The 60,948-nt window shown below is 45.0% G+C and overlaps 1 protein-coding gene across 1 annotated transcript; it reads left to right on the top strand.

Moving 5' to 3' along the window:
• Positions 1 to 15,190: 15,190 nt before the first annotated feature.
• ADRA1D (adrenoceptor alpha 1D) lies at positions 15,191 to 55,044 on the top strand (the record flags this gene model as incomplete). The annotated part of the gene is made up of 2 exons (XM_084285665.1): positions 15,191 to 16,157; positions 54,476 to 55,044. The coding sequence occupies 2 exons, from the start codon at positions 15,191 to 15,193 to the stop codon at positions 55,042 to 55,044; spliced, it is 1,536 nt and encodes a 511-aa protein (XP_084141791.1).
• Positions 55,045 to 60,948: the final 5,904 nt, after the last annotated feature.

Raw genomic sequence — 60,948 nt, forward strand, 5'->3', positions numbered from 1 at the left:
CTTGAGATGAGGAACTATATCATGGACGTTCATCTCACTCTTCTTATATTTTTCTGATGCATTTTGTTACTCTGACTGTCTATTTTTTGTCCCTATGTGTTTGTCTGTTAAAGCTGTCTCTAGTGTTTTGATGAAGCTTCCAGACTCTGTATGCTTTATTTTCTGACATCCCTAAAGGCCTGCTTGGCCAAGCAACTTTCCTACAACTTTCATATCATTCATGTTGGGATAATCTGTATGGTGTCCTTTATCAGAAATTTCTTAAGGCTTTGCCAGTTCTCCAGAACTGTTCTATCCTGGGTCTTATCTATTTCCATTTCATGTGAAGTATTTTCCTGAAGACTCTTATATTGCTACTTCTTTTCCTAAGACCTCTCCACAATATTTCAGTTTCATCCAAGCTGTCCTCTGTCTCTGTCTTCTCAGTTAGTTCCTACCTATTATGTTAAAAACTCATAACATCTCTTTTTATATTTGGTTATTTTGTGTAATTGTGTACTACGTTATTATGCTTATTAACATCTGGAACTTTCTAGGTGCTTTATATACCCTGCTGTACTATTTTGTCTCCAGAAACATCTGGGTCAAGGAATTCCTTACTCACATCCCTTAGTTGCCACTGATGTGTATCACTGTGACTAATTCTGTTAATTTTCCAGAAATGGATTCAGAAATGAAACGTGAATCTTTCACAGTGAGATCTGGAAGGCAGCTGTGGCACATGACCAAGATATAATCACTGTTTAGCAAAGGAGTGAATTGTTGCTACACAAGAGACATTTCTACAAGCATATCAGTTCTGGCATCTCTCATAAACACTAAAACCAAATCAAACATCAAATAAAGCCAACTGGTGCACACAGCAGGAAAGGCTGTTTTCCACAACTCTCTGCTGTCACTGGAGTGTTTGTTGGGGTGATTCTCATCCCAGCTTTATAGGAAACCCAAAGACTGTTCCAGCTCCCTGGGATACACATTTTTACAGAGACTGTAGCCAAGTTCCATGGGGAAGAGCTTTTCCTCAGTTTATTGGCTGGATTGTGGTTTATCTTTCTGCTTAATTGCTGCTTGAAGCTCTTTGTATTGTATTTCCTCTAGCAGCTGATTCTAGGGCATTTTAATATCCTCTAGAAAATTTCTTTTAATGCTTCAATTAGAAACTTTCTCACACTTAGCTTCTTTTAATTTAAGGCTCTGTGTTCAACTGACAGAGGAACAATAAAAGAAAAATTAGTTAGATCTGGCTGTTTTGATAGGTTTAAAAGGTGAACATTACTGATTGCATGGGTTATCTCGTCTGTTTCTTTTTATGTTCTGCATGCTCATCTATATCATGCTCACAGCCAGCGTGTCTGAGCCACTCTTGGTAATGCACTAAGCTGTGTGACTTGCACACATTATTTGCCTGATCAGTACTCTTCTTATCTTTACCACTCCACTGTGTGTATGGAGCCTTTTCCTGACCTTTGCTTTTTTACTACATACACAGTTTGTATTAGTCATATTACCATACACTTATGTTTAAAAATGTCAGGATCAAGGGAAAAAAAAGGTGGTGATCCTTAGCTCAACAGCCTCACCAGCAGCGTTTTGCCATGAATAAGATGAACTTTGTCCAGTTCAAGGGAAGTTCATTGCATCAGAAGAGTGAAAATGTTAGCCAGGATTTTCATTTCATGGATGTTGTTGACCTTTTGCATATCTTGGCCATAACTTATCTTCATCTGTATGCAATCACTAATTACTCTGTAATATGACGTAATTTACCTTAAATGTAAATCTCATTTTGAAACTTCCAATTTACTTTCTGTTAGGGAAAGTGTTGCTGCCTGGCATTTTGTCAAATCTTGCAACATTATGAATTTGCTAGGTGAGCAACACCTGGAACAACATGATACCTTCATCATGGCTCAACTCTTCTTCTTGATTTGAAGGCATCTGGCTAAAAAATGTAGTCTGAGTGGCGTATTTATTATGACTTGCAATCATGATTGTCAAGAATTAGAGGCAAGAATGCAGTACAAATATACAAAATAGATCAGCAAGTATTGAGCTGGTCAGCTTGTTCAACAAAATTTGGATGAATGTCCCAGAAACCTGAATATGCATCACGTTCTGCTCAGGCCTTGCCTGTCGTGCTCTGCTTTGTGATTTGCTGCTGTGGAGCTGACCTCCTTTCGGAAGAAAAGCTCCAATTAAGCAAATTTGTCAGCTTTGTATTTTTTTTAATAGGAACACATTGCTTTGAGTACATTGTTTTGAAGGATGTAGTATTGCTTTGGGACAGCCAGCACTAAAAAATCCACTCAAGCCATCCTGCAGATACTTAGGAATTAAGTGTATCATATGAGAAGGAAACAACACATTTACTAATCTTTGCCAACTGCGTGGAGATTCATCTCTCTTACATTTTATGTCCTGAGATGATGACCACAATAAGAATTGACTTAAATCCCACAGACCTTGTTTTTGCTTGCAAATTGGCTTAAGCTCATATACTAATCAGGTACTTGAACCATTTATGTTTCTTGGCTGAATTCCAGCTTGGGTTCATCTCTGATGAAACTGTTCCAGTTCATTAACCAATCTGGTGATTCTGAAACAGCCTTTCTGGGAAAATACAACACTTACAGCCAGAAAAGAGAAGGTGATCATGGCAGATTTCAGACAAAAGCTGTAGACCTTTTGTCTTAGTCTTGTGCCAGAACCTGAAGGCAGCTTCCTAGCAGAGTGTCCAAGATCCTCCCCACTTCCCACAGCTGAGCATGTAGAGCTGAGCACCTACTGAACCTGTAGTGGCACCAGTACAATGGTAGGTACAGCTCCCTTCTTACCTGTACTAACACACTCAGCCTTGGGACACAGAACCCAATACTCTTGCTTTGGGGTGGATCATGGGATGATCATGGCAGCACAGGTTAATGAGGCACATCAGTCCTAACAGGGCAAAGCTGAGGGTGACAACATTGGTCTCCAACAGGACAGAGAGGAATCAAAGGTGTTCTTTTGATTGGGAAGGACTCTAATGGAGATGATCCCTGATCTGGCTTTAAAATTGTCAAAGTAACACATATTTCTCTGTCAGACTTGTGCAGACATAGGGAGAGACAGAATATGACACAAAAACATGACACTTCCCTTGACCATACCTACTGCCTACTGTTACTTCCAGCTCAGAGGAGTTACTGAATCTGATGCAATTTGCTCATTTAGTAAGCCCCAATAGATCTTTCTTCACATATTTGTGCAGACTCCCCACTGGAACCACTTTCTGTGCCACAACATCCTCTGACAAGAAAGCCTGTTACATAAATGGACACCTCCTTGACTTCTTTTAAGCAGACATGCATTAGTCTCATTCAAGTTCTTAGTTTGGAAGAGACAAGGCACAGTTAGTTGGTCCTTCTTCACCTCCTCCATTCCAACAGATTTTTTATCCCCACCTTTAAACACTTCCTTCCCATACTGAGGACTCCTAACCTACTTGATCAGACTTCACGGAGAAAACATTCCTAACAGCTGCATGAATTTATTGCTCTGCTCTGCAGTTCTCCTATATCAACTTTGAAATAAGCATCCTAAACTTCTACACAGTGTTCAAGATGTGGGAAAATATGAATATTCAAAGATTTATGTCATAATGTTCTACATTTTCTTTTCCACTGCTAACTTCTGTGATACTTCTTGTTTCACCCTATTGAGCCTTGGGCTGATTTATAGCAATCACAGATAGGTATTTATGGAAGTATCTATCAGAACCCCAGGAGTTCATCGCTTTTTGGGTGCCTAGTGTGAACAGAGATAATTTCCTGCAGTCCCTGAAGCTGACACCTGAAGTATTGCTTCAGCTGAATGTATTGCATTATTCTCACCACATACAGCTTCAGCTCTTCCTACATGCTGTAAGACCAAAAAAAATTTAGTTTTACCTCCATGAAGTCAAGGAGACTTTTTTAAAATCTGAATTCAGCTTGTTATTTTTAAAGAGTTAGACAATACACAAGGAAATATTCAATATATATGTATGTATATTAGAGTGTGGAAACAAAGAATAATATTTCACTCTATATCATGTCATCAGCACCTTTATAGGTTTCATATATTTTAAGTTTCACTCTGTCATTTCTATGCAAATTTTGTTGGAAACTCAGGAGACCAGAGGTCTAATCTAAGTGTTACCAGTGTCCTGCTGCCTGGCCCACAACAAGCTGATGCATCTCTGGTTTCTCTTCAATTATTTCTCAGTTCTATTTTCATGTGAAATCCCTGAGGGAAGAGGTTAGTAGATCTCCCTATGCAGTTGCCTCATTTATTCCTCCTCTTTGTCCAGTGTAAACATGAAGAGTGGCCTTGTTGCGACAAGAAAAAGGTCTAAAGTCCTTGCCCTGAGAGCAGCCAGCTGCCTAGGAAAGAGTTTAAGAGCAGAGCAAGTAGAACTGCACTTATATGCTCTCCTAGCCTCTAGCAATCAGAGATGTGGTGACATCTCTATGTCTGATACCATTAACAGCTCTTTTTCTTTCATCTAGCTCATTTCTTGGCAACTTGTGCAGCGTTTTACCTTAACAGTTAATCTGCAGCCAAGAGAAGATCCATACTCTGTTCTTGTAATCTGGCAGTTGTGCCACAGCCATCATCATTAAGGGCAGGAAAATCCAGAATTTCTTACTAGCACAGGACTGCACCCAGCTGGATCATAAAACAGGAAGAGATGAGAGGTGGGCCACCATTACACAAAGACATCTTCTTACATTGTTGTTCTGAAAATACAGTTGTGGAAGTCATATTTAACTGTGATCGATTTTTTATTTATTTATTTTTTTAATCATACATGTTGCTTGGTTGCCTGACAAATCTTAGACTTCTTGTAATGGCTGCTATTTCAGACATACTCTGCTGAAATGGAGCCAGCAACAGTATGGTGGGTAGATCTGGCAGAGATTACAGCCATAGTTTCGTAACTTCCTGCTTGTCCTGTTGCACTTGCTGTTTCCCATCATCAAATTCTGCACCTAAAGTCTTTTAAACCAGCTGTGCATGGACACAGACCCAATCCTGTATCAAACCTGAAATGATATTCAGTAATGACTTCTTTCCTTCATTTGTCAGTGACTACCTTGATCTCTCTTTCAGCAGCAGACTCACTGTGTTGAAGGAAAGTCTGAAATCAACCAGAGTGGATGCTAATAGCACTCCTAGACAAATTATTTTCCTAGCATTCAGCAAAAAATCATGCTAATTTTGCTTAGATTCACCCCTTCTCCTGACCCTGCTGTGCTAAGGTGCTCCCATTACACGGAATTATTTGGATTTAGGAGGCACCCTGGATGGTGAGAACCTGATGTCTGGACTTTGTTGTCTCTAGCAATTGGTGGTTATATTTTGCATAAACAAATATAACCTAAGGCAAACATTTGCTTCTCTCACTTTCTCCAGCAAGCATGGTTTTAGACATGGGGGGAAAAACAAACTCTAAAACCGCCTCTCAGCTTTCGATAACTTTTGCACTCATTTTTCATTTTTATTTTCCTTCATCCTGGAAGGAAAGAGGAGCGGTAGAAAGCACTAATCTCTAACCACAGTCATTTCCTGAATACCAGAGAACTGCTGTCAAAACCAAGGATTCACTCACTGCTTAAACATCTGTATTACATTACTGCACTTTCCTTTTTGCTCCTGCATCATGGCATGCAATCAGCCACTGCTCCAAACCAGAAGCTGGAAGCAGCTGCAGACTTTAAAACTGTTCCAGGCTTCCCCCATCTAACAGTGTTGCAATATATTTTTTTACAGCAAGGACCTCTTTTTTTGGATTTTATGGACAAGTCTCTATCCAAACACTGCACGGCAAACAGTAAATCCTATTTCCTTCCTGGAACAGAGCTGAAAAATTCTTCTCTGAGTTCCTACCAGTTTTTAATGTGGCCTTACTAATTTCTCTCTGCCTCACTTTCCAGATTGCTGCCTCTAATCTGTACCATTTTCTCCCGCTGACTGTCAAGCTGCTTATAATACACACTTTTCTGGAAGTGTATTTTTCTTCTTTTTCTCTCTGTATATTTATATTCTAGTCCCTACTAAAAATAATGATGATGGTTTTAATAATGACTGATCTTCCTTGACCTGATTTAGCTCTTTAGCTAGCTGACGCAAGAAGATTATTCATTGTCTTCTCCACAGTAATTTCCATGAGTCTTTGGGAGTCATGTCTTCGGTCTGATTGACTCATTAGATTTCAAGATCCCTAACAGCCAAGATCAGAAAGATTGATTCTGATATTATCTTCTGGGAGACTGTCCTGACTAGCATGTCAGACCTGGAATTCTTATGAGAGGTAGTAACACATGCAGACCCCATGAAAAGACAGCACAACCCTACCAAGTGCCCTGAGAATTTTGTGTTGACACCTGGCATGGGAGATGCAAGGTCTGTCTGACTTCTAAGGAAATGCTCAGAATGAAAAAAGCGAGGAGGTACATGGGATAGCAACGAGCAAAATCAGGCCCTGTAAAATAGTGGCTGTTTGTACACTAAATGCTATCAAGACATCCTCAGACTGAAATTCAGCTCCCACAGCCTTAGCGCCCTGCAGCCTCGTGAGGGCAGGTGACTGAGTCTGGCTCGTGTGGGGCTGCAGTGATCCAGAAAATCTAACGGCGGAGACAGAAAATTTGGCTCCTTTCCCAGGAGGATCTTGATTAATACCCTTGTTTCTTTGTCTTTAATGGGGGGGATAATATGTTAAATGCTTTTGAATTTTCTCTTTAACCCCTTCCTCGCAACTAGGAGGCATGATATGAAGGAGATGCTCAGGAAATAGAGACAGTTCTTTGCAGTGGGAAAAAAGATTTGATCACACTTTTGGGGTTTGGATTTCCCACCCTTCACCCTGGGAAATCAGAAAATAGAGAATAGGCTACAGTTACCAAGTGGTTTCTTGAAAAGTTTCAGCATCAGAAATACCAAGGTAAAAGCACCTAGAAGCAATGTGGAAGAAGAGGAGACAACTATGTCCCCATCTCAAGAGCAGCCAGGCGTCACAGTTATGGGTAAAGTTGTACCATGTCCATGTGGTTTCAAAACCTGATGTAAATTCACTTGCAGAAATAAGAATCATAGCCATAGCAAAGCCACAAGTGAAGAAGTTTGGGGACTGCGACTCCATGCCATTTCCCATCTGAAGAGACACCCATACAGTGAACAACATGGAAACCTGATTAAAGGCATCTCTTAAGTTGTAACACACATGTTATAATCTTGGATGGGCATTCACCTGGTAATGGATATTGGTCACTATGTAATGGAAATGGTCACTGGCTCCTGAAGCAGTCGCTATTTCAAGCTTTGGAGTACCAGGCATATTTCTATCTAGCACTACCCATTCTTCTCCCCAGCTCTGCCTGGTAGCAGAAAGCCCTGTCCTGGGAAGCCAAGATCCCTGACTGCAGCAACAAAGACCACAGAAACACTTGGAAACAACTAATAAGAAACCGATGCTGCCATCCAAATAGCCCAGCTGGGTCACTAAGGTTATTCCTTTAGCAAAACCTCTCTTAATGGGGCTACTCTGACCTAGTTCACCTCCAGACGACAGAGCTATCAGCAGTGTTTTCTCACTTCTGCTAGCCAAGATAAAGGCGATGTTCCCTTCTGGCCTCTAAATCAGAATGCAGTCATGCAGTAGTTTTAGAGCCAGAGGGGAGAGACCAAGCCTATTGTACACGTGCCATGTGAAAAGCAAACATCTGAATAATGCTTTTGCATGCCCATTGCTATGCCTGTTGTGAAATTCATCACCACTTTTAACTCTGTAGGTTGCATCAAGTTGTAATATTTTGACCAGCAGCTAGGGATATTATGCTCTTCTTTTAATAACTTTCTGTGTTTGTACAGGTGTGATCTCCTTATTGAAGATGATATTCCCAGGTTTGGAAACTGTTGGGTTGGCATCACTCATGGGAACACTCTTCTTTGGTTTGACTGGGGGATTGGCAGGAACAAAGATGAGCCACGTAAGCAAAAAGCCCCAGAAATGTGTTTCTTACCTTTCATGTGGGGCCAGGGCAGGTTGAACTGATCAACGGGGTGTTGGCACAGGGATAAGGAGGCATCTTCCTCTTGCTGCCATAGGTTTCCACTTCATGATGGGTTACATTTTAACAAAAGGAAAAAAAGAAGCATACAGGAGAGATGTAACTCTCTCCGACTCCATTTACCCATGCTACAAACTCAATATTTTGAGATTTTGAAGCACAGACGTGGCCAGGCTCAGCCCAGCCTTTTCACCCCTCCAGGTAGCACCAGAGATCCCAAAATGGCCACAACAAGAGAAGAAGCAATCCATGAGCAAGCAGAGCCTGGGCTGGCTGGTGTTGCGTGTCACCAGAACTGGCAAGACAAACCTCTGCCGTGAGGGGTTTTGTTTGTGCTGGATGAAGGGGAAAGCCAGCTGGACAGCACATTGGCATGTTGGGCCAGATTTCTCCGAAGATGTAAAACAGGATGGTGCCTTTATTTTGGTGGGAGGAAAGATGTCAGAATTTGTTCCCTGATTGCTAGTGAATGCCCTTACTCATGCTGAGAGAGGCCATGGGAACAAGCCTCCATTAGACATTGCCACTTGTTTTGGTATTAAAAACTGGGAAAGGAATGATGCATTGCTTTCTTTTCCTCCACCCCCTTTGCTTTGCAATCATTTCATGGAGATGAGACTTCCATGTGTTTTTATCTAAGTACAAGCTCAACTTTCACTGTTTAAATATTGACTTCTGTCATAGGTATGGAGTTTAAATATAAAGAAAACCAAAGAAAAAACAGCCCATGAAATGGGACCTAAATGGCAAGAAACAAGCAAAGCTGGTGACTGAAGATATCAATGCAAGAGAACTTATTTTCCAGGAGCAGGCTGTGAACCTGATTAATACCACAGAAATAAATGAGCCCAATGTTTATTCCTCATTCTCTAATACTTTAGGTGACATTCAAAAATAATAATAAACACACGCGTATTGAACCCAGAGATTTTTATGTGTTTTTTTTTTTTTTTTTTTTTCTGTCACAAATTAGCTGCCAAAGCAATTCTGGTTATTCTTTCCTGAAGGCAAAGCTGAGGAGCAGAACCCAGTTTGTGGTGTTTAATTTTAGCCTGAGCCTCTGCCAGTCATTTTCATGCCATGTATTTGTATTTGTTTGTATTTACTTGTGCTAAATTAAAGGGTGGAAGCCTGAGAGGTCTTTGTGTTCACTTAATAAAGCAAAAAAGCTACTGGGAAAATGGCAATGTAACTTGAATTTATAGATAAAATATGTTTTTATTATTATTTTTATTTATATTAATATACATTCATCATGCAAACTTATTTGCCGAGAGGTTTGGGGCTTTAATAAAATCAAGATTACTATCTTCTTTCCAAAGCATAGCCCTGGCCTGGACTAGCACACAAAGGTCAGCTCAGCCATCTGCTGACAGAGCAACACTACAACCATCCCGTGCCACCCTCTGCCCCAGCTTCTTCTCTCTTTCACACTTTCTTCCCCCTTCCCCATCCCTGCTGTCCCCTTGGCCACATCCTTTCTGTGCCCTCGTGCCCAGGTGGATGCACGGACAGGTCTGTGGCAGGACGAGGCTCCGAGGCGCCTTCACATGTTAGACACCGTGTGCTCTTCATGCCCAGAAGGACCCACACACAAGTGTCCCCTGCTCGTGATTGCCACAGGGAAGTCCTCAAGCCAACACCTTGGATCCTCTTTGCTAACACTTCTCTCCTCCTAATCCTCCCCAAATCCCCATTCCTCCATACATCTTCTGTATTCCACATTTACTTTAAGAGCAGCTGCTGGGACAAGGACTTTCCTAATTCTTATGGTTATCTAGTGTTTGCTGGGATGGAATAACATCAAGAAAATTTCCACATGTGGGCCAAGTCCTATTTTGGCATCCTTTTTAAAAAGCTGCTTCTCAGGACTTTTATTTATAAGCAAAGGTCAGCCATGGGAGGCAGACTTCTGCAAACCAGGGGGGCTTAGGTTTGGGTTTTTTACCATACCTGCCATGTGAGGCAGCTGAAGGTCTGAAATTCTCACTGCTTGGAAAAAAAAACTAAAGCAATGGCAAACAAATGCCAACGTTTGGGGGAAGGGAAATATCTCAAAGAGAAACAAACTGCCAACAAAAATATTTTTCTGTCATAACAGAGAAACCTTACTTTGCAATTTTGACCTTTTGAAGCATTTTTATTTATATATTTAGTTCTTCTTTGATTTATCTTTATGTTATTATTTATTTTATTCCTATACATCAACAACTGTTCTTTTAAAACTGGTCATTAGCAATTGTTCTGTTAATTTTAACTTCTGTTGGCAATCTCTGAAGTAATTGGCCTTACATTTTGTTCATTTCTTCCCCCCCTTAAAAAATGTTTTGAAATGCAAATCTGAAATGTTCTTCTCGGTATTAAAGAGTTTTATTATATGTCTCTTAAAAGAGCAAAAGACAAAAGAGAACATCCCCGAGGAATGCTTCATTTTGAACACATCAACATTTCCACTGAAATAACAAACATTTCAGACCAACCTTTTAAACCACACTCATCTGCTTGTCCTATCTACCCATCCTACCTGCCTTAGCATGGCATTCAGAGCTTTTCTCCTGACACCGAACAGCCTGGCCTCTTCCCTTGGCTTCTGTCCACTGTATTAGGCTGTGTCTGAGATTTGGGGTGAAGGATTGCCTTTGCACCCCAAGAAGCCAAAGTCATTTTTGCCTCTGAGGGTCTTCACCATCCACTACAGCCAAGCTCAGTACAAGCATCCTCATTGCACTAAGTGGGTGACCAGAAAAAAAGGAGTTAATGTGCTTGGTTACCCTTTTCCTTTCCTTTTTTTTTTTTTTTTTTTTTTTCCTATTTTTCCCTTTATTTTACCTTTTTCTATTCAGTTGCCCAAAAGTTAAATTAGAACCCAGAAGAGGAAGATAATAAATCACTCTCCATGTCAGCTGGCAGCAAGACTCGAAATAGCAGCAAAGAAAGTTTAGGGAAGACTGGGGGAGGCTCTAATGAAGAGGATAGGGAGGCATTAAGGGGCACTGCAGTAGGAGAAAGCCACAGTGAGGGGTGGATTTGGAAGAAGGAGATCCATCTCCAGTATGGGGGCATGAGCCATTGTCCCTCCCACCTGTGGTCTGGGGACCACTGATGGCCACCAGAACTGCAGAAGAAAAGCAAAAGTGTAAAAATAAACCACACAAACACACACACACAAAGCAAACAAGCAACAGCAACAAAACAGAGGCATTCACAGAGACACAGAAGAACACCAGCAAATGCAGTAAATATGGGAATGGTGTTGATGTGACCCTGGTCAGGATGGTTCAGGGAACAGGGAAGGCAAGAGGAATGGGACAGCATGATACACGTCTGGGCAATTTCAGGTAGGTGTCACAAAGGGTTGTCTGATTTTCTCTTCTCTACCTTTATCAGACAGCTAATAAAAGCTATTTCCTCTCCTTATCCTCCTCGCCTCATTAATTAAGACATAAACATTCAAGGTGTAGCCTGATTTTTACCGTGCTTAAATAAAATTGCAGCAATGCCGCGAGAGACGAGCTGTGAATTTTAGGATTATTTTTTTTCCTTTTAAACAAGACAGCAGTACAAGTTTGAATCATTGCTCACAATCACTTCTAGCCCATTTTTTATTACGTTTGCAGAGCTGGGGTCAGATGGACAGAGAAGCCAGCAGAGCTAACCAGCCTCCAGCTGGACACAGACTCAGAGGGACACACAACAAAGACCAGCCCCCATTTCCCAAAGGAACATTGAATTGCCAGCCATGGCAAGGCAAATTCATCTTCACAATCACCTGAATACCATCACTTCAGCACAATGCGAACAGGATCCCTCTCTCCCAGCTCTGAACCCAGGAGATGCTGCAGGCAGCAGCACCGCAGCTGACCTCCCTTTGCAGAGAAAAGGTTCACCAAGGGCATGGCTCTGCCTGTGTAAATCTGGACGACACACAAATGTGGACCAAATGCTTTAAGCTACGGTCTCTAGCACTGACAAATCACCTTTCCTTTTCAAGACTCAGGCATAAGGGTTACTGTGATGAACACTACCTCAGGTTCATGGGGTTGGGATGTCTGTCTATTACATAAAAAGCCCTGCGCACACCACTACACGGAGCTATATGTGCCTAGGTTAAGCTTGGGGTGTAAGTCCTAGGGTAAGCTTGGCCCCAGCTGGAGGGCAAAAAAGAGGGAGGAAAGAGCTGCACCTCCTTCAGCTCCAACCCATCAGATTGTCCTGGCCCTATGGTCTTGAAGGTCAGTACCTTTTCACTTTGGGCATTTCAGTCCCTCCGTGCAGTCCTACGCGGACACTGATTTGGGTTTGAGTGCGTCATCATAAACCTGTTCCTCATTAGCGTAAGTTAACTCTAATAGCCCCATCTTAGGCTGAAACGAGACAGATGGAAAGGAATGAGGTAACTGGATCTTAATGAGTTGATGCTCGTTAGCTGAGCTGCAGTGATGGCGCACAACGTGCTCTCCCTTCCTGGGAGAGAAAGAAATCAGCAACCCCAGAGGCTTTGGGCATGGCTGGGGCTTATCCCCAAACAGCACACGAGGTGGCTCCACATATCCTGACCAAAAAGCACTGCTTCACCTCAGCCTTCCCCTCCCTGCATCCCCTTCAAACCCTGTGGTCCTGGCCAGCTCCAGGCTCTCAGCAACGTGGGCAAGTTGTCTTTGGCTGCCCAAAAGCAGCAGAAGCAGGAAAAGAGCACAACTCACCCAGGAGTACAAGATGCAGGGCAGATGAAATCATCATCCTAATAGCATTTTCTGTCCGGTCATCCGGGAAAAAACTTTCTTTGTTAATGAAATAGGTGGTTTAAGTCCTGCTTTACATGAGAAGTCCAATCTTAACTTCAGAGAAATGCACATTTTCTTTATCTCTGTATGCCACAGAGATTAGAGGAGATATATTTATCTAGACATCAATCTGTGTAGCCACAGAGATACGGCATCAAAATTCCATGGGTTGAGATCATCCCATGCTGAGTTTAGCACCCCAGTAAGAAACAATACTTCATTTTGCTGTTTGACATGTTTTCGTCAAAACATAAGGAAAATGAGTAATTTGACCTCGAGTGCTGGGTATTTGGGCTCTTCTTTTTTTAATTTTATTTTTTTTTTAATCTTTTTTTTTTTTTCTTTTTAAAGCAAACACCAAAACCATCCTTCTGAACATTCTCCTTGTACAGTAATTGTTCCCAATTGCTTGTACTTTCCAGTTCTTTTACTTTGCATGTTCCCAGCAGGGTCAAAAACCCAGCTCTAGGAAGAAGGGTGAAATCTTAAGGGACACAAAAGTGCATGGAAGAAATGAGGAAGATCAAAAATGTGTCATTTCCTGCAATGATTGTCAAAGAAAATAAGAGAATATATGCAGTATTATTTTTATTTATTTTTTTTTGTTCACTCTCATACCCACTGAATTAATACCTCCCCTGGTCTGTTAGAGCAATAGTTAAATCATCTCAGCGTGTACTTGGACTGCCCTTTAAAGCCTTTTTTTTCTTTTTGTTAAGAAAGTAAAGTTGAAAACTCATGGATAAACACACTCCAAGGAAATATTTCCTGTGTACAGTAGAAAGCAGCTGATCCCCTATTCAGCCCTGGGGTCAGTCCCCATCGCAACGTATGGAGGCAGAAGAGCGGGGTCACGGGGAGGAAATCAGTGTAAACAGGATCTGTCTTTATCAGTGGGAAAAAGAAAAAAAATAATAATAAAATAAAGGTTTAAATAACCCAGAAATATGTGCCTATATGTTTTAATCACACGCTGCCGTTCCGAAGTCTTGCAAGAGGGTTAAGTTGCAGCCAGGGAGCTGCCGATCACACGTTGTTGCTGAACACCAGGCACTGATCGTCCCTTCTGCTTTTCCGAGGGACTGGCAAGGGGCACCCCATGCTCACAAAGCGGGCAGGGTGCTGGGATGAGGGATGGGAAGCCCGGGGTTGCCACGGCAAGGATGCTCACTGGAAGCCCTGCAAGGCTGGTGGGCACGAAAGGGGCTCTCCAGTCTTGCAGGGCAGTCTCTCGGTGGGATGCTGAAGCTGAAGGGGGGCTGCAAACCCTGCAGGACAGACTCTCGGTTGGATGCTGGGTCTGGGGAGACCCACCAGCCCTGCAGGGCAGCCTCCTAGTGGGATGCTGGGGATGGGGAGGCAGAGGGGACACCCTCCAGCCCTGCAGGGCAGCCTCCTGGTGAGGCGTAGAAGCCGGGGGCTGCGGCTGAGGGTCTCCAGCGAGAAGGTTCAGTCCTTCCTTTCCCCCAAACCCCCCAAACTTCCCCCCCCTCCAAAAAAAAAGGACCCCCGGGGGGGCACCCACCGCTCCGCCGGGCAAACCCTGCGTTCTGCTGCTCCCTGGCGGCGGCGGGCGGCGGGACGGGGACCCCCGGGTGCCTGCCCCCCTCCCTGGGGTGCCTGCCCCCCAAGTGCTGCCTGCACCCCCCAGGGGGTGCCCGATACTCCCGAGTTTGTCCCTGCCCCCCCCCAAAAAAAAAAAAAACGTCTCTCCTCCCCCCTCCGTCCTCTGCAAGCTCCCGGCTCTGCAGCCGGCTTCGCCCTGCCCCAGGGCTCGCTTCGTCCCGTCCCCTCCTCCTCCTCTTCCTCCTCCTCCTCCTCTTCCTCCTCCTCCTCCTCCTCCTCCACCTGACACCCCCGGGCCGGCCCACCCCTTACCCCTCCAGCCCTCCCCTCGCCCCTCCCGGAGCCCTCCCGGGGAGGCGAACGGAGCCGCCGAGCGCTGCCGCCCGCTCGCCCAGCGCAGCCCCGGAGCATGCGAGGGCAGCGGGGGGGCCCCGTCCTCGCTGCCCCCCCCGGAGGGCTCCGCCGGGGAGGGGGGCAGCGCTGCCACCCGGCTTGAAGAGGGCTGGGGGCTCGGAGCTGAGCCTCCATCCCTCCAGCATCCCGCCTTGGAGGGGAGGCTGAGCTTTGCCCCAAAATTTGTTTGTTTGTTGTTTTTTTTTGGTGTTTCTTTTTTTTTTTTTTTTTTTTTTTTTTTTGGGCTGGGGGGGTTGAGCGAGTCTTGGAGGGGGCTTTGGGGATCATGCCGGGGGGGCTGCGCCTCGGCATCGCTTTCTCCTCGCCCTCCATGGAGCCCGGACCTTTTCTACAATGACTTTCGCTGAGCTGAGCAATGGCAGCTTGAGTGGGAACAGGACGGGGCAGGGCAGCCAGAGCGGTGCCAACCGGTCCTGGGGGCTGCAAGGCGAGGACCCCCCCCAGGGCAACGGCACCACGCTGCCTTTCGCCTTGGACGTGCAGGCGGTGGGCGTCGGGGTCTTCCTGGCCGCCTTCATCCTCTCGGCCATCGTGGGGAACATCCTGGTCATCCTCTCGGTGGCTTGCAACCGGCACCTGCAGACGGTCACCAACTACTTCATCGTCAACCTGGCCATCGCCGACCTGCTGCTCAGCACCACCGTGCTGCCCTTCTCGGCCACCCTGGAGGTGCTGGGTTTCTGGGTGTTCGGCCGCATCTTCTGCAACATCTGGGCAGCGGTGGACGTGCTGTGCTGCTCCGCCTCCATCATGAGCCTCTGCATCATCTCCGTGGACAGGTACATCGGGGTCAAGTACTCACTCAAGTACCCCACCATCATGACGGAGAGGAAGGCGGGGGTCATCCTCGTGGTGGTGTGGCTCTCCTCCATGGTCATCTCCATCGGGCCGCTGCTAGGCTGGAAGGAGCCGCCACCACCGGACGAGAGCATCTGTAGCATCACAGAAGAGCCAGGCTATGCCCTCTTCTCCTCCCTTTTCTCCTTCTACCTGCCTCTCATGGTCATCCTGGTGATGTACTTCAGGATCTACGTGGTGGCCAGGCGGACAACCCGGAGCTTGGAGGCGGGGGTCAAGAAGGAGAGGAATAAATCCATGGAGGTGGTGCTGCGCATCCACTGCCGCAGCGTGCTGGAGGAGCCTCTCTCCAGCACCCGGAGCAAGGGGCACAACTTCAGGAGCTCCCTCTCCGTGCGGCTCCTCAAGTTCTCCCGTGAGAAAAAGGCGGCCAAGACTCTCGCCATCGTGGTGGGCGTTTTCATCCTCTGCTGGTTCCCCTTCTTCTTCGTCCTGCCTTTTGGTAAGTGATCCTGTCCCCAGCCCAGCTCTGTGGCAGAGCCCTGAGGACCTGATCCTTGGGACACCTTTCAGGACATAACTCACACATGGTGAGGGATAGGTAATGGATAGGTGGAGAAACAGCAATGAATTAATTCAATTAATTAACGCTCGTTCAATATTTATTAATCAGAGTCACATAATCAATCAAAGCAAGCAGCCAATGAATAAAATAGCAACAAAAAAAGAAAAAAATCGGTTTAATGAATTTATTCTGCATTCAGCACTTTAATTAATGAAGTTTGGGCTGGGGAGGCAGGAAGCAGCTCTGTTTCAAACGGGCTGTAATTACAGCACGGAGGTCTCCAAACAGCCTTGCAGTCTCTGGCCCTGGCCTCTCATCCTCACAGTTTTGGGGAGGGCACCTGGGTCTGCTTTCATATGCCCAGGGCTCCCACCCCTGCTGTGATTATGTTGGAGATTAGGGAGGTTAAACCCCTCTAAAAACTATGTCAGAGACTGAAAGATAAGTCCTGCTGACTTTCCAGGATGCTGATGTTGTGTTGGGACCTCTACCAGGACCAGGTCTTATCTAAAAGGGTCCTCCTCCTGTGGGAGTCATGCCCTCAGCTCCTGACCCTGCCAAGATGCCCATGCCATGGGTGCTCATTTGGGGCTGTCTGCCAGGTTGTGCTCTAAAGTTTTAGCAAGCTCTGCCCCTGTGCACCGGTTTGCCTGAGTGAGAAGGATGCAGCCCTCAGTGTGCAGAGAAAGCTGAGCAGACACGGTGGGGAAGGGACGTGATGCACAAGGCAATGTTCCCCTCCAGCACCAGAGCTACTTGGGACCAAAAAAGTGCAGGGAACCCAGAGCTCTTCATCACTGCCTCTTATAACGACAGTCATCAAATTAACCCTCTGGAGTGATGTAGCTAAAGCAGGGGAGAAGGGAAAAAGTGTGAAAATAACTTTATAATGTAGGTGATGGTCTTTGCACAAAGCAGGGAGGTCTGTGACACCATCTGCAGGGTGGGACCTGCACATCCCACAGCCCACTACACTACTAGGACCACGTACTCCAGCCAGCAGGGAGGCACTGCAGCTAGTTCTGCACTTTTTTCTCAGATATTTCAAACCCTCTTGCTCGAGTTGAGTCAATAGCAACAGAGCATGGGGACCAAATGACTAATTTTGACCCACTGAGCTTTGGGTCTCCCTCCAGCCCTGCACCTTTGTCCCCAGGAGCAGCTGGAGCTCAGGGCTGTTAGACACCTCACTGAGCCTTCTCAGCACCATCCTGCCCTCTGGAGGGATAATTCACCAGCACCAGAGCTGTCTCGGATGCTGAGGTGTCCGTGGGGTGGTAGTCAGGTGTCTGGTCTCCCCATGCTGATGCACATTCTTGCATCTCTTTCCTTCGGGCTCTCTCTGGCTGAGCGTGGTGGCTGGGGAGTTTATCTCAGCTCTCTTAAGGGTTTTTGTCCTGTGCAAGCAAGGAGGTTGTGGTTTAACTCAGGCAGGGAGCTGCAGGTCTGTGGTGAGCTTCTCTCATTACAAGACCCAAGGTTACTAACCCCAGCTGACCATGCCTCAGTTTCCCTTTCATCATTTGTGTGCACTGGGAGGTTTTCATAGCCTGCAGAGACCTTTGGAAGTGGGGGGTTTGGAGAGATGCCAGGCTGAAGGCTGAGCTCTCGGGGCAGCCCCAGGCACTTGCCTCCTTGGCTGAGCACTTTTGCAGGAATCAGCTCCAAACCTCATTCCCAACTTATACCTTGCAGCTAGTGAAGCTGGGAATCAGGGGATCCTATTCCTCTGAATTATTTCTACTACTTGTGAATGGAGACACCAGGCAAATACTTTTCCATATGAAAAAAAAAAAAATATATATATATATATATATATATTTAACCTCATTTGTTCCCCCTTGAAGCCATTGAACTAGCTCCTGCACTGATGTAAATCACTACTTTTTCTCTTATGTCAAAGGAAAATGATGATTTACACCAGCAAAAAATCCAAACTTCATTCTTTAAGTACCTCCTGTGAACCCATTTGCTTCCTCCAAGTGTGCAACTTGCCAAGTTCTCTATAAACATGGCTTTGATCTTTACTTCCTGCTGTATTATACATATAATATAAACACAGCAAAAGTTCATTTATTTTATGACTGAAAAATATGCTGCCTCTGATTTCACCTCCCTTTTATTAATTGCAATTTCCTATTCAAACCTGAGAATCATTTATTGCTATCTAGGAGGAGAACAGAAACTTCTGTAAAGTCTAATCTCTGATTTTACAGCTCGTGAGATGGGTCTGAAACAGTGAAGCCAGTAAAGTTCACTGCAAATCCATAAACTGAAATATGCTGGGGCCAATTCTCTTTTGAAAGAAGATTGCAAATGGTTATATAGAACTGCTTCTTTATTTGCTTGTTAGATTAACTTGAAAGAAAGTATTTAGGGTCTGCTGGAAATAGTATTGATAAATATTTTTAATGGAAATGAAACACTGGTTGGAAACAAAAATCACTTTCAATTGAAGTGAAACATATTGTTTCAATTTAAGAAAAGGGTGAATAAGTGTTTATTAAAAATGAGCGCTCTCAGCTATATTTCAAAATGAGCTGTCACATTAAAATGAAACAAATGTGATCTATTTTATTCTGAAAATATCAAAATGAAATATTTTGACTTTCTTGTTCATTCTATTTTTCATGAATTTGCATGAAGTTATCACTGACTGACTTATCCTGCTGACTCCTTGTTGCCTGAATATGCTTTTTGGGGATAAGTGAATTTGTCAACTGAAAAGTAAAAGGCTGCCCGCTCTGCTTAGCCTGGACTTAGCAATCAGAGCATCTGCACTGGCTCTGTCATCCGGTGTCAGCATCAGCCTGCACACATCTGTGCCTCTTTCTGCAGAATAGCTTCCACTTCGGCTACACAAAAGGAATACTTATTGCATCTGCGTTGAGAAGCTGAAATAACTAAAAAAAATTAAATAGCAGGACCACCAGACCTATGGATGCACTGAGTGTTGTCAGTCTTTTCTCTGTAGTGGAATAATCTGCAAGCATGCTTCTTTAAATCAGCTGGAATTAACAAATACTTCCACAGGCTGTTTATCAGCTGCATAATTCAGCTCTCTTTTGGGCCTGGGATATGTGTCTCCAAGCATAAGATGCCATCTCCAGGAGTTTTAGCACAATTAACAGTTTGCGTAGCTAATGAGACTCTTTAAGCAGCCCGTTGTTCAACAAAAGATGAAATCCTAATTACAGGACAACCCTAATGGGCTGTGCCTTCTGCAGGGTGTGCAGTAGAACTCTGCTAAGCTGCTTCATCTGGGATGCTGCGTGGTGAATGTGTGTTTTTTTTTGGCCAGGGTTCCTCTTTGCTTAGCAAAGACCCATCAAGAGAACATCACAAGGCTTTCTAGAGATGTTGGCCAGGTCTTTAAGGGTATTTTTTATGAAAAAAATCATCTCAATCTGGGTGTTTTAGGCATAAGTACCTTCATCTGTGGTAGCCATAGCATCATGGAGGTGCTGGTTGGAAGGGTCCTCTGAAGGTCTAGCTGCGTTTTGGAGCAACGTTAACACCAATACAAGGTCAATCAGGATTATTCATCCAAAGCCCCCTTTATCTTTCCTATGGAGGTGCCTGAAAGTGTGACCCACCTGATCTGTTTTGGACATCCTCCACAGGACAAGATGAATTATAGTGTTAATTTGCCTCTTCAGAGGAAGAGGATACAACAGTACCCTCTAGGGACAACTAACTGGCTGACAGTGTCTACACTGTAGGTATATGTAAAGATGTAAGAGGTAGCCTAGACTTGATTTTTTTAAGTCCAATGGAAGCATGACAGCCAGGTGAGGAGAAGCTCAACCGTACATCAGGTCAATCTTTTATTAGGCACTGGACAATTACACATAACTTCTCCTTCAAGAAGCACGGCCATAGGAGCTTCACTGGCTCTTCTGCTAATGGAAAACCCTGCTAGAAGTTAGGGGCTAAATTTGTCCTTTCAGCAGACATTTATGCAATGGGCCAAGAATCCAGAACCCCTTATACAACCTCTTAATAGTTATCTCCTTTCTCCAAGATGAGGAAAGAGGAGGTAAGAACAGAAGGAGGGATGGAGCCCTGCTCCGCATTCAATTTTCAGCTCCCAGGGAGCATGCAAAGAGGGTGTGGGGCCCCAGATGGGACCACCTGAAGAGTGGAGGCAAAGCCCTTCTTCATCACTATTTTAGGAGAATCCAAAAGGAAAATCTATCCTTTGGGGTGTACTAGCCAGTACCCAGAATGGTGATTTACATCCCTCCATGGCTCTTGGTTGTTAACAGGTGTAGTCCAGTTTAGGTGGTGGGCTCCAGTGTTTGTTATCCTTCAGATTTGGTCAGAAACCCAGGCTGGTATGAGAGAGGCACAGAAGCACCCACAGCTGGTGCCACACAAGGGTGAAGTCCACAACCCAAGGTTCCCTCCATCCTGTCCCCCCACAAGCAGCAGTTACCCAGACAAGGAAGGGCTCGAGAGATCCCTCACTACAAGCAGAACCCCGCTCTTATATTTGCATTGAGGCAGGGACTTGCCTGTGTCTGCAGTGGAGGCTGGTGCTTATTTCCAGTTACAATTTAAAAAAATAGTGTCCTGGCTTTTTTTCCCTACATCCTGAAGGAAAGGCAGCTGCTACACAAACCAGGTTAAGAAAGGTCTTTTTCAAGCCAAAACAAAATTATTTTTTGTAGATACTATTTTTCACAGGTCAGAAGAAGTCCTTTCACAAAACTTTTTGCAGAAGATGGGCTCACAGAGACATAGCATGGCTCAGACTTTGGAAACTGTCATTTGCAAAGTGAATGATGGGGAGGGCAGTGGAGGTAGAGGCACATTTCAGATGAGACTAAGTCTATTGTGGTAGGAGAATCTACTTCTATTCTGGTAGAAGAACATTTGCCATGTTTTCCTAAGGGAACAAGGGCTTATGTCATTGCTCTTTGCCTGTGTGCGTGCAGGCCCTTTCCCACCATCTGTTAAACTCTTTCATCAATCTCAATTGCTTTCAAGAAAGTGCTAAAGGTCTCCAATATATCGAATTCCTACGAGTTTCATAAAAATGGGCAGATAGGCAAATGAGTGGGAACTTACATACTCTTCCCCACTGAAGGAAGATTGCAGAGTGAGCTCTGCCCTTTGTCAGACCCCAGAAAATACTCCCTAAAAACCCATCACAAGACACAATTCCCATTAACACCAAGCTTCTTTAATTTTGTTATGCACAGGAGGACCCAATCAAAAGTGGGATTTAAGAGGAGGATGAAAGATACACCATTCAAATACTTTTCTGGTCAGGGTAGTCTCTTGTATCTCCTGAAATTTTCTGAGTCATGGTGGAAGTAGCAGAATTGGCATGGAAAAAGCAATGTATAAAACGCTTTGGGATAATTATCTATGGCCTGGAGAAGGATTTTTGACTGAATATTGGGTTGAACTGGAATTAAAGCCTGAGTTCAAACTGGAAGCAGAGCAATGGCAATGAATTCTTCCATCTGTCAAGTGTTCCCTGTTGATCCCGATCCACAGGAACCATATATTCCTTAAAAATGCCAGCAAAGGCACAGACCCAGAGTCTCAAAAGCTCTTTGGTGGAAGGCTCCAATTTGATTTACTGAACATTACCGAACCAAGAGGCAAAATCCTTCTCATCTGCTTTCCACTGCAGGACGTTTCCATCAAACGGCTTCATAACAAATTAGAATAGGTAAATCTTGGGGGATGGATGGATCTTCCAGCCCATCTCCCTTTCTCCAGAAAAGATCACTTGGCCCCAAACCATTCTTGTCCTGCTCTTAAAGCATTGTAATGAGGGCAAATCCATTGTTTTCCATGAAAAATTATACTGGTGTTTAATCAGTAAAAACAAATGTGATTTCTGCCTTTTTTTCCTCCAGTTCAGAGTCTGCAATAACTTCAGGGCTTTGTTGCAGCCTACTAGTGTCATTTGTAGGGCACAATAGCTGGGATGCATGGGGTTGGCAAGGCTCAGGGACACGTGGGAGAGTCAGGGTGGGTGCAGCCCGCTGGGAGAGCACTGGAGGAATAGCCCAGGCACAGGGGACCTGGTTATGAGTGATCCACATTGACTGCATCTATCTAAAGATAATACCATGGAAAAGCAGCCTGTGAGCTGGTTTCCCCGCCAGGGAGAACATGTTGGGGTCCTGCAGAAGGGCCTAGGAGGGAATTACAAGCTGGCACACGGACAACAATCAGAGGCTACACTGGGCAGCCACAGCACTTGATGGTGTTAATTCACTCCTTGTGCCCTAGTGCAGAACAACAGGGAAATAGTCTACGCATGTTTGGAAATAAATGGCAAAAAAATGATTATTTGGAGCCCAGCTGAGTGCATGGTTCCCTTCCTACCCATTGCCCTACGTCAAAGGCCAGAGACAGATGGAAGGTTGTAATACATCTTCTGTTGTCTGCCTTGTAGCAAGAGATGCAGTGATCAGGACCTGAAATAGCAATTTGGGCACCCAAGTTTGAACATACGCTCTTCCTCTGCTTGGCCAAAGTAGTGTGGTGACTCAGTGAAGGGACTGGGAACAGGACCCAGATCTCCCATGACCTATATACGGGATAACTCTGCTTCCATTCCACCCACTGCTCCACCAAATAAAACTATTTAAAGCCAAGCGTCTGTTTTTATATCATTGAGTCTTGACGCATCTGGAGGCAGTTGCTATAATAGATGTACCACAAACAGGAAAAAAAAAAAGAAGAAAAAAAAAAAAAGGATCTTGAAAATTTTAAAACTACTGTGATTCAATGGGCAAGATGTTATAAAATCTCTCAACAGGAATTTTGGAACTAATACAAAAATATGCAATAGAATATTAAATGCATCTATATTAAGCTGCATCTGAAGGTTTTATTATGTTTGCACACAAAAAAGCTTTGTCCGGGATATTACAGGAAGAAGCTCTTAATTACCCTGATCTATCTGCATTAATTCATATTTGGATAAATATTTACTCATTAATTCTGGTAATCTGCTTAATGGGATGTAACGAAGATTGAATGGAAGGGTGGGGATGTTCTTTGGTATGATCATGCAAGGTGGTTGCTTAAGATCCTACAATCAGCTTGTTTTTAATTGGCTTTGCCACAGCAAACAGCATTAACTAAGTACTAGCAACTGTGTCATGTGAGGAAGTAGCACTGTAAAAGCTTTGTGCTACCTGCAGGTTTTAATTAGAGGTGTGCTCACTTTAGTGAATATCTACATCACTTTTGCTCAAGGCTCTTCAGAAAATGAAAGTATTTCCTTGAGAAGTAACCCAAATCATCTTCTAATCGATCAATTGGGATTTTCACCTGATAGGATTATTGTGCTATATTCTAGGCAGGGCTGATAGTACCTCCTAAGATTACTGGACCATTTTGGAATAAAGTCCCACTTTCTGGTGCCAAATATTATTTATTAGGTAAAGATTTCATTCCATATCTTTGTAACAGGCTGAATTTGTTCTGCCAAATCTGATGCAAAATGAGATAACCATATCTGAGAAAGATGAGAGGGAAAAACACAGTGTTCAGTTTCTGTAAGAAGTGTTACAAGGACAGCCTGGAGTTTAAAAAGCTCTAGCGGTACCAGTTGTCACAACAGAAACTTGATATTTTATTCTGTCGGGGTCGGGGGGTGCTTAATGTCATGACAGGACAGAAATCAGGCAAAGCTGCCCCGATATATCCAGTTTCTATGAAGCTACACAGCTAGAAGAAAGCATGTTCCTGAGATGTTGGCAGGGAAGAGCATTTTGGCAAGACTGGAACTTGCTGGGTAGGGACTTTTAAGAGCAAGGACTTGATGGGGTCTGGTGGGGAATTCAGCTCCTCTGCAGTCTCCTGCACTGCCCATTCCCAACGTCAGGTCAGTCCTTGGCTTTGGATGCCAACAGTGCACGGTCCTCAGCCAAGCTCCTTGGTTTTCCACATAACCAAAAATGAAAAAGAAGGATTTTGAGGCTGCAGTTCATCTCATCCTAATGCTGCCATCTAAACCAGTTACATCCCAAAACCACCAGTATCTCCTCAAGGTGACCAAAGACCACCAGCTCTGAGGTGCACACGTCTGAATTAGCCGAGGTGAATCTCACTGTGAAAACAAATACGGGGCCAGATTTGCCAAAGTCTGACACTTTCAGTCGGAGCTGAATCTGACAGGTATTCTGCTTTAACGGTATGATGGGCCCTGTAATGCCAAGGGCTCAGGACTCCACGCCCAAAATACAGGCATGTTTTGGCATTGCTTTGTAGGTAGGATGGTTAAATAGTTCTAAAGCAGCCTTCTGTTCTCAGAGAGATGGGAAAATAAAGATATTTATGTTAAGAAAAATATACGTTTGCAAAATATTTGTCCCCTCAGTGAGATAAGTACTTTCAGATATCGATGAGGAAAAAATTCTGTCCTCAGAGCAGGGCTGAGCAGGGTGATTTTGCCAAGCCTAGAGCCACGTACTGACCCATGAGGAGACAGTGAACAGCTCTGTTCAGCTGTCACTACATGTAAATCGAGCACCCACTTTTCCTTGCACTTGTCTTGGCAGGGACACTGCAGAGACAATAGAGCATGATCTTGATATTAAGCTCTTTAAGGGTAAGATGTTTTTCAAATATAATTTTCACTTTGACTTTGTCTATCTTTTGAGTCTTTGCAACTTTAGTAGTATTCATTTAGAAGTTTTATTGTCTAGGATACACTAGAAAGTGTTTGGAAGATATTCATTCATGTATTCAGTGGAAACCAGAGTTCACTAGAGAAGTGGAGTTAAGTAAGACAATTTTTTATCACAGGACATAATTGTAAAGCAAAGAATGTGACAATCTAATAAAATACTTGCTCTCTGTATGAGAAAAAAAAAAAAAAAAACACATCTTTAAGACAGCTGAAGCCCAGAATTGGTCGTCACAAAGGCTGTGGTCTATGCACTGCATTTTCAGCAATCATCTTTCCATGCGAACTAGTGGGATTTTGAGTGGTGTCTGCAGCATCTTCTACCCTTTAAGATAAACCCACAAAGACAGGTGGCATAGAGCTTCTGGCATGACATGTACTTGTTCTCTGAGCCAGGTACCAGCTACACTTTGTAAAAGTTGTTTTCTGCTCGGTGGATTAACTGCCTCCTTTCCTTGTCATGTGATAACCAGGCAAAACTATTTGGTCTAATTACGCAAAGATTGCTCTTCCCCCCTCTTGAGTTGTATTTAAAAACTACTAGTTTTTGAAGTCCAAATCCTTTAAGACATAACTACCTTTTTGGACCTAGCCATGGGGCTAGTGAGGTTCTGGAAAGGACTGGGAGCCCTTCTTGTCTCCAGCAGCAATGATGTGCAGGGCTTCGAGGTTCCCTGAGGTGTCCCCATGCCAGAGGGCTGGCAGAGCCCCCAGACAGAACTGTCTCCTCTCCCTCCTAATGCTCAAACCCACAGGAGTGCTTCCAAATGCCCTTTATGATCTCGTTTTCATTCACCCACCTGTTCTAAATTTGGTTGTGGCTGAGCGGGTTTAAGGCTGTGCAAGTAAGAGCAGTTCACGAGGAACTGCTTCAGTATTAAAGTTCATCAGCTGGCTGCTTTCACAGGAGAGATGCTTTCCAATTTGGCCGCTAATTGCCATTGTTACATGCTGTAAATATTTCCTTTAAAATGCCATTAGGGACACTGAGCCATGAGCCCTTCCTTCTGAGGTCTTTATCTTTACAATCTCCTTCCATCCAGAGATCTCTGAGCCCTTTGTACCTGCATCTGAGCACGCATCCCCAAATTCCCTCTTCCTCCTGCTTCCTCCAACGCCACTCACAGCCACCGCAATGCAAAAGTAATGTCTCCAGTGGGTATTGATTAGTTGCATCGACCATCTGCTCTCCAGGCTGGTGAGGAAACCTGCCTGAGCGGCAGAGGTAAAATTCACATCTTCCCACACAAGGTATGCTGGGGACAAACTTGTCCCAGTGGTGACAGCTCTAAAGTTCAAAGGATTGAATAGGAAGAAGGGGAACATGCACAGATGGCCTTAGGGAAGGAGACAGCACTGTTCATCATCGTTTTGGGCTGGGGGTATTGAGGCACTGCTTACATACCTACAGTCATTTGGTAGCTCTCCAGTATTGCTAACACACCAGACAGCTACTTCTGCCCATCCTGCTTTCTCTGTTCCAGCACTGCATAAAAATTGTCACACTAAAACAGAAGACTGTACTTCTCCCTGCGCCGTAATTTATGGGCACGATTAGCCCAAGGATGGATTTACTGGAGTGGCTGGAACAGGATCCGGCTTTTTAGCTGCTCCTAATGAATAGCCTTTCTCTAAGAGGGCTCCTTAGCTAATGCATTTGGAGCCGAGCCAGAGAACCACCAGGTCTGGTGGCAGAAAACCAACTGCCAACTTGCTAAAGAGAGGGCATTTCCTCCTCCCAGGAAGTTTCCGATGTGAAGCAATTCACAATTCTGTCATTAAGGCCCCTGAAACGCAACTTTTATTTTTTCCCCAGCTGGAAAAAAAAAAAAAAAATGTGAGGGGTTCCTACAGTGAGAAATCTCTGCCCCAAACAAGTCCAAGCCATGTTTCCCATTGCTAACTAGTGGGTGCATTTATGATACTCAAAGAAAGAGGATCAGGAGCAGAGACAAAATACTCAGCTGACCCGGCAGGTTCTCCAGCACAAACCTGCCCTAGAAGCCAGATTTCAGCAGTGTGGACATGAGCAGCTCAGTGCCTTTTGGGTTCAGGGCCTGCAATCAGCCCTGCCCCTCTTCTGTTCAGCAGTTTGTTTGTATATTTATCATAGCTAATGGGGCCTGCACTTCCCCCTGTGAGATAATGGCCAGAGCAGATCACATGGGTTAAATTCCCTGATCTCCTGGATAAAAGAGGCCCAAATATTCCTGCAAAACTTGCAATGCATGGTCTCAAGTGATGAGAGAGCACCAACAAGAGCCATGCAGCAAATCCACCAGTACATGTCTATGATGGGGAAAAAATACATGAGGAAGCTCTGCAAGAGTTCTCCCATGCTAGAATTAATTACACAAAAACTGCTTGAGCAGTGGGCAGTCCCCCCTACAAAAGAAGGTGACATCAGCCTGTGCTAGAGAGGATGCACTGGAGTTGGGTCCAGCACAGACAAACTCTACAACTTTTGTAAAATAATTTAGATGGGGGAAATCTAACAGAAAAAGAAACTTTAGAGGGAAAATAACAACTTAAGTCAGAAAAGGATGATCGGTGGTATAGACACAGTGAGGAATGGGGACACCTTCATGGCATGGTGGTATTTCCCCATGGCAATGAACCTAGAGGGATGTAGGGCAACGTGGCCAGCAAAGGGATGAGGGATGAGCACCCTCCCTGCAGCAGGAGGATGGTCTGGAGCTGGGCACTGGGAGGGAAGGAGGTCACCACCACAGGGTGATAATACATCTCCTCTCTGGCTGCTCTCCAGCTTCTGATCTCTTAGGATCTGCCTCCCAGATCACTGAGAAACACCCAGTGGGTAACAATAGGGATCACAGAGGGCACTGACCACAAAACCATGGACTCAGAGCCAGTGTCAAACCCCTGGGCCACCTGGTGAAGATAGCAATGATGCTATTTCTTGCCCTAGGTGAGAACTGTCTCACCTGAATCCCAGGTGGAGGACCTGGGATGAGAGTGGAGACCCCATCAGCTGCTCGCTGACCTAGCTTGAGCACAGACAGCAGAGGGCCTGGATTCAGAGGCAGTGCCAGCTCCTGAACCTCTGCCTTTAAAGCCTATTTCTCTAGGAGAGACTTGTCAAAAAGCACCAGGAAAGTTTTCCAGCCATGGGCTATTTCTGTTCCCAGGGTGCCTTCCACAGGAATTATCTGGAAAGCAGCGAGGATGTGTTGTGAAGGCGATCTGGCAGCCTGCCACAGGCTTGTCTGCCTCCCTCGATATTGCACTCGGGCTGGGGATTTGGGGAAAGAAAACAGAACAACTGCACGTCACAGCATTTGCGTTCAATGTAGTCCTTGCTAAGAGCTGAGTGTGCAAAGGCATGGGAGGATGGATCAAAGCGTGGGGAGTTTTCCAAATATTGCACTTCTTGCTCTCTTCTGCGCTGGCGAAGCGGAGTTGTTTAGGAGGAATCACATTGTGCCTCTTTTTCAGTGACTACACATGGCTACAGCACCCTGGGGTTCTCTGAAGGCTGATCTATCTGAGATCCTTAACAGTGCACAGGGCCTTTAGTCACGGTCCATCCCCTTTTGTGTCAGGTGCTGTATAAATCTAACATTATTTCTAGCCCAGAGGAGCTCTCAGTGGTGGATCCACAGGGATGGTGCAGGCAGGAGAGCATGCAGTGCTGCAGGAAGACTGATGTTTACTGGCACCCAGACAAAAGGATATGAAATAGCCATGTAGATGTTGAGAGATATCTTCTGACATTGCATCTGATCACATCGCAGCCCACCCTGCTCCCTCCAAGTCCTCTTCCCCAAATGCATCCTTGTAGTGTTTCCCTTCTCATCCATGCCTCCTCATCCCAGAATGTAATTATTGCTGGTCCGCAAATAACCAAAGGGATTAGGGTTAGGGTCAGACTAACAGGTGAAGCCCTCATGTATGGGTAGGTGCCTGCATGTGAGCTGGATGTCTCAGTGCCCTTTATTGCCTGTGGGACATTTCCCAAGAAACTCAAGAGAAACCCTCATGGAAAGCACCTCTGGTAACCTGCCTACCCAAACATTTCTTGCTGTTTCCCATAAACTGGAGTGCAGGTTGTGCCCTATCTTAGTGTGCCAGCATGTTCCCCTCAGATGGACCCTCTCATAGATTAACTCTGAAGCCGTGTCCTGAAAATAAAAATGAACGGGGGATTGCTGTTTCCCTCTAAGAGTGGCCCATGAGGAGTCAGGCTGCCTTCCTTTCCATTGCTGTCATGCATTAAAAAACACACTTAATGTTTCAGTGCAGGAATAGTAGAAAATATACAGAAAAGTCTTTGACAGAAGGGCTTAATCTTTGCTCACTGGCAGAGATAGAGAAAAAAATGCCTAAGTGACTTTAATGAGCTGTAAGCCATCACTTGGGCATGTATCTGGGCAAGTAGGATGCAGCTGGACAACTTAAATAGAGATTGTGGGGTTACCTGGCAGTGGTGGGTTTACTGTCTCCATTTAGGACATGTAGCAATAATAAGGCTGTGGTATTCTCCGGTGCACACAGAAGTTGTCCCATCACAGCTTTTAGTCATTGCCCACCTGCTAATGCTGAGACATGAGAACTGAAGCACACAAAAGAGCACACACAACATGCAGGCTCCTCCTGGGTTTCATTAGTGTCCCCCTGACAGCCCCAGCGGGCAGCACGGCCACTGCTCTCCTACAGGATGGATCCGTGAACTTCCCCTGAAAGGCCAGGGGAATTGGGACGTGGGCGGTTTCATTATCCTGCTGTAAAGACAGGACAAGGGAAATCATTTACATCGAAAACAGAATTTTCCCAGTGTCTGAGGCTGAATTAAAGGAAACTATGGTAGGGGGTTCACTGCAGAGTGTTTACACTGAATGTGACCATCAGCATGTCAGGTCTGATTCCATGTGTTCAGCTGGAAAAGGTCTGTTTCTTCACTCTCTGCACTCTTGCTGAACACCCATCAGAGTGTACTTAGAGAAACCACGGGTGATTAAATTAACGACCTAATGTACAGAACAAAAAATCATTTGCTCCAAAAATAGTCATTTACCACTCAACGCAAAAGTAGTTGACTCACAGCAGAGTTCAGACAAGCCTTTGGAGAGCCACGTGGCCAGAAATGTGATCAGGCCCACCAGCCCCTCGAGTGCAATGGTCCTTCCTCCTCCCTTCATAGCTCTTCGCCTTCTTCTGCTCACTGATTCTCCCCCAGTCTGCACCGCTCTGTGGCTTTGATGTGTACGTACAGCAGGCAGCTGTTTCTGTCTTGTGAAAGCAGAGACTGAATGCAGATCACTATATTGCACAATCCTATTCAAAATCAAATATTGATCTTCATGTGCGTCCCAGTCCCTGGCCTTTGTTACCTATGTCATTCTGGGGAGGCCATTCAGGATTTATAAGATAATTTACTTTTTGCAGCACAAACATATTCATGCCTCATTGTAATCATTTTTTGTTTATTTATTTATTTTTTTGCTTAATTATTTATACTCTTTATACTATTTATACTCTTACTACTCTTTGCTTAATTATTTATATCCTCTCTTTGGATTTCACTCTTCTGGCACATAGGTGGTCAAATGTCTTCTTCCCTTATAGCCTCTGCTTTGCTGCACTGAACAAGATAAAATTCATCTCTCCTAATGGGCTTCCTTTTGCCTTTATCATCCATGTTCTTCCTCCGATTCAGCTGGATTTCCTCTTCTTTAGAAGATCACTGATGCTTTAGGAGACCAACCCTGTGCTCAAGATCAGCTTCCAATTCAGTCTTTTGAAGTTGCATCGGCCAAACGTGTCAGGGCAAGCAGTACTTTGTGGTAATGCTGAAATTACTTTTAGCAATGGTAGTGGCAGATCACACTTCCCACCTGCAGAAAAAATGAAGAAGGCAGCTATCTGCCATCCATGGGTGGCTGTCCTCCGCAGTTGCCACCGTGAACCTATGGAGCTTGATGCTCTGGCTGTTAAGGCAACATTGGGGTTGGATTTGTCTGTGTCATGCCACAGAGATCTCCAAGGAATAGTGCTTAAACAAATACATAGATGTCACCTTCCACCTCCATGTGCTCAGGATTGTACCAGATGGTTCGTTTCATGAGTTGGTCTCGTTCACTGCCATTTCAAGGTGTGAGGGGCTCTCCTTACACCAAGGACCCTGCCACCAAACTGAGCTGGAAACAGTTCCCCAGGTCACTGGAGGAGGCAGCCCTCAAACCACAAGGTCCCATCAGCCAGTGCTGAAACGTGGATTAAGAAATGCTGCTCCACTGCCAGATGTGAGTCATCCTGCCTCTTGAACACTCACTTATGGTCACCATGGTGACTAGGTCAAAAATGATCTGGGAAAGTCAATTTTTCTTCCCCCTCTATTTATTTATTGTCGCTTCCAAATCCCTGCCTCTCACCCTTCTCCCTCTCCAGGAGTGACCTGCACTCCAAGGATACAGCAGCTCACAGAGGATAAAGTGTGTTTATTTTATCCCAAACTGCAATCACCAAGGAGGAAATTCCACTGCACACATTTGAAAAAAAGAAGTGTGACAGTCCAGGAGAAATCACTTTTGAAGTGAGAGAGGGACTGGGCCAGCCACACATGGCATCAGGACCTGTTTTTTCCCCTCTTTTCCCAACAAATGTTCCATCAGTAAAATTCCCAATTGAACTGGTATTGGGATTTAGTCTGGGCTGCACTAAAGCAGGCTCTCTGTGATACAGGTGGTAGGTAGTGCTTCATACCTCCATCAGCAGCCAGCACCCAGGAAAAAGGGAACACTGTTGCTCATAATTGTGAACAAAGGATCTTGGGGTTAAAGGCTCCCTTTGGATGAAAAATTAAGGAATCTCCATCCTAGTAATGCCCTGTTCTTATGCTTGGCCATGGAGTCCCATGCTCTCATGCCTACACTGCCCAAAAAGTACTCAGGGATCCAAAATGGGGGAAAAAAAATAATAATAATAATAATAATAATAATCCCATTTAGAGGTCTGTCAGACATCCAGGCAAAGGTGCATTTTTAATGACCCTGAAGAGCAAGACACTGAATGGGTCAGCTTTCTCTGCCCCCATTTCTGTTGAGGTAGATCTAATTGACACTGGAGATACAAAGCTGCCTCTCCAGAGTCCTCTTCAGTGAGCAAGAGTCACCACTGATGTCTCCCTGGGACCTGTGCTGATCCTTGTACCCAGAGCTCGTTTTCTTCCTTCACCAGCTAGAATGCTTCATTTAGTGGCTGTTGGTCTCCATCCCATTTTGAACGACTCTTTCATCCATTTTGCTCATGTTGGTCTTACCACTGAGAAAAGTTTCAGCACTAACAAGTTTTCCCTTGGTTTCATCCTTTCCTTGGTTATCTTTATCTCCATTTATTCTCTTTAATTCCCTAGACAAAACAGAAACACCTTTGCAGATTTGAATTGGTAAACTGCAGTTTGGGTTCTGCAGACTTTGGCAGAAACCACCCAGGCTGACAGCAGTGCTAATCAGTAGCTGTGCCTCTACCACACCAGGCACTGCTAAGGAGCAAAAAGCATCCCACTAGGCAGATGTTTCCACTAAATTTGGGAATGCCTTCAAAACCACTCGGAAAAGCCTACAAATGAAAAGCAAACCAAGCTGTTTGTTGTCATTAACAAATAGCAAAAACAAGAACAAACAAACAAACAAACAAAAGAGAGAATATAAGAATGTGATCATTTGGGAACAATTCATTTGTTATTCCTACTAATAAAAGCCTATTTGTACTGTGGTTATGTCCCTGAACATGCGCATAAGAGCTGGGATTTGTGTAGAAAAAGGATAATTCCTCACTCCAGAGAATTTATTGCCTTGGTTTTGGGAGCTTAAGAGTGCAATGTATTGACCCCTGCCCACCATTAGGTTGTGGGACTATCACAAATGATTCACAGCAGATGCACAGAAGAGTATTATGCATTTAAAAAAAAAAAAAAAAAGTGCATTTTTTCAGTGAAAAGTTTGATAATGAAGTTGTTGAATCACCCAAGGGAGAACCTGAAGTTTGATACTGGTCTTTCATCAGCAGGTATAGGGTCTAGGGAAAGAAGAGAGAGAATTTTTAGGTCAACAAAAGAAAATTAAACTTTGTTTTTCAGATTGATCCATAATGCAGTATTTCATTTTGCGTTTTGATTATTTTTGATCTGGTTTCTAAAAATAAATGCAAGTAAATTCCAATACAAAGTACTTTGGCATCCCTGTCCCCTGACCCTAGAAGAAAAGTTTGGTTTAGAAAAGTTTCAAGACTGAAATTTTGCATTTGTTTTTCAGATTACTCTTTCTCTCTCTCATCTGCTTTGGCCAAAACAATTTGATGAGTTTGCCCTACATGAAAATTTGCATTTGTCTCCCGTAATTTGCACGCTTCTCAGGGTATGAAATGGCCTACCAATATATTTTTGTCCTGTTATTATCAGATGTCTTTCTTTCTGTCAGGCTGCATGAGTATGGTGTCAGGAGAAAAATCCTGGAACAGCTTGGAAAGCTCTTGGGAATCTCTGTACATAAAGGGATAAGGGTTGGAGAAAAAATTGGGCATATGGTATTGTTGTGAACAACCATGACATTTCCTGATTGTGCCCAATTTTCAATTTCCCTTTTGAGGACAAGTCACAGGCTGAAACAGACCTTAGCTGATCTGTTTATTCCAAGGGGACCAAGTGGCCTCTTTCAAACAGCCCCATGGACTGTTAGAGGCAGAGAGCGAGAAAGGATGTCACCCAGCCAGCCATGCAGCCATCCATGAGCTCTCCCAAAATTCCTAAAACCCAGGCAGAAGGGGTCTGTCTGCCATTCTCGGCTTGCACGTTGCACAAACAAGCTGCTGGGAGGAAGCAAAAGTTTCCCACTGACAAACATCTGGAGGCCTTGGTGGAGGAAAGGTTTGGGGCACAGATGCTCTGCAGTAAGGAGCACATCCCCTTCCATGCCTTGGGACAATGCCCAGTGTCACACCACAAGAAATTTGCTCAAACCTTATATTCTGTCTACAGAACACTCTGTGTTTTAGAAATTACCTGATTCCAATGCTCGTGGACAGGAAAACTCAAGGGGGGTTGGGAGTGCACCCCCAAAGAAATCCCATGCAAAGAGGGAATGCATTTTCAGATCCTAAATTCATCTGCCCTCATTGAACCATGCCTTCACACCACAGCTGGTTGTTGGTGAATGGCACTTGGTCATGCTCAGTATTGCAGCCAAATTCTTCCTGATGTTTTCTCAAACTTCTTTTGGGCTCTGGGCATTGACAGCTTCCCCCACACCTCCTTATGTGACCCACAGCGGGGACACCTACACCATGAGAGGTGAGGAACAAGGGCAGGTTCATGACCCTGGAGGTTCAGGGATCCCTGAGTCAGTCTGCAGCTCCAGGCCACAGATTGCACCATTTCCTCACTCTCAAAGTGAACATCGAGGGATTTCTCCATGCCAAGGCATCAGAGAGGAGATTATAGCCATCTGTCTTGCACAGCTAATTGATACCAGGCCTCTGTTCCTCAGGGGAATCTCTGAGGGAGCCAAGCCAAAGAAGGTCAAAAGAAATGACCAAAGGACATGGATGACATGGATGTCCCAGAAAACAAGGAGGGCAGAGACCACCATCACTCTGGGGTCTCCTCGGGGGGGAAATCTTCCAGCCAGTCCAGTGACCACCCCTTCCTTGAAGACAGAGTTCATCATCATCATGGAATTCGGACTGATTTGTCACCCAGCTCCCGGGGGAACATCCCGTGTCACCCAAGTCCTTCCCCTTCTTGTTTAAATAGCCTAGTGCAAGGGCCGGGCAGGATGTCACCCCAGTAACCAGGAGTCATCTGGAGAATGTGGCTTAGAGGGACAGCCATGCTCCTCTCCCTGCTCCCTCCCCAGGGTCCCTGTAGGATGTTCTGCAACTCAGCAGAATATCTCTGTGTTGTAATTTTGTAGGGATGCAAAAGTTACCTTAACAGAGATTCCAAGTGGGGAGACATCCCCTGGGACAATCTGAATGACAGCATCCATTTGTCAATGCATGTTTTGATCTTCTCCAACAACCAGAAAGACTTTCTTCAAACAGAAAATAAAATTGCCTCAACAGAAGCATTCTGCCCTCTCTTCTCATGAGAAATCAAGAGTGAGAGACCTCCATTCCTCACTGCTTGCGTCATTTCTTTTCTTCTAAATCAACGGCTTCATTCTGTGTCCAACCCAGCGTGGCTGGGGGTGGAAGTATTGGCTTTTAGAGCAGCCAGGGGTGCAGGGCTGAAATGTCTGATGGCATCCACGCTGCTGCAAAGCACAAGCATGTTGTGCAGATCGGTATGTATTTGCATTTGCAAACCTGAAAATGGCTATTCCAGGTACAAAATTGGCAGTTTTACTGCCTGCGGGTGATTGATTGGCATCTTTTGCATTAAATTGCTGGGAAGTGGTGTGGTACATAAGTGAGGAAGGAGGAGTCAGAAACAAGAAAAGAAAACCAGTAGGCAGAGGTTAAAATGAAGATGGAGAAAAGATCCATCTGTGCAGCCTCTTCCCTTCCCCTTCATTTATGTAGCTATGACAGAAGACAGGCCAGAGCCAGCAGCAAAAGCAAACCAGCCTCCTTTGACCTTCTTGTTGTAATATTCGGGTGTGGATTCAGCCTCCTGCACACCTGCAAAGAACACGTCATTCTCCTGGGTGCAATGGCCCAAAGTAAGAGAAACGTTTAAGCAGATGACGAACTCACGAGATTCCCCAGTAGCGCATCTGGACGCCGGACAGAGAAGGAGGATTTCTTTGGGAATTGCCAGTTGGAAAACAGAGCGGAAATGTCCCAGGTTTAACAACCTCTACTTCAATCACTACTCATAGCTCCGGGGCAGCCCCATTATGCCAAATTTCCATGGCTTTCTTACCATGCGACCAGCGGGCTGAAAACCTTGGCAGTTCTGGGCTCACCCAGGGAAGACTCTTGGATCCAACACAAGGAACCTGGAAGCCCTGAGTGCCCTGGCTCTAGAGAGGGTTTTCTAGTGCTTGGAGACTTCCTGCTGCAAATGTGTTAGTTTTGGAGACTCTGAGACACTCCACATTCCCACATTCAAAAATTCCAAAGATTTGCATGATTTCTACTCCCTGATCTCCTGTATTACTCAAACCAGGGAAAACCTAGGGAAAGTAGCTGGGAAAGGGCTTCATATCTTCTCTGCCCTGTGGCTGGGGATGCTTGAAAGGAGGGAAGCTGCCTGGTGGTGCAGATCTATCTAGTGGTGGCTGGCTCTTGGCATAGCTGTCTACATGTAACAACCATTTCTGCCTCAGCTGGGAGGTTCTCAGGGTTCCAGGGATATATCGCTTTTAAGCAACAGTGTGCATTGGAGGTTCTTGGAATTTTATTTTTTTTTTTTAATTTATAGTTCCTCAGAAATTTTCATTAAATTTTATTGCATTCTGTTTTGGAAAGAAAGCAAATATCAAAGTGAAATTTCCCACAAACCAGACATCTGGATTTCTACCCCTGACCCTGTATTGACATACTCTGCGAAAACTGATCTTTAACAACTCCACCTCCTCACATTAAAATCATTGGGGTTCATGATTCATTCTGGCTTCACAGAAATATAGATGGCCAGGGCTGGAAATGATCTTAAGAGATGACCTAGTCCCACCCTTGACCTCAGGTCAGAGAAACTGGATCTGGCCTATATAATGAGTTTGAAATAGAGTAGCTCTAAATTCAAATCCTACTTAATATTTTCAACCTTTGCAAAGTTTTTGCCCTCTTTCCCAGTAGCTCCATTGCCCCAGTCTTTGTAACTGGTTCCTTTTACCCTAGGATGCCCCTACACATGACATACACATGAGCACCAGTTCCCTGAGGCTGTGTAATTGTCTCATGATGTGAGTTAGCTGTAAGGATGCTCTATCAGCAGACATTCCCAAGCAGCAGAATTTTCAGAGGAGTACAGATTATCTCAGGTATGGGTTAAATGCATGAAAACATTATATACATCATTCAGAAATAATTATTTGTCTTTAAAATAAATTAAATACAAAAGCTTATTTGATCGTATTTTTAGTACACCTAGAGAATATTGTTATTTGTTAAAAATGCAATACCATCCTCTTGATGCTAAAAATTTGTCACCTTCAACCATGGCATGCTCTGCAATGCCTTGCTTGATTCAGTGACAGAAAAATCTCCAAATTCCTGACTAGACAGTTGGAACCCAGTGGGAGAGACAAGCATTACCACTGCTCTCTTTGCTGTCTTCACTGAAAAATTCTGTTGGTGATGTTGTAAGTAGAAGTTGGACCAGAGACCTTCAGAGATCCCTTCCAAACTCACTTAATCCGCGTATCTAGAATCAGATCCACTTGGAAAGCCATAAGTCAATCAGGTTCTGACCAACTCAACTTGTTATACTTCAATTATTCCTCTCCTGGCTTTTTGTTCCATAATCTTAAGCCACTTACCACTGGATAGTTGATGACCACTTGTGTGTCAGCATTTCAGGCCAGTGAAAAATATGCTGGAGATGAGAGGTGCAGATTGTGATCTTTGACTCCTTCTGGGACAAAAGGGACGAAACTCAGTTGAACTCAGGAGGAGTACACTCAGTCATCCTTCCCTGTTAGCAATCAGCTGGGGAACGACATGCCCTGGGTACCCTAAGGGGACAGCCCTCCCTCTGCCTGGAGAGGCTGCAAGGAAACATCTTGAGATGCTGGTCGGGTCTATGAGAGAAATTCATGAGAGAGGAAGTTTGGGGAAGGTTTGGGGACTGCTCTTTCCAGAAACAAGCTGAGTTACATACCCACTTGAAGCAACTGCAATCTGACCTTTTCTGGGCAAACTTCAGAGTTACGGAGGCACACAGGAATCTATAACTCTCTGCGATCTGATTGACTAATTGCCTTTGCTGTTGCTGTTGTCTCTTCTCCTGTGACTCACCTCAGCCCAGTCCCACTTATCTTTCCCTGCACCAGTACAGCCAAATACCCTCTGCCTATCCATCACCACGTGCTTCGTGCAGAGATCTGCCAGCAGGTCTGAAACGGGTTTGCCTGGATCCAAGATCAGCCCAGGCTCCGCTCCAGGGACCTCTGCCTTTTCTGCTCAAGCTAGAACCTAGTGGTGTTAGCAATGGTAGTGTATTAATGCTTTAAAGTTGTTTTTAGGAGGTGTTAAAGAGGTTATTACACTAGGGACAGTGCAGCTGAGCTTTTCTGACTTTTCAGTCTTAGAGGATATTAGAAAAAAAAAATACACCTGAAAAGGCTCAAACTTAGAAGTTAGCCCTTGGGTAGCCACGTGGTTATGTGCAGCATATGGAACCAAATAAGCCCTACTTTCATGGAAATTCATTTGTGGGTTGGAGAGATTTGAGCCTTCTGAGTGTAAAGAACATACCTAAAATCCTCTGAGGTGCTATGGAAGACTTCACCTCCAGATACCTGAGGCTGAAGCACCAGGCCTCCTTTTGGGACCCCCATACAAGCATAACAGCCTTAACATTTTTTTCTTCATCCCCCTCCCAACACACTCACACTGAGACTATTTGGTTTTAAGAGCATGGCTCACTTAGAAAAACATTTTTTTTTTAATTGTCAAAGAATTTATCTGGCTGCAAGCAGTAATTACTTCCCTGTTGCCTGCTATCTTGGGTCACGTACTCCAGAATTCAAATGCACATGCTGAAAGGACCAGGCAATTCGTGTGATGCTCCATGGCCTGATGCATAATTGGGAGATAGCAGCCATCGGCACAGAGCTGGGATCAGGGGATTTATCTGCGTTTCTCTAGAGACAAATGCCAGGAGGTCACTCCATGTGTCATCGTTCAGCATCCAAGGTACACTTGGAGTAAAGCGTGTTTATTAAGGCACTCCTCAGCAGTGATTGCTTGGCAGGCAGGAGAGAAGCAAGACCAAGCCAGGCTCTGGCGTAGCTCTGAAAAGCGTCTTGGAGCTACAGCTGGCTCCTCAGCATAGCTGCCTGCTGCTCCCAAAAAACAGGCACAGTGGTGAGAGGTCCTGTGTGCCAGGGGGACCTATAGGTCAGGCTCCTAGCAAGGAAGAGTGTTGAGAAAAGGGGCACAGTCATGGGATTTGAGATCGTTTTTATGAGAAAGACTTATAAAACATCTGACACCTGGGGTCAGACTCAACTAAAGAGAAAAATCCACAGCACACCTCCTTTTGCATGGATTTACGTGGACAGGCACACAAAGGACAGATGCTCTTACCCTGAGGACATCTTCCCCTATTTCTGACATGCCTACATGGGGTTGAAAAATCCTTCTGGAGGGAAACTAGTATATTCCTGGAAAAATATGAAAACAGCTGTGATGCCATCCCACCACTTGCTTCGGTCCCTGTGGATTACCTTGAAGTCTCAGGCTGGTTTCCAGTGCAGTTTATTCCATTTCTGAGACTCTCAGCAAATTTTACCTCGCCCTTATGGGTGACAGCAGCATGGCAAAGGAAAAGGCAGAGAGCCCGCACTGAGCAGGGTATAAAAGGCCAAGAAAATAAGGTGGGAAAAAGATCAACCAGGTAGAGAGAATGGGGAAAGAAGGGAGTTACATGCCCAGCACCACCACCAAGAGAAGCACTGCAAGGTGCTGGGGGTGCTGGGACACAAAACCTCCCGAGCCCTGGCGGTGCTGCTGTGCAAGACTGCAGCACCACCGAGCAATCCTCAGAGTCTGCCAAGTGTTTGAACAAGGCAGGGCTGCCCTGGGGTTGATTTCCCTCATTTGGGCATGGTCAGGAACAAGCGTGTGTCCTTTGGCACCTGTCCCTGCAAAAGTGAGGTGCAACCACAGAGAGGAGGGGAGAGAGCAACAGGGTTGCACTGACAAGGAGCAGGGGGTATTTCGGTGGGGGTGTTGGCACAGTCTGCACAGAGAAAACTCTAGGTATGGGAAAGGGAAGGGCTTTTTTTTTTTTTTTTGCTTTTTTTTTGCTTTATTTTTTAACATGCCATTCTAGTGGTTTGAGTTTTGTTGTTTTTTTTTTTTAATCTCTTGATCTGGGTTGCAGGTTTTCTGCTGGACTGAGTGTAGAGAGTACATAGGTGAAGAGGAAGGGACATTATTAGATAAACTCTTTCCACTGAGATTAGATAAACTCTTTCCACATCAACACATCTGCTCCTTCATCTCCTCTGGGGTCTTAAGCAGGTGGGCCCCAAAGACAGGGCATGAGGTTAGGCACCAAACAACAAATCACAAGGACACCCCAGGCTGCTCCCACTAGCTCTGCCATGTCCCCAGAGCTGCACAGGTCATGCAATTTTCTTCAGCAGCACAAGAAATTCAGCTTTAATGCTGCTGGGACCTAAACGACTGTTCAAAGCTGGCTCTGTTCTCTGCTCATGGCATCCACAGGGCCACACAGACATTGCCAGCAAGTGGCAGCAGCTTGCTTTGAGAGGAAGGTCCCAGAGAGAGCTCTGTGGTGCTTGGTTCTTCCCAGCTTTGTTTGCTGAGGGCAACTGCCAGCATACCAAAGGATATTACCTCTGGATGTGAGAGTGCAGGGAGTCTAACTGGTTTCAAACATCAACATTGCAGCTCTCTGTAATTAATTTAATGTTGACATGATCCCCAAGAAGCAAAACCTTCATTATATTCAATTAAACCTCCTGACACAGATGCTTGACTTGTTGTCAGCCCCTCTAATTTAGAGCAAATGCATGGAAATGCAGACATCACAGCATATGCGTGTCAAACCCAGGGAAGAATCTTGCAGTGGGGAATAAAGTCCAACACTATTTCCAATTAAAGCGGTTTTTGGAGCAGATCAACAGTTTCTCAAACAGTTCTTGCACTTATGATACCTGGAGACTCTCTGTGACATGGCAATTTTTACACCTCTTCTATATTCAGGTCCCACCTCATTTTGGAATTGAGTTTGCTACTCATGGTCACAGTTTCAAAGCTGGAAAGCTCTGACTATCTGCTGTGATTTACTGATGACTGCAACCCGAAGTGCCTTGTTCAATAATTTCTTCAACTCAGCCCATTACTCAAAAACAGCTTTTTTTTTTTTTCTTAGAAAGACATTCAGCATTAACTCAGAACTGCAAATAATGGAGAACCCACGTCTCTAGTCATGTTTTTGCCAGTAGCTTTATATCTTTGCTATTATAAATGACTGCTTTCTTTCCAGTGTAAATTTATGTAGCCATAACTTCAAGCCATTAAGTTTTTTTCTACCATTTTTGGCTGGATTAAAGAGTCTTTTGCTATCAGAAAAGGCTTCCCCACTACGTCACCGCAACACATGAGCAAGTTGCTTCAGTTTCTCTTGGATAATGCCAATAGATCAAGCTGCTCTAACATCATGTTCTAAGTCAAGTTTTCCAGACCTTTTCATCATCTTGTAGAGCTCCTCAGAATGTTTTTCATCTCCTTGGCTTCTCTTCTGTGTTGTGGGCAATGACCTGGGACATGGCTTTCCACAAGAGCTACCTCCATTTTTCACTCTTGGTCCAGTTCATCTGTTCCTTTTCTTGGCTTGTTTATTATCTGAGCTTTCATTATTATTACCAACACTTTATGAATCACTGCTCCTAGGTGGATCACACGTCTTTTTGCCAGCAGCCTTGACAGCCTTTCTGTGAGGGAGGTAGCTGAAATATCAAGTCATCAACTGTTACTGGAAAGAAATGTATTTCTCCGAAGAACCATTTCACCAAAATGTTCTCATGTGCTGCTATTTGGGGAGGGGACACACACACACACTCATCCAGAACTGACAATATTACTAATGTACATAATACTGGGATTGATACTAGGAGGAAAAAAATCCTCCTGTTCAGGAACAATTTTCATGTTAAATGCATGTGGGTTTAATGAGAGTTCAATGTGCAAATATTCTTCAAATCTGTGCCATAACACTTATGTTAGGACCATCAGATGGCTTATCCTCACCCACTATTACAAGCTATTTGTCTCTGGGTACAAACAAGTTGATAGTCTTGAAGTCGCTGGTGTTGTCTGAGACAGATGGTTTCAGCTGCCAGAGAAACTGCTCTTTTCAGCATTTTGAGTATCTGGAGGAAGTTTGTGAGGGCAAAATAAGAATCTGGAACTACAGAAAGCTTCTGTCTGTGCCTCTGCTCAGGGTCTGATGAGCAGAGGGCTTGAGGGCTTACACCCTGAGGGCTTATGTCCTGAGGGTTTGAGGAGCTGGGCCAATGTTGTGTTTCTGCTTGTATTCAGGCAATTTAACATGTTGGATGCAGGAAAACAGTTGGTCAGCACTGTACGGAATCTGTGTCCTGTCTCAGAGCAAATGCAGAGTCTCTACGCAAGGACAGATTCATTGCACAAGACACAAAGGTGACCTCTGTTCACAGCCCAAGAAACCTTGGGGTCCCACTGGGAGCTCCCCCCTGGATCTGCAGGTTCCCTGCCTTTAGACATTGTTGCTACTGGAAGTGCACAAGCAAAGCAAGGTATATATGGCATGGTTTTTATTCCCCTAGCATGAGGAACCACCAAAGTCTCCTCAGAAGGAGGTGGCAAGTGAAAAATAAGTTTGTGATGGTGGAAGAAGAGGAGGTAATAATCACCTGGGAGGACACTATTCTTAACAGGGGTTGTCTACAAGAGCAGTATATTCCTAAGAAGGGGGGAAAGTCCTCTTAGGGTCATTTCCCTGGAACAAGAAGTGAATGTGCAAAATTGGCATATCCAAGAGACAATTAAGAATCAAGGACACATCAAGGCAGGGAGCACACCCCAGATCCCACAGCTATTACTTCTGAGCAGTGACTGAAGAGCAGAGGAGTCAAAAAGGCTTGTTTACCCAGTGAAAAGGCGAGAGAGAGGCAGGCAGATATCTCATGGGATGTACACAAATTGCCACGAAGATTGAATGTAAATTTCCATCCTTTCCCTTCAGAATCAGAGATTAAAAAAGAAGTAGCGATAGGGCAGAGATGGAGCAGGAAGCATGTCAGTGGAGAACGAGCCTCATCACCGTAATGAGGCTTTCTGAGACACTCATCTCTTCTCAGCAGAGATCCTGTTGCCCTGTGCAGGCATTTAAACCAGGCAGTGCAGCAAGGTTCTTGCATTCTCTCTCCCTAGATTTCTCCATAACACTCCAGGTGTCTGTAAAGGTTGAACAAAGCCACCATGATGGTGGTGGGGCTGCTGCCAGTTTTCTTCCAAGTGTCTCTGTGCTTGTCCCAGGTTCATCTCTGATGCTAGCACAACCAGGCAGCCAGTTCTTTGCATCTTGTGTCTTTTTATTTTCTATTCAGCCATGACATCCAGGTAGATGTCTCAGATAAGAAAAAAAAAAAAAAATGATGGTTTGGGTTTTCTAGGTTTGTCACCTCTTCCCACTGACAGGTTGTGACGCCGTTGTGCATGGTTATCTCCTGGAGACTGCTCTGGTCTGGGCATGGCCAGCTCTCCCCTCCCGTGATGCGAGGTGACCCAGACAGTCAATCCCATCCACGTATTGCTGTGGATCACAAGTCCTGGCATCCTACAAACCTTGTGTGGGCCGTAGGTGTGCAGAAACCCCCACTCATCACTGGGTAGCAAACACCCCTCTGGGGACAGTTCTTCCCACAAAGCACAAAGTGATATCCCTTGGCCACATCAACAGTACCCAAAGAGATTAGGGGTCAATATTAGGGGTCAAATCGTTAGCCATGCTCTTGGCACTGCCACAGCCAAACCCTCCCAAACAGGGATCTGCATGTGCATACATCCCTTGGCTCTGCTGCCCACCAGAAATCTTGGCCAAAAATTTGGCCAGGGTCCCTACTAGCAGTCAGGGTGCCCCTCAGTCACAAACGGATCCCTTACCCTGTCCCTGCTCACTTTACCTACAGAGATACAGCTTAAGTGTACAGCTGCCGAACAACCAGATAAGGGACATGCCATGAGATATGACATCAAGACAGCTGACATGAGCCGCACCATGGAGATGGGGGCAAGGGCTGAGCTGGAGGATCAGGAGGGGTGTCCTTTGCCGGTGACCGATGTAGCACTAAGCCTGAGATCTTATCTCTTCGATTTAAGGGCTTCAGAAACTGTTGGGAGTGATGAGGATGTTGTTATCTCAGCATTCCACTTGTATTTTTGGAGCCTTGTTACAGTGACCCATTGTTTTCTGGGGGGTGAAAAAAAAAAAAATCTCATTAGGGAGTGTAATGCTTTTAGAGCTTGGTATCAGCTGATAGCCAGCTTTAGGGTTGGGGGAGATACAAAGCAGCTCTCAGCTGTCTCATCTAAATAACTTCAGGCTGGAGAGAAGGAAATACAAAGTTTTTTTTAAAGTTTTGCTTCTTGTCAGAAAGGCAAGCGATGAGAAACTGCAGATTTTGCCATGCAAGCCAACCCTAGAAGGGCTGTGCCTTGCAGCTTGGTGCGGAAACAGGGCTTGTGTCGGAGGATTTTCCGCACCAGTCTTGACAAGAAACACGCAATTGCCTGGCTGGTCTTGAATAACCACTCCCAAGCCTGCACAGCCAATCCTGATTTTTGACGAAGGCTGAAAATACCAATCTCCCCCAGCCTTTCTTCCCCACCCTTTCCTCCGTGGCGTCATAGTGCGTTGCTCTCCCAAGGATGGTATTCAGCATCCTTCACAGCCCCGGGAAGGGGCACGGGCTGCGAGCAGTGCGGTGCCAGGCTCCGTGGCCGGTGACGTGCTGTCTGCTTGATTCTGATATAAACACAATGTCCTTGGGACCGGCATGGTGGAAAGGCACTGAGGAAGCTCCCACACCTCCTCTGATAGCGTGTTTGCTGAGCGCTGGCATCCCGCCACCAGTGAGTTCTCCACGAGCCTTGCCAGCAATCAGCTGAGAACAGGTTTCCACCTTTTAGGTCAATAGTCCCGTCTCTATTTGTGGCCGGGCGATGTTCGCCCACCCAAGGTGAGATCTTCTCGTTCCACAAACTAAGTTAAAATCAGGGCTCGTGAATTTTGCTCTGGGGGAGAATTTTTCCTGTGTTGGGTTGGGCCCAGTGAAAAATTGCCTTTTTCCTTTGTGCGGTTCAGATCTGGCCTCAGTGTACATAAAATGCCATGTGTTCCCAGCAGGATTCAGCCCTTCCAAAGCCTACCCCACAGCCAAATCTGATCCACATATTTACGAGCTTGTAAACAGGACGGGGCGGGTGAGTTCACATTCTTAGAAAACCAAGTGCAGAGAAAAGAACTTCTGAGTTGGAAAAACAAAGAGTAGTCTTGGGACGGACCCAGCACACACAGTGGTTTTTCCAAGACTCGGATGACTTGCTTGGGAATCATTCCCCTCCATTCCTTTTCTCCAGGATTTCCCAAGCTTGCCATTTAGTTGGAAAAAAAAATAAATAATACGCATTCTCAATATTTCTTACACTAGTGGAGGTGACAGCTTGATAGAAAAGGGACATTTCATCTTGGAGATGGGTTGAAGCCAGGCTTTTCATGGTGGCCACAGTGGATCAGCAGTTATTTGCAGAGGAAAGTTTCTGAAGATGCTTAGGGCTATTGAAAGGACTTGCACAGAGGAAGCCACTTGCAGTGCTCAGCACAAGTGCCATTACACTTGCCAGCAAATGCAAGAACGAGTGGTCTAGAACAGTGGTTCCCAAATTGTGGCCTCCAGACCTTGATGGTTCATGAAGGCTCAGTAAATGGTTCATGGAAAACAGATTATTAAGGGAGCCATGCAGTCTGCAAAAACTGATGAGGATTAACAGACTTTGGTTCCAAAAAGCTGGAGAACAACTGGTCTAAAGCCCCGTGCTATGTTCATTCACTATTTATAGATAGCAAAGCACAGAGGTCTTTGTGGCAAGGGCTGAAGAAACATTTCTTCAATCTTCTTGCAAAAGAGCTTTAATGACATTCCATGAAATATATGTGTCAAACAATTTATCAGAAGCATAAATCATAGCAGCGACTCTACTAACTTACCCCCTTTGTTGGGATGTTTGTCTTCACAATACCTCAGGTTTTCTCAAGTTCTGTCTTGTGACGAATCTTCAACAGATCCCTCCCGAATCCTTTTTGCTGTCTCTCTCCCTTGATTATGGGGGACTTTTCTTGGTATTCAGCTAAATTCTCTGCTCTCTCTACACTATGCTTTCATCTCTCTAAATTACAGCACTGATGATCATAAAGTTCTTGTTGATTTCTTCAAAATAGTGCATGAAGGGAACATTGTTTTAGTTGAAAAAGACATGCAATATTTCCTAACATTGATTAGATGTCACACTAGTGTGAGGTCTATTGGGAACCTCTTCCAGCAAAGACTAAAAAACAGATTCATTGGATTATTCCTGTTTGACTGTGGTCCATTGGGAGGAAACAGAAACCCTCAGCGGGTGCTGATGACAGTGATGTTCTGTGTGGATGGGTTGCTCCTACTTGTGTTGCTTGAAAAAGGGGTGTTGAAGTCAAATTTTTTGTCACGGAGTAAGGAACAGCAGAGAGGGGAAGGGAGGAGGGTGTTTGGTGAGGTGGTGGTGACCTCCTGTGCTCATAAACAAGCTGCCATGAGGCTACAAAGCACAGAATTATTAGTATCATGTTTGGTATCATTACTGGTATCATTACTGGTATCATGTTTGTGTCACTGGTGAGCCCACACAGGACTCCCATGGCAAGACCTTCATGCTGAGGACACCCGTCCTTTGCACAAAGGAGCCACGGAAATGCTCCTCGCTGAACGACACGCCGATTTTTGACTTCCCCAGAGGGAACCTAGCAACATCAAGCAGCCGTTCTGTTCATTCAGATTCCGAGCCAGATGGAAATTTTCTTTTCAGAGTCGGCTCCAAGCTTGTTTCCTCTCTTTAGCCATGCGGGCAAGAATCTCACTGCGGTCTCTGTTGTGCTCACTGTAACATCAGCAAGCAAATTCCAGTTGTCTTCCTGCTCAGACAGAAAGGCAAGAGCTCTTGACATGCAGCTCGGTTACCCTGACTTTTTCCTTCTCTCTGGAGACCTATTATTGCTATTTTTCCTCATTTGTATCAGGCAAATAAGAACCTTCCTGATATCTCCCTTTGGATTTGCCAAATTGGCCAGTCTTCCAGACGTGGGTTTGTTGCTTTTTTTATTGTTATTATTTTCCTAATTTTATTTATGTCCTTTTGCTGAGTCTCATGATTTTAAGGTTTGTTTTAAAGTCCCCTTTGGGGTTGGAGCCAGGCTATTATCTGTGAATTGTTAAGGAACAGGCAGTTGGATATACATCTATCTTTCCCAGGCGTAAGACATAGTGCAAAAATACTACCTTTAAGGGAGTCTGTACGAGGTGCCAGATGAAAAAAAAAAAAAAAAAAAAACTTTGTCTTCTTATTCTTGTGACTCATTTTTAAAGCCCATCCTCCTACTGACTCTGTTGAGTTGAGCATTATCTGTGGCCCTGATTCTGCTGCCCAGCCTCTCTCCTTCTCAGCAAATGGACCAAGCAGTCCATCTTGACACTGAATTTTAGACACATTTTAGACACTGAATTGTCCATGTTTTCCACCATGTTGTGAGCAAAGCCCTTGTGATGACAGGTTCATCAGGTGGCCTGGGATTAATGGTCAGCAGCAGTCTTAAGGCTTCATTGCAGGCATGAGGGAGCTAATTGCCTTCATTAATGTGTAAGGCAAGTATTCAGTCCTGCTCTTCATTTCCTTCCAAAATTTTCACCTAAGTAATTTCCAAAGATTTGTTATATGGAGAAGTGAGCTTGGTTTGCAGTATTCAAGGCCAGTTCTTGTTTCAAAGTATCTCTCCCTTTGCTCTACCCAGCCCTGCCTGATTCAGAGCTCATACTGAATATCAGAAAGCAGGGAAAAACTCCCAGTCCTCATCCTGCTGACAGATATGGTTTAAAATGATGGTTTTATGATCATGCCACAGGGCTGCAGATTTGGAAATCATGGGAATCCATTCTTGGCTCTTCTACAGACCCAGGGCTCTGTATGTCAACTACTGTTCAGTGGCAGGCTACAGTCCCTAACAGTAAATGAATTATCCTTTCGTTATTATGAGCAAGACATTCTTCTTTATAGATCCCTAATAAAAGATGGAAGGCAGGATATTCAGTTCAGGGTAACAAAGCTTTGTGCATTATGTTTGCCCAATGGTTCCCAGCAAATCACTACAACTTTCTCAGGAACAAAGCTAAGTACCAGGAGTCAGACACTGCTAAAAAAAGTTAACAAATCCCAAACAATGATCCCCCAGAGCATGGGCTGCAGCATAGACTAGAGCAGACTGTGTACTTTACAGTCCCTGGCACAAAGTCTCTCTTGGCCCCGTGCAATGCCCCAGTGGTCCTACAAAAAAATTACTCTCTTGCAGGAGTTGTGAGTCTCCGGTAGAGTGGATCTTCAGTCTTGAATAGATTCTTTACATTGCATGCCCTGTGATGTGGCATGAAGGCATATGGATGTAATTAAGGGTGCAGAACCTGCTGGGGCAATGCTGTGGGACTGCATAGTCAAGTCCTGGTGGCCTTTTGAGAGCAGTCCCTGGAGTGAATTTGCTCCCTGGACACAATTTATCCAGAGAGATCTAGCTGGAACATGCTGAACAAATTAGCATTTTGCACAATCTAAGACTTGAAAGCCCTTGTTAGGTTTCTGTGAGGTAGCAGTGTCAATGTACCTGTGTGACTCTCTGTGCCACCCTTCACCACCATGGGAGGTTTGCTGATGAAGCAGTCCCTATCCTGCACATGAGGGATGCATGAAAACATTTCAAGACTCCTCCTAAAGCAGGAGGAGGCCACCGGATCCCAATGGCATTAAGGGTGAAATTCATCTACAGTAATGTTATTTGCCCATAACATGGTGTCTCCTCAAGAATGAGACATCTGGGTCCAGACAGCAGAGACTGAGTGTGATTCACCTGGCCAGTAGGGATTTATGCTTCAGGATGAGGTGGATTGCTCCATCCTTTCCATTGGCAGTACTGACTAAGTCACTGAGTGTAAGAACAGCCCAGGGACCTGCTTAGGTAACTACTTAGTAATTAATGTTTGGGGATTAGAGAAATAGACCAGTAAATATCAGAACAGGGCTCTGCCACATTATGATTCTCTTGCTGATGGGCAAACTGCAGTCAGTCCTCGAATTTGAGATGCTATTGAAAACACCAATGTTTTCCAGATCCCTCATCCCCTACAAAGCTGGCATCTTCTGTCTTTGCAACTTTCTGGCTGCCCTTAGCCCTAACAACATTCTTCCCTGGGCCCCAGCACATTGACCCTGGGTACCAGATACATTCACCCTACCATGGGTTTTGGCATTGCTGGAGCTCTCCAAGAGGAACCAACCATTATCATGGGAAAAAATAATGCAGCAATGGGCAGGGAAGGGGTGGCTTCTCCATACTTTTCTTTCCAGCAGGGTCAGGGTGCAAAAGTTCGAATGATCAGGCATGCCTACATGCAAAGATGCACACAAGCAGCTTTAGAGGGTTTTCGTTGGCGTGACAGAAGCTGGGGCTTATCTGCAGCTTGTTTATGGGGTCGGGCCACAGCTGGAAGGCTCACAGGCCTGAGGAATTCCACCCGATATCCCAACGCCATCGTCCTCCAGGGAAAATGCCGGAGTCACTGCGAACACGCTGTCCTCCTCCCAACGCCAAGCAGCTCTTGGATCCGTCCTAGGAGGGCAGTGAACTCCCCCACCACTCCAAGACATGCCACCAGCTGCAGGGAGGCGTTAACCCTCTAGAGACCCTGATATGCCTATGGATGCCCAAAGGAAGTTGTCAATTGTGGATGGAGGAGAAGGTCACGAAAGTCTGGCCAGATGTTGAGACTCCCAGTCCCACACGTAGGCAGAAATCCTTGCTAATTTCCAGCCCTTTCTCCCATCACTTGGCAGCCACATCAGGAATAGCATCCTTCATGGAGGTCCCACAAGGAGATGGCGAGGTGGGGTGCAAGCTGGGTAACGGGTGGAAAGTGGCAGCTCATGATTACTTTGGATGAAATGTAATTAATTTACTTTGCGAGAGACAGAAAGAAAATAAGGAAGAGACTATGACAGTTTCTGTGGCCAGGAGCTTCAGCAACCTCGCTACTTCCCACCCTGTTTTTTTCTATACCAGCTGCAATTCTCTTGCCTTGCTGCTCTGACACATCCTGAGGGAGTTTCAGTTCCCTCCTGAACTTTGAGGCCACATTCAGGAGAAGCTCAGCTGTCCCAGGGGCCTAATGTTATGTATGAATTTCTGGAACTTCCTAACTCATGAATAGTTGGGTTGGCACCGTGGTAGATTTTTTTTTTTCTTTACCATCAGTTTGTCCAATCATTTTTGAATGCTTTTAGCATCCATGTGCTCCTGTTGAGGAACACGCTCTGAGATGAACCACCCCCTTATCTTCATTTTCATCCTACCACCCACTAGCCTTCATCCTCCTTGGTGCCCCTTGTAGTGCAAAAGGTAGTGAATAATTGTTCTCTATTAACACGTGCAGGGTCTAACTCTCCATGAGCTATTTGTATCCAGAGCCATTCCTCATACAAAGTTCACACCAAGCAACAGCAAGGTGGTTTCTCAGTCTAAGTGATCCTGCTGGTCCTTGAATTTCCATTCATGATGTCAGAGCACTGGGGCATCACTTTGGCTCTTTGTCTCACCCACCTGCTCTCATGTTTGCAGCATTTTTGTGCCCTGGACTATTCAGGACATGCTGTAAAAGCAGGGACCTTTTAAAACAAAGATGCTCCTGCCAACTGCGGCAGAAAGCAAGCCTGCTCACAGATTCTGGCTGCATACTGGGAGCCAGGGCCAGAATTTAGATTGGACTGGATCCACTTTCACTTGTGCATTTGTCTTTTTTTCTTGTTTTGCTTTATTTTTTTGTGTGCTGAACACTGGGACCAGCAACTCTCCAAACAATCCAGTGATATCACCTTCGGCTGAGTCATGGAGAGGGCAGGGTGGAGAAGTGCAGACAGGGAAAGATCACGAGATTGTGCTAGCTTAAACAGCCTAAAAAAAATAATAATAATAACAAAAAAAAAAAAAAAGCTAAGTGTTTGGATGTGTGGAGGGGAGATTGCACCCACATGCATGTTACAGCTTTGGGGACTTTAGCCCCTGGGTTCAGAGGTTTGTAGTTAGATTTTTTTTTCCCAGATTTGAGCAGGGTGACAAGAAAAAAATGTGTAGGTATATACATGGCATACAGGCACACATCCATGGTAAGAAAACCAAACAAATTGATTTTTTGCCTTCAGAGCGCATATTTTATTGGTTCAACTTTTGCACCACCAAAGAAAAATAAAAAAAAAAATTGATCTTCTGATCACATTTAGACTGTGACTCTGGTCACTTTACATGATGGGGACAAGCTTTCCCTGAGAACTCACCTGCAGCTTTCTTAATTTTTTAATCCTGCTGAAGATAATTATCAAGGGTTCCAGCAGGACCTGCAGTCCTTGTTTAGATCTCCAACATGAGTATGAAGGCTCAGCAAGATTTGAAATGACCTTTTAGAAAATTCCCTATGGACTAAAACTCAAAAGGAATTTTCAACCCCCCAGCAGTAATGTTATAAAAAATGTATATATTAGGAGAATGAAAAGTTCTCAGCAGGATGTCCAGAGCCTTTCTTGACCAGGCAGTGGCAAATAAGAAAGATGAGCCTCTGCCTGGGAGCATCCTAGACCAAGATACAACTGGGATTTAAAAAAACATGACATGGCACAAATTCTACAACATTTGGGCTCCATGCTCTGCCTTTGATAATGCCCTGTTCTGTCTTTGATATTTTTTGGGCCACATCATCAAAATGTGCTCATACACTGACTGATCAGGCTAAAGTGCTGATGTATCACTTCCCATTTCTATACTTGAATTTTTATTCCCATTTTCTGTTTCTGAACCTTGGAAGTATCCGTTTCCTGAGCTCTTCAGGTGCCCATTACTCTGTGCTTTCTTCCAGGCATCCCAACATCATCCATGCTCCTACAGAATCACCACTACATAGCCCAGTTCATAAACCCTCTATCAAAATGTCGTTGTGTGCATGAAAGTGAGGGCTAATTCCTTTCATACTTTATTCATTCACTACATAAGAGCCACAAACTCTCCCCTAAGATCTGCTTCCCATTACCTACCAAGGCAGTCAGATGTTCCAGCATGTACAAAGTCACCAGCCAGAGACCCATTCTGGGGACTTACTGCCCACTTTTTTCATCCCAGTGTGATTGAATGAGGAAGCTATGGATGCACTCCATACACGTCCCTTCCAAGGGGCATGCTTATTTGCATGGTAATGAGGATGGCAATGAGTCCTTTGTCTTCAGATGCACACGAGGTTCTAGAGGGTGAAAAGTAGCCAAAGTTGAAATTCAAGGAAGTCGTAGCTGTGCTTTTTTCCCAGTTTGTCTTTTTTATCTGGATGCTAAAACAAAGAATGTTGTACGGAAACTGCATTGTGCAATGAAGCACTAAACACTAGATATAAATTATTATTTTAACAGCCAACAGGCTAAGCAAGCACCAATCTCTTAAGTAGCCTGGCTCAAGCAGTAATCACTAGCTTCATTTCTAAAGAGTTTCTTCTTTTATTTGCTTTGTTACCATAGCTTTTTTTTTTTTTTTCCTCTCTCTCAAGTTAAAATAAAAGCTACATAAAGCCACAGCTCCTCTAGGAACTGAGTACTGCAAACAGGGTCCCCAACAGCACCATACAAGAGATGATGGTAATGAACCCCATTCTACATTGGGTAAACTGAGGCACGGAACCTCTCCCCTAACAAAGGTATGAGTGGGAATCCATGCTTGATGGGCTCCTTCACCTATCTTGGCCCCATATGCTCACACTGAGGACAACACAAGGTCTGCCTGAAGAGCTGAGAGCCAGGGAGCCCCTTGCAGGTAGCACATGGCCTCAGAGTCTGGTTTGCACCAGGATGGAGCATGGAGGAGCCCAGGCAGGAAAACACACACAGGTGTTATTGCTGAGAGCTGAGACTGAGGAGAGGAATTGGTGCCGGTCTTATAAACCCACCACTAGCCCTAGGAACCCACCACTGGTTCAAGGAACCCACTGCTGGTCCTAGGAACCCACTGATGATCCACATTGCATCAGGATGGTGTGTGGAGGTCCTGGGGGTGGGCTGCAGGATGCACAAGGAAAACAAAAGACTTAAAACCTTGGCTGGATGGAGAACGGAGACATTAACGAAATGGAGATTGCCCCCAGCACCCCTGGGGTCTTTACTCCTGGTTAACCAAACACTCAGGGCAGTGTTTCTGCTGTGGTTAGAATTCAACGTGGTGATTCAAGCAGCCTAGTGCCAACCTATAAATCTCAGCCCTGTCCCAGAAGGAATAAATCCCTTTAAGCAAACACAACCACAGCAGGGACACTACAACCCCGGCACTACTTCTCTGTTCAAAACCATGGGCTCCAATACCAGGGGCTGCTCATTACTCCGCAAACGCCATCCATCTCCGTGCTGGCCCCAGGTCTTTTCATCACAGAGACATCAGCCCTGCTGGCTGTCCTTATTCACTGCCTCCTGCAGCACATATTGACACCAGCATGTGCTCCAGCCCTTTGACTTGAGTTGGCCTTCGGCAGATATTTAAGCCACACGTCTGCGTATGTGTTTTCCCTGCCTAAGCATCAGAAAATGCTGAGATCTGTCCGTGATGGGGTAGCCCACGTACCTGACACACTGAGTCTGGCTGCAGACTCCGGGCTGATTAGGAATGGGTGTAGGAAAGCTTTGCTGAAATCAGAGCTTTGGGTTTCCTGGATGATGGTTTTTCTCAAAAAATAATAAAATTTAAAAAAATAAAAGTAAAAAAAAAAAAAAAAGTAAAAATAAAAAAGGGAAAAAAAAAAAAAAAACACTGGGGAGCTTTGATGCAGTCTGTGGAAGTTCAGAGCCTCAGTCCTGAATTTCTGGCTCCTGGCACCTGTTTTACTGTTTTGACACCAGGCTTTTGAGCATGGGGAAAATAATAATAATATCCAGAGCTAATGTTATTTACTAAAATACAAATTAACGCTCAGTCACATGGTGGCATGATTTGTCATCCAGAGCTAAAATTAAGAGAAATTAAGGCTGAGTCAGAAAGTTATTTCAGATCTGAGTAAGGAATACTAAGTGATGGGGCCATGTGGGAGCAACACTGACATCTTCTGGCTGCAAAACAACTCCCCAGCTTTTACATCAAGAGCCAGCGGGATCCTCCAGCACAGAAGTAGAAATCAGGGTTTGGGTGGACAAAAGAGCTTTTCCAAGTAGCAGGAACTAGTATAATTAACATTCATAACATAGTTTACTTCCATAATGTAATTAGCAGACTGTATCCAAGCTCTATGGGCTTGACCTGACGGCTCACAGCTGTGCTGGGTCCATTGCTCTGACCCCTTTTGCAATGGGGGTTAGAAGGCTCCTGCCATGGATATGGTGTTATCTATCTTTTTGCTCCATGCCCTCCAGTCCTGCAGATCTTCACTCTGGTCATAACAGCATTGCAAGCCAAGGACCTAATAAAATCATGCCTTCAGCCTTCTCTGCAAAGCTTGCCTTTCAGACAGGGCTCTCCACCACCTGTGCTACCCTGTGCTGCCACGTCCTCCCCCTTCTAACCTTATTTCTTTTAATCTCTTCCTAGGTTCTTTCTTCCCATCTCTGAAGCCCTCGGAAATGGTCTTCAAGGTCATCTTCTGGCTGGGATACTTCAACAGCTGCGTGAACCCCATCATCTACCCCTGCTCCAGCAAGGAGTTCAAGCGAGCCTTCATCAGGCTGCTCAAGTGCCAATGCCACCGGCGAAGACGTCCCATCTGGCGCGTCTACGACCACCACTGGCGAGGGGCCTCCATGAACAGCTCCGTGCGAGGCTCCGAGACGGACCTGAGGCCCAGGATCAGCACCCTGCACAGCTCGTTCCTATTTAACTCCTCCTTGCAGGAGAGGGCCGGTAAGAGGCGAACGCTCAGCTTCAAGGGCTGGAAAATGCTCACTCCGTTCCAGAAGCCAGCGTCCACCCAGCTGAAGGAAAAGATGAACAGTCTTTCTAACAAAATCCGGGGCGGCTCCAACAAAGGGGGGGTGACAGCCTCTTACAAAACCGAGGTGGAGTCTGTCTCTATTGGGATCCCTCATGACTTTACGGAAACCATTGACTATCAAACCTATGACTTAACAGACTGCTGTGGGCTGAGAGAGACAGATATCTGAAGGCACCGGGACACCTCTCGATGGTTTCTTTAGCTGTATCTAGCAGAAACGTGAAGGGATGCCACCTGTGGGTCTGTCAGGCAGACTGGAAGCAGCAATCAGGTATAAAATGCAGTTGCCCAAAGGTTGTACAAGCTTCCCCCACGGGGAGGTCAGCCCCTTCTATGGGGTTATGGGTTCCTCAAATACGAGCCAATGGCACATCCCATTTTAACGAGCTGTGGCAAGAGGGGAAAGTGTGGGGTGGATCTGGCCTTAGGAAAAGAGCTGTTTCCTTCCATGGGATGGTTCTCTTTGACTTTGGAAGAAGCTGTGCAATTAAGGGAAACCAGAACATCTCCTTTGCCTTAAAAACACCACCACAAAAGCTACTGGAAGGATTGAACCCCAACAGGTGCCAACTCTGCCTTAGCACACGTGATAACATTTCCATCCAGAGGCAGCATCCCGAGCGGATGCTGTGAGCAGTAGCTGGCAGCTGACCCTTTAGACAGTGGGCTGGGGGCTTGTAGGGCTACAGGGCTGGACAGAACCTGTAGCCCAAGCCTTTTCTTTCGAGGGTGAGCAGACTGCGGTATTCCCGAGCAGAGCTGGGGGATCCCGGCTCTCAGCCATCGTGTTTGCGGTGCCCACAGCTTTGCCACTTCCTCGCAGCCTGGTTTTAGCCCAGAGGAGCAGTCCAGATGCATACACTGATGCCAACAGGTGTGCAGGTCTCTCTTCTCTAACTCCAACCTGCGACGTGTTTCTCATTTCACTTTCCAGTGAGAAATTTGCAACCCATCTTGTTCTGGCCTGCATCCCTCTGTGATGTGGAGACTCCTTTTGATGTTGGCCATCCCCAGTCTTTTTCTCTCTCCTTCTTATCCCCACTTGTTCTTTCTCTCAAACAACATGGAATAAAGATGTAGTCCTAGCTGTGGCTGAGGAAGGTGGGGTGGGTGAGGCTGGGCCTGTTCCCATTACTCACAGAGCCACAGCTTGAAGGGAGCTGAAGTGCAGTGGGAGCTCCCTCTTGTGGATCCATCTTTTCCCCAGCTGGGACCATACCAGAGCACAAGGAAACAGTCTTAGATTGAACCAGGGGACATTTAGGTTGGAGATCAGGAGGAATTTCTTCATGGTGAGGGTGATCAAGCACTGGAATGGGCTGCCCAAAGAAGTGGTGGGGTCCCCATCTCTGGGGGTGTTCAAGAGACGTGGATGTGGCACTCAGGGACCTGGTTTAGTGATGGGACTCAGTAGGTCAGGATGATGGTTGGCCTGGAGGGTCTTGAAGCTCTTTTCCAACCTAAAGGATTCTGTGATTCTAGACTCAGAACTCTTTTCCCAAGTGGCTTCCCCCCTCCCTGACACATCAAAGCCTTTGTTGGTTAACAGGAATTACTCTTGGTTAGCGTGGCCAAAAGCAGTGTTGATAAAGTTTGTTTGTTTGTTTTCCCTGCTCACAGCCCCCGAGTGTGAGGTCTTGGTCTAAGGGTAAATAAAGAAGAGGAACATGAAGCCCAAGGGTGGAGACACGATGCTGAGTATGTCCTGGATGGAAACTCATCCACACCAGCACTGTCCCCCAGACACATTAGGCATATTCATGAATGTGCCTACTGCACGTCCAGCTAATCCTCTTAAGGGTGGCAGTCAAAGGAGATGAAAGTGTCCTAGTACAGCATGGGGAACGTGACTTTCTTTCTGCTGGTTTTTAGTTTTAAAGGAAATTAAAATCAAGGAAAACGTAGATTTCTTTTATTTTTTACTTTCTTTCATGCTGAGACATTCAGAGTGGGCCCTACCTCAGCACCCATAACACCCTCCTGCCTTTTACTCAGTGCAATGGACTTTGAACTGGATGCACAAAGACCTAAGGATTTTGTCCAAATATTTTCCTCCTAGCAGTTAACCCCAACAAGACATATGGGCTGCACTGCACTGGGAACTGGGGAAAGGGCAGCTCAATTTAGCAATTGCTGGCAAGCCGCTCATTCCCAAGAATGAGCTGAAATTACCTCTTACACTTCTCCCTGATCTTTTAACTTTCCTTCTTTCTTTTTTTCCAATTTTGAAATATTTACATTTACAACCTCCAGTCCCTTGAAAGCACGAAGAAGGGAAAGAAAGACTAGTCTGGGGTTTTTCTGCTTCTCCATCCCAATCCTTTACAGGAGAGAAAATGAGGATAAAGTCTGTTTAAGCACACACAAGCATATTATATATCTATTTCTCACCCAAGCCAGGTCCCTTCTTTCATTTAGCACCTTGCATCTGAAGAGTCCATGCCAGGACTGGAATCTGTACATGCAGAGATTCATTTAGGGGAGATTGGGGCTGCGTTTGCTGACAGGGGAAGGACAGTGTTGTACGAAATACACCCTGAGTATCTAAGCTTGTGCTTTTCCCTTTGAATCCCTTAATTTCTGAGCTCTCCCAGCTTTGGAAAAATGGGCTCAGACCTTCAGGAAGCGAATTCGGTCTGACCCCGTTGACTTCTCTGGACCGCCAAGTGTGTGACCCACGGAGGGTATGGCCCCGTTTCTCCAAATTCACCAAGCAGGCCATTTCCCAAAGCCCCCGTCCCTTGGTCACCCAGCAGCTCTCACCTCATCGCGCCGGCTTTGTGTCCCTATCGCATCGCCAGACCTTGCTGCTTCGACGAGCCGAGTGTTGAGGATGGTGAAGAGCAGCTTCGACGCCAGGAGACTCTCACGAGTCCCATCCGAGGAGGAAAGAAGGTCCCCGTCAGCCTGAGCTGGACTGCAGTTGGGTTGCATTACTATTGTTTACAGTGTGTATATAAGTGTACATTTCCTTTAGCAGACATTGGAATTTTTTATGTATAGATTTTTATTTTTCATCCACAGACGTATTTATTAGCTGGAGTATTTCTGTTTTGTGATTCAAGTAATGTCAGATTGATGTAAGCTCTATGAAACAGAATGCACATATTTTTGTTTATTTGTACCAAATACATGCACAAACCCGTCTAAAACGTTTCTGTGAACTGTGTCTGATTTTTTGAATAGAGGTTGTAGGGGATAAGGGAGAGAGGAAGCAAAACCTGCATATTATCAGCCTTTGTGTTTTTCTCAAGGATTTTTTTTTTTTTTTTTTTGTAATTACACAAGAATTATTCCCATGTGCAAGAATATATGACCAAAAAAATAAAATCAGAAAATTATATTCTCTGCCTCATGCCACACAGAAGTGAAGGGGTTGCACCAGCTGTGTCTTCTCCCAAATACAACCTGCTGCAGGAGAGATATGGATGCAGCCATAAGCAATGGGAGTAGAGGAGGGAAGGTTATTGAATGAGTTATGGTCAGGAGCAAGGTCCGGTGAAAGAATTTCCATCAGAGTAGGATTTTTAAATGAAATCTGAAATTTTAACTTGTCAAAGATTTCTTTGGGAAAAAAAAAAAAAATATATATATATATATATATATAATTTTTATTCTAAAGTCAAAATTCCATCATCACAAAAATACTACCCATGGTGAAATGGAAATAACATTTCTTATGCTCACTCCAGGTACTCAATTTCCCAAAAGGCAGCCTGACAGCAGGTCTAGATACCGGGCAGAGGTGCCTCAGGGCTGGGGATCATGGCAAGAACTCAGAGCTGGAAAAGCCCAAAGGGGACAACAGGAAAAGAAGGCAAGACACCCATCCCACAGGGCCCTAGGGAAACATCATATAGCAGAGATTGAAATGCAATGAGAGGAGAAGCAGAGCTCTGAAAGCATTTTACAGTATCCCAGAAATATTTCTTTACAGTGCAAATGACTGAGCATGGCCCAAGGCTGTCTGTTCTTTGGGGACACCTCTGGGCAGGGGTGAAGTGAGCTGTCACTGACTGCAGCTCCACAGCTCCAGGAGAAGATTGTCCTGACCTCCCCATGTGTTTTTTGTGTGTGTGTGGTTGAGTCATACTGATGCTGATGAAGTGGGAGGGATGCTGTGTCCTCTTGTGAGCCCACAGCAAAGGATGCTCTTGACTGATGTCACTTAAATTTTTCTAAAGGGACTAATAAGTCATGCTGCTGCCCTGCTTGGATGCCAGGAGGGAAATTAAGTGATTCTCTGTTGGTTTTCTCTAGGGCATGATAAGCAAGACCCATGCCATGGTCACAAGGACTGAATGAGCCTTTGGAACAGCAGTGCTAGCCTGGGCACGTGGCTGTTGGCATCCTTCCTCACCCCCAGTTTAACCCATTGAGAACATTGTATGGCCTGCATAGCGAAGAGAGGGTCAGGGGCCAGGCTGATGCTGGTCCAGCTTCCCTCACAGTCTGACTCAGCAGTCTCATCTCTTCGGGTCAATATTTGATAACAGTAACAGGGAAAACTGAATGTTAAGGTTTTCTGGGAAAGAGATGACAAATAACCTGGAAAACATCTTTGCACCTCTGAATAAATCTATCACATCTCTAATTCGACTACCACCTATTGTTCTGATTAGCCCAGCTGAAAAAGAATAAAATGGATTTAGAAAGGGTTCAGAAAAGGCTGACAAAGATGACCAAAGATATGGGGTAGTTTCTGTCTGAAGAACAATTAAATCAAAGCGCATTTTCCTGGAAAATAGAGATGACTGAGGAGTACCACGATAGAGGTCGATAAAATCAGGAGTGTCAGAGAGAAGACAAATAGTGGATGATTGTTCACTGTTTCTCATAATACAAGAACTAAATGGCATCAAATCCAATTATAAAAATGAACAAAGCGAGGTAATTCTTCACATGGCACATACTTAAATCATAGAATTCATCACCACGAGATATTGCATCTGCCAAAAGTTTATAGGGGTTAGAACAGCAATTAGGTGCCTTCATGACAGAAAAGTCCATCAAGGGCTGTTGGAAACATTTATACAATCTCTGAACTGAAAAGTCCCTGAGGCAGTGATTGCTGTCAGCTGGGAGAATATTTCAAGGGTAGGCTTGAAAGGTAGACTATCACTGTAGGCTTTTCCTTCCCCTCTGTCCCTCCTGAAGTTCCTGCCATCAGAGAGCAGCTACTCAGGTAGAAGGACCCAGACTCTGAACTGGTGCAGGAATTTGTAAATATTCTTTAATTGGGTATTGGGTAGCCCATCCCATATTTAAACTGTTCATTTCTCCGCCAATAGGCTAAAATGGGCATATATACCAAAAACTCAAGGTTGGTCTTCAGTGTACATTAGGTTAACAAGGCCATACTATTTTGCCATCCCTATGTTCAGTTTTCCACTGGGAAATTTCCATTACTGAATACCACTCAGAAATGAAAAAGCAGCCCCTGAACAGACAGACTGTGAAGGCCTTCCCACAGAAGGCAGGCTTGTAGCTTAGGCCAGGAGTTGTCCAGATATCTCCAAAGTAACTTCATCCATTTGGTGCAATGGTTTCCATTTCTTTTTCATTTTTGGACATCTAAATATCCCTCCATGGAGGTGCAGACCACATGTAGTGACATTAAAACCATGGACAAGGATATATTCTGTTCTTAGCTAGCTAACTTCAGCGAGAATCAGCTCATGGATTAACACATCTCCATTAAAATAAGGCCAGATGATTGTATGAGCCCGATGATTAAATTCCATTATGGAGAATACGGCAAAAAAAAAATGTTGTCTGAAGATGTGTTTCATACCATTTGAACCACCCAAGGCTATCCAAGACATCTGCACATGGCTAGGATATAGGACACAAAACCTGTTGTGAAAAACTGATGGAGGGACATAGCAAAAGTCAATGATCTCTAGTCTGGGTAAATGTTGGGCAAAGAGCAGGCAGAAAGTGAGGTTTTGATCCCTTTTCCCTGGGGAAAGAGGACAAAGATATTTATTGTGGTTCAGTGTATTATCAAAACTTGGACAATTTTCTGACTTGCAGGATGAACCAACCACACAGCCCAGTCCCTCGGGCACCC

Source organism: Netta rufina, assembly GCF_964035555.1.
Source record: "Netta rufina genome assembly, chromosome: 4".
In the NCBI taxonomy this organism is placed as follows: domain Eukaryota; kingdom Metazoa; phylum Chordata; class Aves; order Anseriformes; family Anatidae; genus Netta; species Netta rufina.